Source organism: Saccopteryx leptura, chromosome 1, assembly GCF_036850995.1.
Source record: "Saccopteryx leptura isolate mSacLep1 chromosome 1, mSacLep1_pri_phased_curated, whole genome shotgun sequence".
NCBI classification, from domain to species: Eukaryota; Metazoa; Chordata; class Mammalia; order Chiroptera; family Emballonuridae; genus Saccopteryx; species Saccopteryx leptura.
In genome coordinates this window covers 383,678,066-383,739,714 of record NC_089503.1, presented here as the reverse complement: position 1 = coordinate 383,739,714, position 61,649 = coordinate 383,678,066, and the positions used below count along the sequence as shown (strand labels likewise).

Sequence of the window (61,649 nt, the reverse complement as noted above, 5' to 3'; positions counted from 1 at the left end):
CTAAAAAAGGGGGGTGGGGTGGGGATGAACATTTAATTTAATATATAACTATTGGAATAATATTTAAGTAGATATTGAAATCAAGGTGGCAAATTGATATTTAAATACAGTGTGGTCTGACAATACATATGGACAGGACTAACAGAAAAACAGGAGCAGGGGAAAAGGAGGAGGAAAATAGATCACAATGGACCACCACCTCAGATGAGGATCAAACAACATCTGGGGGTCAAACAACATCTGGGGGTCAAACAATATCACTTAAAACAAACAAATGCAGTAATAAAAGTAGAACCATACTTAACACTTCAAGGTTAACACAAAGAAAGGTAATTTTATCCACTTACTAATATTGGATTGCAGAAGAAAAGCGGAAGGCAATGGGAAGAAAAACAAAACACATTAATTTTAACATGAGCCACAGTCGGAAATCCAGGCTAACTAAAGAAATAGAGAATGAAGGATGTGATATAAGATTACAAACATACAAGGTAACACTGGAACAAAAATGGAAACTTTTCTCAATATTAGAAAAGCCACACAACAAAAAGCAAAGCATAGTGAACATACTAAAAGACTTACACAGAAAAATATAATACAGAATGTGTGACAACTCCAACCAAATGTACTTGTTATATCAGCAAATACAAGTGAGCTTAAATCATCCATTAAAAGGAAATGATTTACCCAAACAATAATACAGAAAGGCAAAATATAAGAGAATATACAAAAGCTAAATGTAAAAGAAGATTTGCTCCATAATTCTGAAAGGCATAAATCATAATAAAGACACAACTTTGAATATCTATGTAAACAAATAATATAAGGAGAAAAAGAAAGAAATATACTAGCAGGATGACATTTTAATTCTCTCTTCATTATTTTTTTTTAAATGAGAGGAGAGGAGATAGAGAGACTCCCGCATGCACCCCGGCCAGGATCCACCCGGCAACCCCCATCTGGGGCTGATGCTCGAATCAACTGAGCCACTGGCTGCGAGAGGGGAAGAGAGAGAGGAGGGAGGGAGGGAGGGGAAGAGAGAGAGGAGGGAGGGAGGGAGGGGAAGAGAGAGAGGAGGGAGGGAGGGAGGGGAAGAGAGAGAGGAGGGAGGGAGGGAGGGGAAGAGAGAGAGGAGGGAGGGAGGGAGGGGAAGAGAGAGAGGAGGGAGGGAGGGAGGGGAAGAGAGAGAGGAGGGAGGGAGGGAGGGGAAGAGAGAGAGGAGGGAGGGAGGGAGGGGAAGAGAAGCAGATGGTCACTTCTCATGTGTGCCCTGACTGGGTACTGAACCCAGGATGTCTGCATGCCAGGCCGGTGCTCTATCCACTGAGCAAACCAGTCATGGCCTCATTCTTCAGTATTTGTAAGATCACATGGATAAAAACAAGGCTAAGACATACACACACACACACCTACTACATGTGCACATGTGATTTTATATTCTGATTTTGAGAATATGCTTTCAAGGGACCATGGATATTTATCAACACATACACACATAACACCTTACTAAATTCTGAAAAGTAAAGATATCACAGACTACATTCTTGGAATTCAAACATAGGAATTAACAATAAAATTAGAAAATAAAAGCTCCTCTTTCTGGCAACTTAAAAACACTCTCTTAAGACAACCGTTCAAAGAGGAACTCAAAAGTGATATCACAAAACTCCCAGAAAACAACAATATAAAACTATATGTTAGAACTTGTGGGATATATCTAAAGTGCTGCTTAAAGAAATATTCATAGCTTTAAATACCTCTGTTGATGAAAGAAAATAAAAATAAATTATATATCCCATTCAGAGTAATAAAGTAAGGAATAAAGAAGACAAAATCAAAAGTAAAAGCAGGAATTAATAAATTACAATCAAAAGATAAATAAGGCCCTGGCCGGTTGGCTCAGCGGTAGAGCGTCGGCCTAGCGTGCGGAGGACCCGGGTTCGATTCCCGGCCAGGGCACATAGGAGAAGCGCCCATTTGCTTCTCCACCCCTCCGCCGCGCTTTCCTCTCTGTCTCTCTCTTCCCCTCCCGCAGCCAAGGCTCCATTGGAGCAAAGATGGCCCGGGCGCTGGGCATGGCTCTGTGGCCTCTGCCTCAGGCGCTAGAGTGGCTCTGGTCGCAATATGGCGACGCCCAGGATGGGCAGAGCATCGCCCCCTGGGGGGCAGAGCACCGCCCCTGGTGGGCATGCCGGGTGGATCCCGGTCGGGCGCATGCAGGAGTCTGTCTGACTGTCTCTCCCTGTTTCCAGCTTCAGAAAAATGAAAAAAAAAAAAACAAAAACAAAAACAAAAAACAAACAAACAAAAAAAAAAAAAAAAAAAAAAAAAAAAAAAGATAAATAAATATGGTACAGTATTAGGAAAACATAAGACAGACAAGCCTAGTCTGACCTGTGGTGGCGCAGTGGATAAAGCATCAACCTCGAGCACTGAGATTGCGGGTTAGAATCCCTGGGCTTGCCCGGTCCAGGCACATATGGGGGTTGATGCTTTCTGCTCCTCCCCTTTCTCTCTCTCTCTCTCTCTCTCTCTCTCTCTGTCTTTCTCTCTCCTCTCTAAAAAATGAATAAATAAAATCTTAAATTAAAAAAAAAAGACAAGTCTAACCTAATTTAATGAAGAAAATATGGGAGAAAGCACAAATACATAAAATAAGAAAGAACAATTGGGGGAAAACACTTGGGAATAATTTTAAAATTACACATTACTTTTGAGGAAAATGTAATTTATCAAAACAAACTCCCAAATAATAAAATCAAAACAGGATGGATTTTAAAAACCACTCCTCCTCGAAAAAGTAAAATCAATTCCAGATTTCCCAAGAAAATTCTACCACCACACCTTTGAAAAACAGCTGTCCAATGCATCTTTCCCAAATGCTTTCTGAACTCTATTGCTCACAAAAATTAGGGGATATGTTATAGCTTCATATTTATTTTGAATATCCCCTAATTTTTGTGAGCAGTATGTTTCAAGGCACGGAAAAACAAACAAAAAAATCTTCCAGATTATTCCTATAGATCAAGTATAACATTTATACAAAAATCTGACAAGGAAGGAAGAAAATTACAGACCAGTCTCATTCCTGAGAATTGATGCAAAAAATCGTATTAGTGGTCTGTTGCTATGCAATCAATTACCATAAACATAGCAGCTTAAAACAATTTATTATCTCACAGTTTCCTTAGACCAGGAGTCTGGGCCCAGTGTAGCCAGGTCCTCTTTCCAGAGTCTCACGGGACCACAGTGGAGGTTTCAGCCAGGCTGCAGGCTCGTCTGAGGCTCACTTACATCCTCACATGTTGTTGGCAGAATTTATTTCTTCACAGCTGTAAAATTCAGGGCAGCTGGCATCTTCACCAGCCAGCAGGTAAGCCACTTCTGAGTTCCGGGACAGCCCAAATCCCTCTTCCAAAGGGCTTGCCTGGTCAGGTCAGTCTCATCCAAGGTAATCTCCCTTTCATGAACTCATGATCATCAGATTAGGGGCCTTCATTATATCAGCAAAATCCTTTCTCCTTTGCCACATAATCATGAGCGTGATATACACCCTATTGTATTTCACAGGACCTGCCCATGTGCAGTAGCTGTATGACTCAGTCATGTGCTCCTGGGCATATAGCCCACAGAAATGAAGGCATGTTCAGGAAGACATGTACGTGAATGTTCATATCAGCTTTATTCGTAAAAGCCCTAAACTCAGATGTCCTTCAGCAGGTGAATGGGTAAACAAACGGTGGTATATCCATATCATGGATTATTACTTAGCAATAATAAGGAACAAATTATTGATAAAGGTCACAATCCAGATGAATATCCAGAGGGTTATGCTTAGTAGAAAAAGGCAATCCTGAAAGCTTATATATTGTATGATTCCATTTAGGGACCATTCCAGAGATGACAAAATAACAGATTAGTGGTTGCCAGGACTTCCAAGGGCACTTGAAAAGGAAATAGGTGTGGCTATAATAGGACAACAGGAGGGGTCCTCGTGGGGATGGGAGGTGTTCTTTGTCTTCATTGTATCAACGCCAATATGATAGGAGCCACTTCTAAAACGGTGGAGTAAGGACCTTCAAAACTCTGCTCCTCTGGCCCTGGCCGGGTAGCTCAGTTGGTTAGAGCATCATCCCAATACACCAAGGTAGAGGGTTCGATTCCTGGTTAGGGCACATATAAGAATCAACAAGTGGCCTGACAGGTGTTGGCACAGGGGATAGAGTGTCAGCCTGGGATGCTGAGGTCCCAGGTTTAAAACCCCAAGGTCACCAGCTTGAGCACTGGCTCACCAGCTTGAGCATGGGGTCATCAGCTTGAACATGGGATCATAGACAGACCCCATGGTCACTGGCTTGAGCACAATGGCTGGCTTGAGCAAGGGGTCACTGCTCAGCTGGAGTCCCACTCCCCTATCAAGGCACATATAAGAAGCAATCACTGAACTAAGGTGCCCCAACTATGAGTTCATGCTTCTCGTCTCTCTCCATTCCTGTGTGTCTGTCTCTCTCTCTCTCACTAAAAAAAAGAAAAATCAACAAGTGAATGCATAAATAAGTGGAAGAGAAAAATCAATGTCCCTCCAAATCAATAAATTAAAAATAAAATTAAAATAAATTAAGTTCCAGACTGGTTAACGTCCACCAGGACAATAAAACTTGGATGGTGAATTGCTCTACTTGACAGATAAGAGGTCACCACATAATAGTCAGGTTTGCAGTACTGAAAAAATTCTGGACCCTAATGAACTATAAAAACTAAGTTATGTCCCTATCCAGAATCAGACTATCCTTACAGAAGCTTATAGAAAATGCCCGAAAGTTATTTTGAAAGGTCATACCATTAACTTTTTGCTTCGTTTTCATGTTTTGGATATTTTCTTAATCCCTCTTATGTGACCATGAATAATTCCAAACTATTACTCTTCATCAATTAAAAGGCTGTTCTCTGCAGGGTTCATAGTACTGATCGTTTGACTAGATTTATAGATGAAACAAAGGTCATCACTCACACACATAAGTCTTTGTATGGTCAGTAAATCTAGACCCACACAGTGCTGAGCCACTACTTAGGTCCATAGAACAAACAGCTGTCAGGAGAGCACGTGAGGAGTCAAAACTGCACTTTCAGCCGCCTCCCCCTTTCAGAGATGCTGTTTTGTTTGCTCATCTCGTCCGACGTCAGGAAACCAAAGCCAAGATACACATCTCAATCGGGTCCTGTCTTCAGCACCAGTGAACATGAGTGATATCTTTTCTCTAGGTTTCCAAATTTTGCTAGAATTTCTGGCGTGTCAATAAGTAATAATAAGTACAAAGATTTCCTTATTCTTTGTAAAGCTAAGATCCACGAGCCCCCAAAGAATGGATATCAGACCAGGTTCTTAGATGAGCATCTCGGGCATTGGTTCCACACATGAAATACAGCTTGCCCTGGCTGGGTAGCTCGGTTAGAGTGTCGCCGGGCGTGCCAGGGTTGCAGGTTCGGCCCTTGGTTGGGACACTTACAGGGGTCAACCAGTGAGTGAGTGGATGGGTGGAGAGACAGCTCTATGTTTCTCTCTCTCTTTCTCCCATCCTCTCTCTCTAAAATCAATAAATTAAAAAAATTTTAAAGAAGTACAACTCATGCCCCCCACCCCCATCCCTTTCCCGCTCTCTAAAATCAATGAAAAGGCCCTGGCTGATTAGCTCAGTCAGTTAGCACATTGACCAGAAATGACAAGGTTGTGGGTTTGAGCCCCAGTCAGGGTACCAATGAACACACAACTAAGCGGAACAAGAAATGAATGCCTCTCTCTCTCTCTTTCTCTTCTTTCCTCTATCTCTCTAAAATCAATCAATCAATAATAATAAAAATTTTAAATAAAATAAAATCAATAAATAAAGAATAAGTCTGCTCCTTCATAAAAGCAATGAGATAACTGGTAAAAAAAAATTGCCCAAATCATCATTTTCTGAACTCTGGAAGTTAGCAAAGGCTCAGAAGAGTCTGAGGAGTGTTTATTCATTAAAAAAAAATGGCTGAATCTCAGAAAACAGAGAACTTTGTGGCATGGTAACCTTGCCTGTTCTCATCCCTCTCTGCTCAGTTCCATGGTGGCCCTGGGAACCAACACCCTGCAATCATGGGATCCACGAAAACCAGCAGCCTCACAGGCAGAGTAACGGGGACAAAGGGGTCTGCAGCTCCCAAAGGCCCTATTCTCAGAACTGTCATTATGTGAAATGTCTGGCGGTTTCTGGTAAACAACCACTCTCAGGACTTGTGTTCATTTGAACTACCTCACAGCTTATTCACTGTGAATAGGAGTATTTATTGAAAGCAACCAGTGGCAATTGTTTAACATCACAGGTGCCTCAGGTGATAACGGTTGGGTGGAGAAAAAAAGAAACAGCTGATGAAAAGCTTAAAAGGAAAAGTTTGGATATAAGGTACCTACAGGAGTCTCTGAAAAGGTCTGACATATTCCTTGAAATCTAGGTCATATGCGTACACAAGGTTCAGTGGTGGATTCAGCTGGTTCGTGCCAGTTCAGCAGAACCGATACCTATTTTTTTGCTGAGTTCAGTGAACCAGTTGTTAAACTGGCACTTGTCATCAGGATTCTCTCTAAGGTGGGCACCCGGGCAGCCGTCCAATGTGGAAATCACAAACTTACATTCCTGACTCTTTTTAACATTCATCTGTGCAACAGCATGTTCTAAGCGCCCATAGTCATGTTCATTCGTCCATAGGTGAAAAAATTTGATGGAACGATGCTTGTAATATTTATTTATTCATTTCATAAAACTCATTGCCTGACTGGGCGGTGGCGCAGTGGATAGAGCGTCAAACTGGGATGCGGAAGACCCAGGTTCGAGACCCAGAGGTTGCCAGTTTGAGCGCGGGCTCATCTGGTTTGAGCAAAGCTCACCAGCTTGGCCCCAAGGTCGCTGGCTCGATCAAGGGGTTACTCGGTCTGCTGAAGGCCCCTTGTCAAGGCACATATGAGAAAGCAATCAATGAACACCTAAGGTGCCGCAACAAAAAACTGATAATTGATGCTTCTCATCTCTCTTTGTTCCTGCCTGTCTGTCCCTCTCTCTGACTCTCTCTCTGTCTTTATAAAAATAAATAAATAAAAACCAAAAAAAAACCCCAAAAAACTCATAATACCTCTGATGAAAGACTACATTTTAATTCCCTGTGTTTGTTGCTTCAATAAACAAACATGTAACATAAAGAGAAAAAGTGCCAACCAACCAAGGGGTGACAACTTGTATTGTTTTTTTGGTCAGGTATTATTTAATACATTTTTATTAATATTTTAAAACTCTTATCACATAATCTAATTATATATACCTCTTTTATTGTTCTTATTTAAGTATTAAGTGCATGAAATAATAAACTACCTTTCAGTATATTGTTTTTCTATACTTAAAACAGTCATTAGGGCAGAGGACCGGTTATTATATTATTTGAATCCCACCACTGCATAAGGTCGAAGAAGACCCTAATCTCTCTCACCACAGCAGACCCCAGGGCTCTGCACAAGCAGGAAGTAAATACTAAAGTGGAGTTGTCCACAGCGTTCTGGAGTCTTGAAAATATACCCCAACACACACACGCACCCCCTAACATACACACACACACCGTTCGCAAAGGCTTGGAGATTTAATGCAAGACATGGAAGGAAATATCTGTCCATTCATTATCTGATCATTAAGCTAATCAAGCAGAGACTACAGTGCCACACATGACAATACAGGCTACAAAATCAGTTCAGGAAAGTTGTTAAACAAACAAATAGCAGCAGCAGCAGCAGCAAAAACAAGCAGAAGCATCAACAAATCCTGGGGAAACAAAAGAAAAAACAACCAAATAATAATACATCAAACTACACAGTGTTTACACAGCAAAGGAAACCACCAACAAGATGAAAAGAGAACATGGATCGGGAGAATGTATTCACCAATGATACATCCGATAAGGGTTCAATACCCAAATCTGATAAAGAACTCATACAACTTAATACCAAACCTCCCCAAACAATCCAATTAAAAAATGGACAGAGAACCTGAGTGGATATTTCTCCAAAGAGGACACGCAGATCATAGGAAAAGATGCTCAAGATCACTAATCATCAGAGAAATGCAAATTAAAACCATATGAGCCTGACCAGGCAGTGGTACAGTGGTTAGAGCATCGGCCTGGGATGCTGAGGACCCCGGTTCGAAACCCTGAGGTGCCTGGCTTGGGTGTGGGTTCATCCAGCTTGAGCACAGGCTCACCAGCTTGAGTGTAGGGTTGCTGGCTTGAGTGTGGGATTATAGATATGACCCCATGGTCACTGGCTTGAGCTCAAAGGTCTCCGACTTGAAGCCAAAGGTCACTGGCTTGAGCAAGGGGTCATTGGCTCGACTGGAGTCTCCTGGTCAAGGCACATGAGTAAGCAATCAATGAACAACTAAGGTGCCGCAACTATGAGTTGATGCTTCTTGTCTCCCTTCCTGTCTGTCTGTCTCACTAAAAAATAAATAAATAAATAAAACCACATGAGATATCACCACACACCTGTCAGAATGGCTATCAATCAATAAATCAACAAACAACAAATACTGGTGAGAGAAAAGGGAACCCCTGTGCACTGTGGTGGGAATGCAGATTGGTGCAGCCAGTGTTAAAGCAGTATAAAATTATCTCAAAAATTAAAAATAGAGCTGCCTTATGATCCAGTGATTCTACTTCTGGGTTTTTATCTGAAGAAACCCAAAACACTAATTTGAAAGACTATATGCAGCTCTATGTTCACTGCAGCGTTATGTACAATAGCCAAGATCTGGAAGCAGCCTAAGTGCCCATCAGTAGAGGAGTGAATAAAAAAGCTTTCGTACATTTAGACAACGGAACATCCCTTGGCCATAGAAAAGAAGGAATCTTACCCTTTGCGACAGTATGAATAGACCTGAAGAATATTATGCTAAGTGAAATAAGCCAGTCAGAGAAAGACAAATACTATGAGTTCACTTATAAGTGGAAGCTAATGAACAATATAAACTAACAAGCAAAATAGAATCAGATTCACAGAAACAGAGAACAGACTGACAGCTGTCAGAGGGCAGGGAGTTGGGGGACTGAGTGAAAAAAGGGATTAAGAAAAAAAAAACCCTCATACACACAGACAAAACTATGATGACTACCAGAGGAAAAAGGAGGTGGGGAGTGTAAAAGAGGGTAAAGGGGGTTAAATGGCGATGACAGGAGACTTGACTTGCAGTGGTGAACACACAATACAAGAGACAGATGATGTGTTATAAAACTGTACACCTGAGCCCTGGCCAGGTAGCTCAGTTGGTTGGAGCATCGCTCCAAGGCACAGAGGTTGCCAGTTCAATACCTGGTCAGGGCCCTGGCCGGTTGGCTCAGCGGTAGAGCGTCGGCCTAGCGTGCGGAGGACCCGGGTTCGATTCCCGGCCAGGGCACACAGGAGAAGCACCCATTTGCTTCTCCACCCCTCCGCCGCGCTTTCCTCTCTGTCTCTCTCTTCCCCTCCCGCAGCCGAGGCTCCATTGGAGCAAAAAGATGGCCCGGGCGCTGGGGATGGCTCTGTGGCCTCTGCCTCAGGCGCTAGAGTGGCTCTGGTCACAACATGGCGACGCCCAGGATGGGCAGAGCATCGCCCCCCTGGTGGGCAGAGCGCGCCCCATGGTGGGCGTGCTGGGTGGATCCCGGTCGGGCGCATGCGGGAGTCTGTCTGACTGTCTCTCCCTGTTTCCAGCTTCAGAAAAATGAAAGAAAAAGAAAAAAAAAAAACCTGGTCAGGGCATATACAGGAACAGACCAATGATCCTGTCTCTCTCTCTCTTTCTTCCTTTCCCTATAATTAATAAATAAAATTTTAAAAAATTAAAAACAATTGTATATCTGAAATCTGTATAATTTTGTTAACCAATGTCACCCCAATAAATTCAATTAAAAAGAAACAACAACAAAATCTTACCGTTTACAACAACACGGATAGACTTAGAGGATATTTCATTATGCTCAGTGAAATAGGTCAGACAGAGAAATAAAAACACCATATGATTTCACTTACATGTGGAATCTAAAGAAAAAAAAAATGAACAAAAGAAATAGAAACACGCATCGATACAGAGAACAGACTGATGGTTGCCAGGTGAGGTGAAGAGGGCGAGGGGGTGGGGTGAGAAAGCTGGAGGGATTGAGAAGTCCAGACGAGTAGTTACAAAATAGTCGCAGGGATGTAAAGTACAGCGTAGACCGTAGAGCCAGTAATACTGTAATAACTATATTCTGGGTAGTGCCGGGTGGGCCCTAGACTTATTGGGCGATCATTTCACAAGTTCTATAAATGTCTAACTACTATGCTGCATACCTGAAACTAATATAAAATAATATTGAATGTCAGCTGTAATTAAAACAAAACAAAACCCTGGGAAGTGAGGAAATTCTGCTTTTCAGAGTTGCCACATTATATTATTTAAAATGTCTAGTTCTCAACGAAAACTTATGAGACATGCAAAGAATGGGAAAATATGGACATATTCGGGGTTGGGGTAGGGAACAGTTTAACAGAAACTGTCTCTCAGGAGCCCAGATGAACAGACTTCATTAGATAGATTTTAAATCAATTACTATAAATGTGTTCAAAGAACAGTGAAGAAGAAACAACTGGCCCAAAATGGAGTCATTTGTGCTAAGTCCCACATCAGCAAACCAAGACTTAATAGCTAACCTAACAGCAGTTTCAGCCTCTCCAAGAAATGTAACCTTGAACCAGTCAGCGTGGAATTACCTGGTCATCATTAGAAAGGCATCCCTATTAGGCCCCTTCTGTCCCCCACTGGGTAGGTTACCTAAGACTGAAACGATCCACTCTTTGCTAATAAACTTCCTTTTCCTGCCTCCTCCCTGCCTTTAAAAACCTTTCCTGGCCCTGGCCGGTTGGCTCAGTGGTAGAGCATCAGCCTGGCGAGCGGGAGTCCCGGGTTGGATTCCTGGCCAGGGCACACAGGAGAAGCGCCCATCTGCTTCTCCACCCCTCCCCCTCTCCTTCCTCTCTGTCTCTCTCTTCCCCTCCCGCAGTTGAGGCTCCACTGGAGCAACGTTGGCCGGGGCACTAGGGACGGCTCCATGGCCTCTGCCTCAGGTGCTAGAATGGCTCTGATTGCAACAGAGCAACACCCCAGATGGGCAGAGCATCGCCCCCTGGTGGGCATGCCGGGGTGGATCTCGGTCGGGCACATGCGGGAGTCTGTCTGACTGCCTCCCCGTTTCCAACTTCAGAAAAATACAAAAACCAACCAAACAAACAAAGAAACCTTTCCTTTGCTGTATATACCCCTTGGTAGCACCTTTCTATTTGCTAGATGGGATGCTGCCTGATTTATGAATCATTAAATAAAGCTAATCTTTAAATCTAGTTAGTTGAATTTTTGCTATTTAACAGAACTAAAGAAAATCATGTCTAAATAACTAAAAAAAGTATGAGAATGTCTCACCAAATAGAGAACGTCAGTAAAGAGATAGAATTATCAAAGAGAACCAAACAGAAATTCTGGAGTGGAAAGGTACCGTAACTGAAAATTTAAAAAATTACTAGAGGGGCACAACTGAAGATGCAAGCTGACAGAGAGTAGAATCAGCAAACCTCAAGACAGCTCAATTGAGATTCTTCAGTTTAAGGAACAAAGAGAAAAAAGAATAAGAAAAACGTACAGAGCCTCAGAGAACTAACTGTGAAATGTCATGAGGCATACCACACACGTATGATGGAGGCCCCAGAAGGAGAGGAGAGAGAGAGAGAGGAGCAAAAAGAATATCTGAAGAAATAATGGCCCAAAACTTCCCGAACTGGGTGAAAACCATTAATCTACACACTCAAGAAGATCAACACACTCCAAAGAAAATAAACGCAAAGAGATCCATACCTAGACACATTGTAATCACACTGTCAAAAGTCAAGGACAAAGAGACAATCTTGAAGGCAGCGAGAGAGAAGTGATTCATCATATATAAAGGGATCCTCAGTCAAATGAATAGTTGAATTCTTATCAATGTCAATACCTGGTTGTAATATTTTTCTATTGTTTTTGCAAGATGTTGCTACTGGAGGAAACGATAAAAGGTACATGGGGCCTCTTTGTATTATTTCTTACAAATGCATGTGAATCTACAATTATCTCAAAATAAAAAAGTTAATTAAACACACAATTCAAAAGCAGCACTTGTTTCCAAGAAGAACTCATAATAGAGTGCAAGAAATATTTAGAACTGAGCAATAATAAAAAAAGAAAAAAAAAGAAAAGAAAAGAAAAACTAGTGGTAATTCAATGTAAATTTATAGACTTAGCCCTGGCCGGTTGGCTCAGCGGTAGAGCGTTGGCCTAGTGTGTGGAGGACCCGGGTTCGATTCCCGGCCAGGGCACACAAGAGAAGCGCCCATTTGCTTCTCCACCCCTCCGCCGCGCTTTCCTCTCTGTCTCTCTCTTCCCCTCCCGCAGCCAAGGCTCCATTGGAGCAAAGATGGCCCGGGCGCTGGGGATGGCTCTGTGGCCTCTGCCTCAGGCGCTAGAGTGGCTCTGGTCGCAACATGGCGACGCCCAGGATGGGCAGAGCATCACCCCCTGGTGGGCAGAGCGTCGCCCCATGGTGGGCATGCCGGGTGGATCCCGGTCGGGAGCATGCGGGAGTCTGACTGTCTCTCCCTGTTTCCAGCTTCAGAAAAATGAAAAAAAAAAAAAATTTATAGACTTAAATGCTTACATTAGAAATGAAGACACCTGACCAGGCGGTGGCGCAGTGGATAGAGCGTCGGACTGGGATGCAGAGGACCCAGGTTCGAGACCCCAATGCCGCCAGCTTGAGTGCAGGTTCAACTGGCTTGAGCAAAAAAAAGCTCACCAGCTTGGACCCAAGGTCGCTGGCTCAAGCAAGGGGTTACTCGGTCTGCTGAAGGCCCACAGTCAAGGCATATATGAGAAAGCAATCAATGAACAACTAAGGTGTCGCAACAAAAAACTGATGATTGATGCTTCTCATCTCTCTCCGTTCCTGTCTGTCTGTCCCTATCTATCCCTCTCTCTGACTCTCTCTCTGTCCCTGTAAAAGAAAAAGAAAAAGAAAATAAAAAAGAAATGAAGACCATTTGAAAAATTAAAGAACTAAGCACCCAACTTAAGTTATAAAAATAACAGAATAAACTCAAAAAAGGTGGAAGAAAGCAGATAAAAAATGATCTTGGACTACAATCAAGAAAATAGAAAAAAAGAGAATCAACAAAGTCAAAAGCTTGTTATCCAGGGGAGTAAAGAACTAATAAAATTGACAGGGTTGGGGGGAGAGGGGAGAGAAAAGGGTGAGAAGGAAATGCATTAGGCATGCAAAAGAGGACATAACTACAGATATGGCAGAGATTTAAAAGATATTTTATAAAAACTTAGATGAACAAGTCCTAGAAAAATGTAACTCAATCAATGAAGGTCTCATAATCCTATGCTCATTAAAGAAACTGAAGAGCCTTGGCCGGTTGGCTCAGCGGTAGAGCGTCGGCCTGGCGTGCGGGGGACCCGGGTTCGATTCCCGGCCAGGGCACATAGGAGAAGCGCCCATTTGCTTCTCCACCCCCCACCCCCCTCCTTCCTCTCTGTCTCTCTCTTCCCCTCCTGTGGCCCGGGCGCTGGGGATGGCTCCTTGGCCTCTGCCCCAGGCGCTAGAGTGGCTCTGGTCGCGGCAGAGCGACGCTCCGGAGCGGCAGAGCATCGCCCCCTGGTGGGCAGAGCGTCGCCCCTGGTGGGCGTGCCGGGTGGATCCCGGTCGGGCGCATGCGGGAGTCTGTCTGACTGTCTCTCCCCGTTTCCAGCTTAAAAAAAAAAAAAAAAGAAACTGAAGATACTGTAGTTACATTTTCTTACAAAGAAACCATCAGGATTTAATAATTGATTAGGCAAATTCTACCAACTTTTCAAGAAACAGTTTATTTCAATTTTATATGAACTCTTCCAGAAAACAGAAAAGGGGAAATGTTCTTAATTCATTATATGAGATTAAAACGTAATTCCCAAAGCAATCAAATTACAGTCAATCTCACTTGTGAACCTCAATGCAAATATATTAAAGTATTTGCAAACCAAATTAGCAATGTATAAAAGAGGCAATAAATCATGACAAAGTCAGGCTAATTCCAGGGATACAAGAATGGTTTAATATTAGAGAACCAATTCTCTAACAGTAAAGGAGAAAATCAATTATTTTAATAGATGCAGAAAAAGCATTTGATACAATTTAACACTCATCACGATAAAATAACTTCTAACAGAGTAAGAATAGAAATACCCTTCATCTGTTAAAGGGTATCTAAATGTTCCTAAAGCAAACATCATCCTTAATAGGGAAATGTCAGAGCATTCCCTTTAAACTGACTAACAAGACAAGGATGGCTTCTATAACTGCTTTTATCCAACATTGTGCTGAGAGAAGAAAAGGAAGGAAAGAAGGAAAGAGGAAGGAAGGAAGGAAGGAAGGAAGGAAGGAAGGAAGGAAGGAAGGAAGGAAGGAAGGAAGGGAGGGAGGGAGGGAGGAAGGGAGTCTAACATTTGAAAAGGGAAGATCAAAACTATTATTCACATATAATTATCTACAGAGAAAACCCTTAAGAACTTACATAAATTATAAGAAATACATAAGAAAGTTTAGCAAGTGTGCTAAATACAAGATGAACATGCAACAATGACCTAGCTATGGTCTATTTGATTTGTAGCTTGCTCCTCTGGTCTCCTGTCAACGTGTGAGCCTCCTTAAACACTTCTAAGAAATTCTCTTTTGGCCCGAGACAGCTAGAATTGGGTTTTGTTGCTTGCAAACACACACCCTGTAATTACAATATTATCTTACTGGAATATTTGGAGTTAAATGTGTGGCAGGGGTCCTCAAGCTCACCCCAAATTCAGTGATTCCCTAGGAGAAACCACACGACTCAGCATGCGGCCATATTTACGGCTGTGATTTATTACAATCAATCAGTCACGGTGGCCAAGACACGGAAACAACCAAAGTACCCCTCAACAGAGGATCAGATAAAGAAGATGTGGTACATATATACACTGGAATACCCCTCAGCCATAAGGAAGGATGACACATTGTCATTTACGACAACATGGAGGGACCTTGAGAACATTATACTGAGTGAAATAAGTAAATCAGAAAAAGCTAGGAACTACACGATTTCACACATAGGTGGGATAGAAAACTGAGACTCATGGACATAGACAAAAGTGAAATGGTTGGGGGCAGGAGGGAGTAAAAAGGGACAAATATACAGTGACAGAAAATGATTTGACTTGGGTGATGGGTACATAATGCAATCAACAGTTCAAATACAATGGAGATGTTTACCTGAAACCTATGTATTCTTATGGACCAATGTCAGCCCAATAAATTTAACTTCTAAAAAAAAAAAGGAATAGGGTAAGCAAAATCAGCAGAGAAAAGACACATGGGATGAAGTCTTGAGGAAAGCAGGCCCAAGCTTCCATGAGTGGAGCCACACAGGTCAGACACACTTAATTCCCGCAGCGATAAGATGTAACAACGTATGCCAGATATTGTCCACAGGGGAGCTCATTAGAAACTATGCTGGGGTGGTTTTTATTGGGAGATGGTTACATAGGCTCTCTCCATCTTGCATGTACCCAAATTCTTTCCTTCCAGAAGAATTTGGATTGCACAAATGGTTTAGGCACAGTGAGCCACTCTTAATTGGTTAGTGTAGTGAGAACCTCCCTGAAACTCAAGTTCCCAGATACTAGCCACGGGACAACCTGGTAAGCAGGCATTTCAAAGGTTAGCAGTCAGGTCCTTATGTTAACTGTTCTCTGCATAACGTGCATTCTTTCTGCCACATTGAATTAGAAAGCGAATTTATCATAGCCGCTTTTTACTCACTTAGTTCTGGAATAAAACTATTTTATTTTTTCATATTAACTTTTATGAAATTACATACATAGTCCTTTTTTTTTACATACATAGTCTTAAAAAATCAATATTAAAAATAAAACCTGAGAGCCCTTGCCTTGTCCTAATTCAGCTCTCCCAACCCAAAAGCAAAGATTTCAAATCCTTTCGTAGTTTCTTCCAGCATTTATCTTTCATTTCTAAATACAGTAACATGCATTTGCTGTTAGTTTTTTTTATTTTTTTCAATTTTATCTGTTGTTCATCTTCTAACTATACTGGGTATTTAACTCATATTGTCCACCACTCACCTCATATTCCCAATAGTGTTTTATCATGATTTTTAGTTAAATCTCTTTTGTTTTTCATTACGATTATACAGATGTTTGCAAATGATCCACACAGGTTCAACTGAAATTGTACTTCTTTTTTGTGTGAGTTAATTGCCTTTCCTGGAATTAATAATTGCCTGTTTTAATATTTTCATCTTCTGTGTACATTTTATTTTAATTCATCTCTAAACTGTCCATCAGTACTGAAAAACCTACTCTCCCGTGGTCAAATGTCTCTTGTAATCCATTCCGACCGTTCTGATATAAACTTGGCTATCAGTGTTCTGAAATGTGTGTGTGGGGGAGGGCAGGAAGGGACAGGACCACTGAGGATTTTGATCTCATGAAAACATTTTTTTTCCCCAATTCCCTACTGAAAGGATAGACTGACTAAAAATGTTTTCATTGGATTTTCCCTCGGCCCCTTCTGGAACACCAGCTTCCAGCAATTTGTACGAGCTTCTTTCTCTCTTCCTCTTCTTCTGCTCTGAGAAGGAAAAGGGTGTCTCTCCATTTAGCATGTAGAGTTTAATTTTAATTCCCATTTCAACTTGGTCTCTGCCCTCATTGGTGCCTGACATCCCCAAGTCCAGGATCCCCTTATAAGGTTCAATTTCTTGAGATGGTAAATTTCCCAGGACTAATGAGGAGATCTAACTGCCCTTTCTACAGACTTTTCAGACAATCCAATGTCCAGGTGTGCCCCACTCCCCAGCCCCCTTTCAGGAGGACCTGCAGCCTCCTACTTCTCAGCCTTTTTAGCTGTCTAATGTGAATCAGCTGGTTTTTACTGGTCTTTCTTGCAGATTTGTTTGTTTTCTATGATTTGTTCATCCTTCTGCTTCTATTCTCCAAAACTCTATCGACAGTTCTCATCTGCTGTTGTTTCTTTCCCCCATTCTCTTTGTTCTTGTGGATTTTATTATCTTATGTGTGTGTGTTTATTTTCTAATCCTATACTAACATATTAGTGAAGTTCAGGGAATAAATGCATGCTCAATCCACACGTTTTAACTATCTACCATCAAATTTGCTAGAACTGCCCCTCTCATTATAGATTACTACAGTGCAGAAGATAGACAGACGGAGTTTAAACCTGCCATTTCATTGCTGATGGATTCCACCTTTATGATGTTTTCTTTCCTTGTCTTCTGATTTATTACTCCTTTTTCCTGTGAGTTATATCCTTTTTAAAAAATTCTCTTAATGATTAGTCTATAAATTACAAGAGGTATTCTCTTTATCAACTTAACTGTGATATAATTTATGTAAAACAGTTTATAGCTCTCCAGTTCAGTGCCTTTGACGGATGTATACATCTTTGTTTCTCCGTACCAAAATCAACTGGTAGAATGTTTTTGTCATGCTGAAAAGTTCCCTCATGCCCTTAAGGTCTGGCCTCTCCTCTACCTCCACGCAGCCACCAACCTGTTTCCTGTCACTACTGATTGGTCAGCACTTTCAAGAATTTCATATAAGTGAAATCACAGATTACAACATGTATTCTTGAATAAGCAACAGCTAATGTTATCCCTAGAACTTTGCCCCTTTCCCAGAAACTGCAAGGATCTTAAAACACATTAAGCCTGGAGTTTTCTAATTACCCTCTAAATCCACCATTTCTTAACTTTAATATGCATATAGTATTAGAGTTCTCCAAAGAAACATCTGTTATAGCTAAAGTGTGTGGACTGAGCACATGCATTCATCCCCCAAACTTCATTCTCTATATATAATGAAGATATTTATTATAGGAATTAATCTAAGCAATCATGGAGACCGTGAAGTCCCATGACCTGCCATATGCAAGCTGGAGGACCAGGAAAGCAGGTGGTATGATTCAGTCCAAGTCTAAAAGCCTGGACACCAGGAACATCTGTGTCCAAGAAAAGACACACCCAGAAATGTTTTACCAGCTATCTAGATATCTTTAAGTCCAGTCAAGTCGGCACATAAAATTAACCATCATACATATGAATCCTTAGGGGGATCTTGTTAAAACGCAAGTTCTGTTTGGGGAGGTGCTATTACTTTTATTTTCTTCCTCTTTAGTGAAAAAAATATACCAACTAGATGACTACTTACAGGGTCAGTTCTTTTGCTAAAACATGGAAATCACATATTTTATGGTACCTTAACTTCATTCATGATCAAGAGTTAAGGATTTGATAGAAGTGCTAACTGAAAGTTGAAATGAGAAGGCATCAAACTCGGGTTGAACAATTTACACATGCCACAAACCATTTACTTCCAGGTTTATGGTGTGTTCTAGCTAGAATCCAAGCCCAAAGAGGATAATGCAAGCCATACTAGTTGGATAATTTAAACCATATTGCACCACACTCGCTTGCCTGACTAGATCTTAGAGCAAGGAACTCTGAAAGTTATTTCCCTGTTACAAAAATCATCATGTCCTCCTGCCCCTTCACATTCAGTTCCCCACCCAACAGCCTCCACCCTCGGGTTTTATTTCACCTTTCCAGGCTTTTCTCTCACACCTGCCACTTTTTGGGTCAAACGGGGTTCCCCACTGTTCTCTGAATCTATCTTAAATGGTGTTATACCTTTGTCTGTGCATGCTGGGCCATCTAGCTCTGGGAGGGTGTTTTTCTCCCCCACCCCTAAATCTTAACCAATTTTCCCACATCTGACCCATCAGAGGCTTCTTGCCTTGGTAGACTAATGATAATAGTAAAGTATTTACAAAGATATCCTGAGATAATGGGGGGTGGTGGAAGAGGAAACTTATTGTTGGCATGTCTCCCCTCTTAGCTCTAAATGGTAAAACAGTCTCCTATTCCAATTGTTACTTTCTAATTAAAGATGAAGTGTTTAAAACTACTATTTGGAATTAAAGGTAACTGCCTCTGTTTGTTGAACTTAATTATTTGTATGGTTTAATGGAGAAGCCAGGGACTGGTGACTTTACACTCTTTAAAATAGCTAAAGATCAAAGTGAATTAAATTTGGTGCCCCTGGGATTTTTGATTCATGTTCCAAATTTGTTTTTAATAACATAAGTGTCCCATGTTATGTGGAAGATTACATCATAGTAAACTGGTTATTTGTGCAGTCACACTAATAGAATCCCAAATGTCAAAAATAAAAGTGAGGACAACTGTAATGCTACCATTGAGAAAGTGGAGGCTGGAAATGGAAAATGCTTAGGTTGAATGTCTTTCTATGAAATTTTTGAGTAGAAAAATCTAGGAATTATATTAGGTTAATGTCATGCACTTTCAATAGCATTAAAAATCATTATATTACTGTTACAAATAAAAAGCAATGCATTTTTCTCAAAGTATTTATTCATTAATTTTAGTGGAAAAATGTAGTTCTGAATCACAATGGAACTGTGACAAATAAAATTTGAGAGCATCCATGGAGAAAAAAGTTACTAATTGTATGTACAAATGATTATATTTCACATTTTAAAAGAACAAGAAATAAAATTCAGTATCCTTGTTCCCATTAGTCTCCAGTTTTTTTGTTTTTCTTAACTAAAAGTAATTGTAACATTCTCTTGCCTCTGGGGTTTTTCCTTCTACAATTAATCATCTTTTCTTCCACACCTTCCCTCCAAATGATTATTCCCCTTAGCCTTACAATACTTGCCATTTCATCTTCAGTTTTCAAAACACTGCCCTGTTCTTACTTAGCTCCACAAGCCACCCCCTTTTATATATATATAAATTGGTTTAAGTATTTTTGCTATCACTTTGCCAGAAGATGCTACCACTTAATCAGGAAAACATCTTTGTAATACAAATTAGTTTCCTATTACCAAACTTTAAAATTCAAAACACAATATATTTAAATTCCTTAGGATAATGAACAGGTTCAGTTTAAACCTTTGGAAGACTTGAATCCTAGTACCCTATCCTTCATCCTCTGGGTCTCTAGACTGTGCGGTCCTCCATCATCAGAACTAAGCAAGAGGTTGTGAAAGTCTCACCAAGCTATATACCACCGGCGTGGGCAGAGGAAACTCAAAATGTCACTCATCTTCACACTTAAAGGCAGTTTATCCATATGTCCTCCATAAACATCGTTAAATATTGGTGCTTACGACTTCAATCATACGCCGTAAGCTTTCCAATTTATCGGTAAAAAGGCGGGAGGCAACAGGAGCCGGCTTCTTAAATTTTGTCAAAACCAAAGCCAGGCTAGTTTACCTCTGAAAGCCTGAAGTTGCCATTTGTCAAGCATCGTCTTAGAAAGCCGCTTACCGCATTCAATTTAACCGACTGCTAGCCCAATCAGGTTGAAGGAGTGTTTCCCTGGTCTACAGCGATAAACGAGTTAGCAGACGTCCCTAAGCGGACTGACAAACTTGCATGTTTACTCTCTTTACACCCAGAAGGGAGAGGTGGCCCAACGAAAAGTCAGGTCTGTTTCTCAAGAAGGATGCCTTGTGGGGAACACGTCGCTCACCTGTAACACAACAGAGGCAACTCTTTCCCGGCTGTCCTCGCTGGGGGAGGGGACGGGCATCGCTAGACCTTTGTCCTCCCGACCCGATCGGGGTGAGGGGTGGGGGACACGACCTTCTGGGAGGAGTGCAGGCACCTGCATCCCAAGAAACTACAGATCGGTTTTGACTTCACCGACCGCCCTGGCTTAACCTCTGGAGGGGCCCTCGAGCTCCGAGGTGGGGATTGTTGCCAAAACCTGAGCCAACACCCGGCAGGCAAAGGGGGAGGGGCGGGGGCAGGGTGACTATCGAGTTAGGGATCCTGCCTTTCCCCACCGGCTCCGAATGACCCCGCCGCGCCTGGCCGGGCTGGCCCGCGCGGGCCGGGCCTGGGCGGCTCGGGCGGGGACCCCGTCTCCGCTCCGCGCCCCCGCCGCGCCCGCACCGCCACCGTGAGGCCGAGCCGGGGACCGTGCCCCGTGGCGGCGGCGGCTCCGCGCTCCTCTCCGCGCCGCCCCGGGCGGGGGGATCCTCTCCCCGGTGCTCCCCTCTTTGGCGCTCTCGCTCCCGTTCTGCGGGAGAGTCGCGGAGCCAGGGAGGGAGCGAGGGAAGGGGTGGAGGTGGCGGGGGGAGGCCGGAGGGGCGGATCCTGCCTGGGGGCTGATCCCTCCCTCCCCTCGGCCGGGCTCCGTGGCGGCGGCGGCGGCGGCGGCGGCTCCATTCCCCCTCCTCTCCCGGGAGCGGCGCTGGTGGCCGGGCTGGGGCCCCCGCGCGGCGGGCTGGGAGGGGGCACGGCTGTGGCCGCGGAGGCCGGCGCGGGAGGAGGCCGCGCTCCGCTCCCCGGGCCGCGTCGATCTGCTCGACGGCCGGCCTGTCCGCGCCCGGGGCCCCCCGAACGTTGGGGCCGGGCCGGCGGCTGAGGTAATGGGGGGCGGCAGCGGGGCCGGACCGAGCGGGGGCGCGGGCGGCGGGGCCTACGGGGACCTGGGCCTGCGCCGGTGGGGGGAGGGAAGCGGGGGGCTTTCCGAGCGGGGCGAGGACGGCGCGAAAGCTGTCTCCTGCAGCGGGGGCGGCGGCGGGTGAGAGGAGGGCGGCTGAGGGGGGCAGCAGAAAAGCAAGGACCCCCTCCCGCAGCCGCCATCTTGTTTACCCCCCCTCGGGCCCTGGAAGCTGAGCCGCCGAGCCCCGCCCCCGGCACGCGCTCCAATTGGTGAGGCCAGAGTGGAGTCCCACCCCCTGAGTGTTCCTTGGCCCGCCGGTTTCTCCTAACGGACGGGGGATGCGGCCAATGGCCGCTCGCCTCTCTGCCCCGTTGGTTCGCAGCTGCTAGCTTTCTGTCCGAGGGTCGGACCTCGCGTCAGTCCGTCTGGCGCTCTCGCCCCCTCCCCTCTGGGGAAAGAGATTTTTTTTCTCTCCTTTCTCCTCTGAAGGGTCGAGATTCTTCTGGAAATGGTGTCCCTTTAAAGGGGCAGGAGGAGCCTTGGCTGCGGTCCTCGACTCATGAGTATCTCGAGTGAGGCGCAGGGGTACCGTCTAATTGCAGAAACTCCTCATTCTTCGGGGACCAGGGGGGCGTGGGCCAGTGGGGTCTCAGGGGATGCCGGGGAAAACCCCCCGGGGGTGTGTGTGTGAGCTGTTTGAAGGTCTGTATGTGGGGAGGGTTGTGTGGGATGAGAAACTCCCGCCAAAACGCTCGACTGGAAGCTCCTTGTGGGTGAAACTCATCTCATTTTCCCCATTAGCAGCCCTTTCCCGTGGAGTTTGCCCCCCGCATCTGGAGGCTTGCGTGGGGCGGGCGAGGTCTCCCTGGATACGTGCTGCTTGGGGGGGCGACACCTGAGCTGCCGGGAGGTAGCAGGGAGGGAGGGAGGATAGAGTTGCCCTAACAAAGGGGCCACAGCCTCTCTGAACCGCCTCCGGCTGGTAGTGAGGTAGATGTTCACACCTGTGTGAGGGTCTCCATGCCCCTGAGGGGGGAGGACGCCCTGAAGCAGGTCGGTTGGCCCTGGGCTACCCCCACCCCACCCCCCACCCCCAGGGAGTTGGCATTTATAAGACATGTAGTGGCCAAGGGCCTTTGGAACCTGGACAGAATTGCTGTGATGATTGTTTCCTTTGGCTCTGAATAGGGTATGTGTGTCTGCGGGGCACTGTTCTTCCTCGGCCACCAGGCTGTTTTTTTTATTGTTTCAGTCACACTTTGGAATTGGAAGGCTTTATACCTGAGGGTGTTAATACCACCTGTAAGACGTAGATTGTGTTGATTTTATTTTACCAGTGGAGTATAGAGGCAGAGGGAGGGGAAGTGGCTCTCTTTGGTTCATTCAGGGCCAAGATTAGAACTTAGATTGCCCCTGACTCTTTTTTTTTTTTTACCAGCCTGGGGCATCTTTGTGGTGTTCTTCTTACCTTCTAGCAAAAGATAAGTCCAGCAGGTCAAGGATTGTAGCTTTATTGCTTGGGTTGAGTGACGCCTTTCTGAGGTTTTGTTTATTCATCTGTAGAATGGAGATGATAATATCTAGTCTGCCTGCCAAACTAGTGAGAAATACTAAAAAAGGGCTTGTGTTTGTAAAAGGGCGCTTGATCATCTAATCATCACCATGGCCATCCGCTTTGTAGATAAAGTTGCTAGAGCCTTGAACCAAGGTGACAAACTTTTTCTCCTTGAAGTCCTCTCCCTGTTCATATCCTTTCAAGTTTACCCATGCTTCGGGGTAACATATCCCGGGAGATCTTTCCTGGTAGTGATGGCCTCAGGAACTCCTTACCACAGGTCCTTTGAGATTGTCAGTTCCCTCCATCCAGAGAATGATGTAGAAAACTTGAGGGTTTTCTCTTTGCTGCACAAAACTGGATATAAGTATTTCGGAAAAGGAGGACTTCTGAAACAATGCATGGAGAGAGTTTGCCTCAGATACGGCCCCAGTCACCTTAGCCATAGATCTAATGAAGGTCCCAGATGGTCACCTTACAACTCCAGTGCCACATGGGGCCACATCCAGAGCTTCTGCTTAGAGATAGACTAGCCAGTGCATCCTGAATGCTGCTGTTGGCAGATAAAACCCCGAATACTGTAGTTTAAAGTCCTTAGACTATATGAAATAGTCATTTTATGTGCTTTTAGCCCTGGAGATGGCCAGGGGGCATAGGGTTTCTGATCACGGTACGATGGTTTGGGAGAAGGCTCCAGACCTGTGAATTTTTATCCTTTGATGGGACCACTGTGCATGTCCAGAGCTTGAAAATGGATGTTCCTCTTGTTTTCTGAAGCCATAACCGCAGCTCTTTCTGTAGTTAGCTGTCCCCTAGACTTATGTTACATTGTAACGAAACGATCTGTTTACTTCTCTGTTCCTTCAATCAGACAGAGCTCTAGAGGGCAGGGATGATGCATGTTTGACTTCTTTCATTCAATGAATACTCACAGTGTGCTTACTTAGGAGCCAGACACCATTCTAGGTGCTGGGGAGGTAATAAATAAGACAGGCAAACGTCCCTGCCCCCAGGGAGCTTACATTCTAGTAGAAGGAAGCAAACATACATGATAAAAAGGTAAATTCCATAGCACAGTGAAAGATAGTGTCACAGTAGAAAAGAAAGCAGGAAGGAAGATTGCTGGTGGGAGAAAGGGAGTTGCAGTTTTAGATAAGAGTGGTCAGGGACGGTCTCACTTAGAGGTGATGTTTATGGAGAGTCTTGAAGGAGATGAAGGAGCCAGCCACGGGGACCCGGGACGGGCAGAATGTTCAGACAGAGGGAGCACCCAGCCTCTTTCTTGGCGGCGGCTTGATCAGATGGAAGGGTGAATAATGCGTACACCTCACGGTCTCCTGGCCTTCTCTCCTTAGGCCTGTCCCCTTGTTTCCCAGGTGCCATGAGGAAGCCGCGCCAGAAGTCACGGCAGCATGCCGAGGGCCGGCGTTCCCCGTCCCCTTACAGCCTCAAGTGCTCGCCAACCCGGGAGACCCTGACCTACGCCCAGGCCCAGCGGATCGTCGAGGTGGACATTGATGGACGCTTGCACCGTATCAGCATCTATGACCCGCTCAAGATCATCACAGAGGATGAGCTGACAGCCCAGGATATCACTGAATGTAATAGTAACAAGGAGAACAGTGAGCAGCCTCAGTTCCCCGGCAAGTCTAAAAAACCCTCCTCCAAGGGCAAGAAGAAGGAGTCCTCCTCTAAGCATGCGTCGGGCGCGCCCTTCCACCTCCCGCAGCCCAGCTTCCGGCTGCTGGACACGGGCAGCCAGCCCGATGCAGCCCCGCTGCCCGCTGCCTACTACCGCTACATCGAGAAGCCTCCCGAAGACCTGGACGCGGAGGTCGAGTACGACATGGACGAGGAGGACCTCGCCTGGCTGGACATGGTGAACGAGAAGCGGCGAGCGGACGGGCACAGCTCGGTGTCAGCCGACGCCTTCGAGCTGCTGGTGGACCGGCTGGAGAAGGAGTCGCACCTGGAGAGCCGCAGCAGTGGGGCCCAGCAGTCGCCCGTGGACGAGGACGCCTTCTGCTGCGTGTGCCTGGATGACGAGTGCCACAACAGCAACGTCATTCTCTTCTGTGACATCTGCAACCTGGCCGTCCACCAGGAGTGCTACGGTGTCCCCTATATCCCCGAGGGTCAGTGGCTGTGCCGCTGCTGCCTGCAGTCCCCCTCCCGGCCCGTAGACTGCGTCCTCTGCCCCAATCAAGGCGGCGCCTTCAAACAGACCAGCGATGGGCACTGGGCCCATGTGGTGTGTGCCATCTGGATCCCCGAAGTCTGCTTCGCCAACACCGTGTTCCTGGAGCCCATCGAGGGCATCGACAACATCCCCCCCGCCCGCTGGAAACTGACCTGCTATCTCTGCAAGCAGAAGGGGCTGGGCGCGGCCATCCAGTGCCACAAGGTGAACTGCTACACGGCCTTCCACGTGACGTGTGCGCAGCGGGCCGGGCTCTTCATGAAGATCGAGCCCGTGCGCGAGACCAGCCTCAACGGCACCATCTTCACGGTGCGCAAGACTGCCTACTGTGGGGCCCACTCGCCGCCGGGCGCTGGCGCGGCCAGGAGGAAGGGGGACTCCCCTGGAAGCCTCGGTGAGGCTGGGGACGAGGAAGGGGCGAAGGAAGGCTGTGGGGAGCAGGCGGAGAAGGAGGAGATGGAAGAGGAGGAGGAAGACGAAGGCCAGGGTGGAGGAGGTGGCTCCCTCAAGGGGGTGCCCAGGAAGAACAAGACGACTTTGAAGCAGAAGATCAAGAAGGAGCCAGAGGACGTGGGTCGAGACACACCCTCCACTGTCCCTTTGGTCGCCGTCCCGCAGATACCCTCTTACAGGTGAGCCCGCCCAGGAGGGAGCCCTGGACACGCCGGGTTTCTTCTTGGGCTGGTGCTGGCCGTGGGCCGGGCCTCCTTCCCCAGGCCCTGGTGGTGAACGGTCTGTTCTCTTCTGTGCCCTCCGGTTTCTCCCTTGGGCCCTGGGCTTGTCTGGTCTGGTTTGTGGTTTTGATTGTGTTTTCAGAACAATGTATTTCCTTCGGTTCAGGGTAAAACAAACACTTAAGTTGCTTAGAAACTCAGGTGATGGGATGTCTAAAGCAATATTTTCAACAGGGACACAGGTGGCATTTTGGACAGAATAATTATTAGGACTGTCCTATGCATTTCTAGATGTTTAGCATCTGTGGTCTCTGTAAATGCCAGTTGAACTTCCTCCTTCATTGCCTAGTCTTTGTGGCAACTTCAAACACTTCCCAAATGTTTCCCAAAACCCCTCCAGTAATTACAGCTACTTCCCATTGAGGGGGTCCGTTTGGATTTGTGCTGTCCAGAAAGTTTGGTCCTGGGAATGAGGAGGATTATTTTCTGGGAGGGAGTGGTGATGTGAGGAGCACATGCTATTACTCCTCTCCTCTTGAGAGGCTTTTAGATTTAGGATCACTCAGTCGAACGGTGTGACTAAGCCTACTGAGTGTGCGGAGAGACCAGTGTGTCTGTTAAGCCGTCAGAGAGGTGGCTGGCTGTTGGAGGATTGGGAGGTTGGCAGAGGACAAGAGACGGGAGATTTTCCAGCGGAGGCTCATCTCAAGGGTGATGTTCATGAATAAGTACACAGTGTTAGAGCAGGAAGGAATGTTGGAGATTATTCATCTAATGTGGTCCTTGCACCTTCTCCCACACCCCCAGATGAAGAAACCGCGGCCACGGGAGGTAAAGTTGTTCGCTCCTTTATTCATTCAATGAGATATTTATTGAGCACTTACTATATGCCACGTCCTGTTCTAAGGGCTGGGACCAGGTGGAAAGTGGCAGACTCAGGACCAGAAGCCGGGTGGGACTCCTGACGCCTGCTTGTAGGTTCTGCACCTGCTGTCTGTCTCACTGGATGTGAAGAGTAGGGGGAAGGCGTGCCTGAGGGTAGTGGGAATGAGTTCTGTGAGGGAAATGTGCAGCCGGACTTGTCAGCTGGGAAGAAGACAGCACAGTGCAGAAGGCCAGGAGGTAGAGGCTCATGTTGTAAGCCACAGCTTGAGTTGGAATTCAGTCGACTGGAGATATATTTTCCAGTCACAGAACTGTCCCAGACGACCTTCTTCCCTGAGGTGAGGGGGTGAGTGCTCAGTCCCCATTTCCAGAGTGCTCATGTCCTGGGGCCAGAGTCTTTGTCCTGCCAGCTCTTCACAGATGTCTCTGCAGGCTGGCTGAGAACCAGAAAGGACCTACCTGTGCATCCTGCAGATATCACTAACTACCTGTGTGACCCTTTTCCGCAAGTTACCTAACTTCTAAAGCCCTAGCGTATTTATTTGTAAATGAACCTCCTTCATAGGGTGGTTGTGAGAAATAAAGAAAATAATACAAATAAAGCACTTAGCACAGGGCCTGGCAAATTAGTATGCGCTCGATAAATGGTGGCTGCTGCTGCTGCTACTTCATTATCGTTCTTTTTCCTATCTGCACAACTGCTATTTGGGACCCTCCAGGGCCACGAGGTTGTGAGGGGGAGGGGCTGCCTGCGTCTGGGCAGGTGTGCTTGGCATGGGCCTTGGTGGGGGGACCTGTCCTTGGGGAAGAGGCCTAGCTAGGCCCTGATCTCGTAAGCTTGGCTTTGGGGCAGGAAAGTGTCTGAGCGTGGAAAGGCACAAGGCCCAGGTGGGCGACGTCCATCCAGCCCAAGATGCCCACCCTCAGGTCCCGCCTCCTTGTTTTCGCCACGCTTGCCTTCCCTTCCCTTCAGTGGAGTGAGATGAAGAGAAAAGCGGTGAGAACAGCCCAGGAGCACTGAGGCCGTGCTTACCCGGTGGATAACCCGTTACGGGACGGAACGCAGCGCGGTGTAGCGGAGATCGCCGACTCAGATCCCACCCAGCTCCAGCGCCTTGCTCGCTGCATTAGCGGCTTGGACCGTTTAGTCAGCCTCTGTTCCTGCGCTGCCTTCCGTCTCTAACGTGGGGATAACGTGACCCACCTTTCAGCACGGGCATTAGGACAGAGATGGCAGGCAGGCTCTCGTTAACGCCTTCTCTTCCCCTTTGCCTTCTCTTGCATGTTACTGGTTTAAACCCTGACCTTAGGACTTCTCTTTTGGGGTCGTTTAGCTAGCTAAGTTTTCAGATTCTCCATCCTCTGGTATCTTTAGATCCATATAAATAGATATTTTGGTTCAAAATGAAGACACTTGTAGGCTGCTAAGGTTTTTAATGAAAAAACAAACAGAGGTCAGACAACTCCAAGGGGCTGCATTTGGGCTCAGAAAGGAATAGCCCGCTGTCCCCTCAATGTTCCTTCCAGAGTGGCTGTGAACTGACTCCCCGGTCTGGTGGGACCCTCGGCCCCAGGAAATAGTGACCACATTGCCCGTAGCTCAGTCCAGTCCCTGTTCTTATGCGGCCTTCATCCAGAGAAGGCCACTGGGAAACAGGCCCAATTCTCAGGAGCCCAGGGCTACAGGAAGCGGGGTTTCTGGGAGAAGGTTACTTTGGAGGTTCAGGACTGCCAGGCAGGCGGTGGGGAGTCGGGTGGATCTGAGCTGCTTTACTTAGCTGTCCTTTTCAAGCCTCTCTCTGAGGTGAGGCGTTCGGCCGCTGTCGCCTGTCTTCTGTAAAGGTCAGAGATGAACCGGGGACTGGAGAGGAGCCGGTCGTCTGGGCTGCCCACTGACCCTGTCTTTCGCTTCCCTGTGCCTCTGCTCAAGGTTGAACAAGATCTGTAGTGGTCTCTCCTTTCAGAGGAAAACCCAGTTCATGCAGCGGCTTCACAACTATTGGCTGCTGAAGCGGCAGGCGCGAAACGGCGTGCCCCTCATCCGACGCCTGCACTCCCACCTGCAGTCCCAGAGGAACGCCGAGCAGGTGGGTGCCCAGGTGGGGCGCCCTGGCGGGGTGAAGGGGGCGGAGCAGGGGGTGATGGGCAGGGCGAAGGAGGCGGAGCAGGTGGGTGCTGGCGGGGTGAAGGAGACGGAGCAGGTGGGTGCTGGCGGGGTGAAGGAGGCAGAGCAGGTGGGTGCTGGGGTGGGGTGATGGAGGCGGAGCAGGTGGGTGCTGGGGTGGGGTGCTGGCGGGGCGAAGGAGGCGGAGCAGGTGGGTGCTGGCGGGGTGAAGGAGACTGAGCCAGGTGGGTGCTGGGGTGGGGTGATGGAGGCGGAGCAGGTGGGTGCTGGCGGGGTGAAGGAGGCGGAGCAGGTGGGTGCTGGGGTGGGGTGCTGGCGGGGCGAAGGAGGCGGAGCAGGTGGGTGCTGGCGGGGTGAAGGAGACTGAGCCAGGTGGGTGCTGGGGTGGGGTGATGGAGGCAGAGCAGGTGGGTGCTGGCGGGGTGAAGGAGGCGGAGCAGGTGGGTGCTGGGGTGGGGTGCTGGCGGGGTGATGGAGGCAGAGTAGGTGGGTGCTGGTGTGGGGTGCTGGGGTGGGGTGATGGAGGCAGAGCAGGTGGGTGCTGGCGGGGTGATGGAGGCAGAGCAGGTGGGTGCTGGCGGGGTGATGGAGGCAGAGCAGGTGGGTGCTGGGGTGGGGTGCTGGCGGGGTGAAGGGGCGGAGCAGGGGGGTGCTGGGGTGGGGTGCTGGCGGGGTGAAGGGGCGGAGCAGGGGGGTGCTGGGGTGGGGTGCTGGCGGGGTGATGGAGGCAGAGCAGGTGGGTGCTGGGGTGGGGTGCTGGCGGGGTGAAGGGGGTGGAGTAGGGGGGTGCTGGGGTGGGGTGCTGGCGGAGTGATGGAGGCAGAGCAGGTGGGTGCTGGGGTGGGGTGCTGGCGGGGTGAAGGGGCGGAGCAGGGGGGTGCTGGGGTGGGGTGCTGGCGGGGTGAAGGGGGCGGAGCAGGGGGGTGCTGGCAGGGTGAAGGGGCGGAGCAGGGGGGTGCTGGCGGGGTGAAAGGGCGGAGCAGGGGGGTGCTGGGGTGAGGTGCTGGTGGGGTGAAGGGGGCGGAGCAGGGGGGTGCTGGGGTGGGGTGCTGGCGGGGTGAAGGGGCGGAGCAGGTGGGTGACAGGGCAGGGTGATGGTGGTGAGGTGAAGGAGGCGGAGGCTGACGGAGAAGGGGGGATGGTGGGGCTCCCCCTCTGCCTTTGCCTGTATGTGGTCGCCCCTGTGTGTGGTCTGTCCCAGGACGACCTCCAGCACCGTGGAGCTTTATAGACCACACAGCAGCTCCCTCTGTATGGGATAGGCTTGACTTTGGAGCAGATCTCAATGGCTGGTGGAGAGCAAGCCCAGCTTTCTGAATATGATGTGCAGGAAGGAAGAGGGGGGATGAATGGGGAGCCAGTCAGCCACACTGCGTGACTAGGAAAAGGCGTACATATCTCAAGACACTATTTCATGTGCCAAAAAATGTTTCATAGAAAATATACAGATTTGCCGTCCGAGCCGCAGTGCACAGCCGGCCCAAGGGTCAGGGCCTTTAGCCGCTAGCAACTGGAATAGCTATGTGTGCAGAGTTTTCTGAGGGCGGAGGCCTCCTAGAAAACTTTTAACATCTTTAGTTCTCTCTCCCCCTCCATTTGGCCTTTAAATATCCCCACACTGCCACTCCCGAGATGGAGCAAGCCTTCCCACGGCTGGTGCCCTCCGCGTTCTGTCAGCTTCACCCTTCCCTAGAGTCCCGAGGTGCACGTGTGTATCTGGTCCCTCCTCAAAATGGTCCCCATGCTCCCCTGACGCCTCCCCTGGTACACTGGTGACTTCCTTCCAGCTCAGCATGTGTTTTCTCAGATTCTCACTTTACGGACAGTTGGGCTGCATTGGACAGTGCGGTCCCCTTGTCTGAGAGCTTCTCAGTGACACCGTTTCCCACCCCCTTCACCCTACAGACGACACCCTGTGCCATCCCACTTCTTACTCCTTAACGCCGGCCTTTCCAGGGGCTCAGCGGCCTGCGTGCCTGCCTGTCCGTCTGCTTGGAGAACTGCTAGTAACTTACACATCATTTTCCATCCTGTTACTTCCTTTTTCAGAATACATCCCCCTCCAGGCAGGCCACGTCCGGGCTCCAGGCTCTCTTCCGCCTGGCCTGTGAGGCTTCTTGTCAGCCGGATCCTGGGTCTTAGCTTCTGGGGTTCTCTAGCCTCTCTTCTCTGGCAGCCTGTTTTTCTTGCTCAGTAAAGAATCACTAACTGTCTCCGGACTTTTTGCCCAGTGGTCCCTTCAGTTCCAAAAGACGCCTTCCTTACTGCTCTCACTCATCTGTGTCCATCACTACATGTGAAAACCTAATGATCGCCTCCGCCGGGAAGCCTTCCCTGACCTCACCCCGGCCCACTCAGATCCTATCTTATGTCCTCTCAGCATGTTAGTTTCAGCCTGTCTGATGAGTTCTTGTTGTCTTTTTGCTAGCATTCCTTTGTGCATCAAACCCCAGGCCTCTTCCTTCCCCCAGCTATACTGTAACTTCTAGGTCTGCAATCATGGATTGGGTGGTGCTGGTGGTGATGTTTTAAAGTCAGTTATTACTAGTCCTAGTAAGAACACTTGATTTTCTAATCCAGAGTCGAAGCTCTAGGTCAGCGGGGTCACGACCCCCCGCCGGGTCGCGACCCACAGGTTGAGAACCGCTGCTCTAGGGTAAAATGAAAATGTTTCCCACCCGGAGGTGTCTCTTCGTTTCTGAAATTCTTTCCAGCCCTGAGGGGCACAGCTGCTCTCTGGTGCCCCCTAGGGCAGGGGGTGCAGTCCCAGATCTCACCCCGGCAGTCATGGTTTTAAGGTCCAGGAAGCACGGGAGGAAGGATTGGGGGGCGAGGGGGTGGAAGGGCATTTGGGGGCCGTGCTTCCAGGAAGGCGCTGGGGCTCTTACTTGCCAAGGCCCCGTGAGGCCGAACAGGGCGAGGCCTGGGCGGGAGGGAGGCGCCAGGCAGGAGGGCAGCCCCAGCATCTCCTCCCCCTCCCGCCCTGCCTCCTGCAGCGCGAGCAGGACGAGAAGACGAGCGCCGTGAAGCAGGAGCTGAAGTACTGGCAGAAGCTGCGGCACGACCTGGAGCGGGCCCGGCTGCTGATCGAGCTGATCCGCAAGAGGGAGAAGCTGAAGCGCGAGCAGGTGAGGGGGCGCCCCACGGCCCGCACTGGGGGGGCGTGCCTCCCGCCGTCGGGTGCTCCCGGGAGCCCTGCAGCCCTGCCCCACACTGTGGGCTCCCAGGCTTGCCTGCTTATGGGGGTTCAGCTTCCGGGGGCCTCGAGCAAGCGCTGAACACCCTATGCCTGGGCCCGTCCCTCCCTGGAGCGTCCGACCCAGCCTGGCCTTGCGTAGTTTGGAAAGCTGCTCAGGCTGTTCCGAGGGGCATCACCTCTAGTCTGGGAGCTTCTGAGGGTCCTCTGTAGCCCTTAAACACCTGTGGCCTTGGGCCATTTGAATTCTTCAACCTCTATTCAGGGATATACTTAGCCCCTGAATGCGGGGAGTGTTGAGCTAAGGAGTGTAGCAGAGGGTTAGGAACATGAACTACGACACCAGACTGCCTGGGCTTAGACCCGGGCTCTGCCACTTAGTCCCCGTGTGATAGTGAGTGAGTGGCTTAACCTCCCTATATACCTCACTTTCCTCAACTGTGAAATGGACCCTACCTCATACGGTTGTTATGAGGATCAGATGACTTGTGTCTTAAAGCACATAGACCGGCGCCTGGCATATAGTAGGGGTGTAGTGTCAGCTGCTGTCAGCATCGTCACTGATGCTCTTTGCCTCCCTGAAGTGTCTGCTGCGCTCTGCACACGGAGAGAGCAAATACTATTGAATGACTGTTGAGCCAGAACCGTCCCCTCCGGCCCAGGAATAGCAGCTGTGACTCGCATGCTTCGGAGGCCTGGGTTAAAGGTTCCTTTCTCTTTCTCCAAACTCCCACTTCCCTGTTCCCGTTTCCACCGCTGAGGCTGGGCGGCTCTTGCCCTACTTGTTGTGGGCGGCCATGGAGGGCATCTCAGCACCTCCCCCTGGGTTCAGACCGTCTGCTGTCCCAGGCCTGGTTCCCGCAGCTGAACTTCTCTTCCTGCCTCTGGTTCCCAGAAACGAAACAGAAAAGGAAGCAGGCAGGTCTGCTTTCGATGTGGCCAAATCCATGGCTTCCCAACCTTTTCACGTTGGGGCACATGTAGAAGATAACGTTTTGCAGAAAAGGTGTGAGGCTGCTTGCTGCCAGAGAGGGGAACCGGTTGGCCCGGTCAGCCCAGGCCAACCGGGTCGTTCCAAAGGCCTCTGGAACAGGATCAATGTCGGCACACTAGGTGGGCGTTGTGGCCCCAGGCCCATTTTATATCAGCACTGTGCTTCTTGGACTCTGTCAGACCTGGGTTCAAATCTTGTCTCTGTTCTTGTCTAGCCAGGTGACCTTAGGCTAATGACAATTCATATTCTCCCCACAGCTCAGATTTCATGTTTATAAAATGAGGGTAGTAAGTTTCTCCTTCAGGGTGATTGTGATGATGAACAGGTAATGTCCTAGAGAGGCAGGGTGGTATAGCTGTCCAGAGCACGCACCGTGGAACCAGGCTGTGACGGGGCCCCAGCTCTGCCCCCTCATTAGCTGTGTGACCTGGGGCCAGTCAGTTACTTTGTCTCTCTGTGCCTCAGTTTCCTCTTTGTAAAACAGCTCATCTGTATCTACCTTATGTACTCACATATATTACATAAAATGCTTAGAATGTTACTTGACACTTAGAAAGGACTATAGAAGTATTATTACCGTAGACTCTTGAACAATGTTGGCGTTAGGAGCTCTGACCACCCGTGTAGTTTAAAATCCACACAAAACTTTTGACTCCCCAGAAACTTAACTGGTCATTGCTACTATTGACCAGAAGCCTTATTGCTAACATAATCAATTGGTTAATACATATTTTCTGTTATATGTATTATATACTATGCTCTTACAGTAAAGTAAGCTAGAGAAAGGAAAATGATAAAATCATTAGGGAGATAGCCCAACCAGGCGGTGGTGCAGTGGATAGAGCATTGGACTGGGGCACGGAGGACCCAGGTTCGAGACCCTGAGGTCGCCGGTTTGAGCGAGGGCTCATCTGGTTTGAGCAAAGCTCACCAGCTTGAGCCCAAAGTCACTGGCTCAAGCAAGGGGTCACTCGGTCTGCTGTAGCCCCCCTGGTCAAGGCACATATGAGAAAGCAATCAATGAACAACTAAGGTACTGCAACAAAGAACTGATGCTTCTCATCTCTCTCCCTTCCTGTCTGTCCCTATCTGTCCCTCTCTCTGACTCTCTCTGTCTCTATCACACACACACACACACAAAAAAAATTAGGGGGATAAATATACATTTACTGTATTACTGAAAAAAATCTGTGTGTAAATGGACCCACTCGGTTCAAACCTGTGTTATTCAAGGGTCAACTATATAATTATTACTCTTAAGTTTTGGAATGGTGCTTGAAACAGAGAACCTCCGCAAGCTGGTAACTGTTGGTGTCCTTATTTCTAGGCTGTGGGTTAGGTGATAGCTGCTTATAAACTGCTCAGCGTAATAATAGCCTGTGGGAATGTATTACATGTGATTGCTGAAAGTCAAGTTAGCAAGAAAAAGTTCAGTGCCTCTGTGGGGGGAGGGGTCCTGATTTCTCCCCACCTCCCTCCAGGTCAAGATCCAGCAGGCTGCTATGGAGCTGGAGCTGATGCCGTTCAACGTCCTGCTGAGGACAACACTGGACTTGCTACAGGAGAAGGACCCTGCGCACATCTTTGCCGAACCCGTCAACCTGAGCGAGGCACGTTTCTCACGCCCCACGTCCTGAGCAGTGAGCCGAGCCCCTCCTGGACTGGAAGCGGGGTCTGAGTAGGCCAGCAGGGGGTTGGGTGACAGCAGGTACAAAACCTGGGGATGCCTGGCAAGGCCAGAGGACTTGCCGGTGGTAAGGGGTCAGCAGGCCAGGGTGGGCTGGGGCCCTGGGGCTCTGAGTGAGCCCGGGACAGCCGGACCAGAGCACGGGGCGGCAGGAGTGCCGGTGAAGGGTGTGTCTGTTTGGCTAGTAAATGGTTGTTGTAATTGTACAGGTTTTATATGTTTAGGTTCCAGATTACCTGGAATTCATATCCAAGCCAATGGATTTTTCTACTATGAGGCGGAAGCTGGAGTCCCATCTGTACCGCACCTTGGAGGAGTTTGAGGAGGACTTTAACCTTATAGTTACCAACTGCATGAAGTATAATGCTAAAGACACAATTTTCCACCGAGCAGCTGTCCGCCTGCGGGACCTGGGAGGGGCCATCCTGCGGCACGCCCGGCGGCAGGCCGAGAACGTCGGCTACGACCCCGAGAGGGGCACCCACCTGCCTGAGTCGCCCAAACTGGAGGACTTTTACCGCTTCTCCTGGGAAGACGGTGAGAAGCCGGGCCGGGCCGGGAGGCGAGGGGCCAAGAGGAGGTCCGGGGACAGAGCCCAGAGAGCCAGGGGTCAGGGCAGGCCTCGGGGTGTAGGCTGGAGCAGAGCTGTGGGCAGGCACAGGCTGGACTGCACCTGCTTGTGGCTGGACTGGTTCCAGGGGTTCAGGTTGAATTCCCTGAGCACTTCCTGAATGGCAGGAAGAGGGACTTAGGTACCAGCTGTCTGTCTGGGAAGCTAAAGCCTAAGGTCTCCCCCTCATGGACCCGTCTGTGGCACTGGAGCACAGGGTGAGGGTGTGCCGTGCCGCTGTGGGCCGGGTTCACTCGGAAGAGGGCGGGAGGGGACCAGGAGACGGACCTGCCTCCGAGCCCCGCACCCTGCTGCCCCTGCCCTCCGCTTCTCTGTGGCCGCAGCCAGACGGTCACTCTGGCCAGGCAGTGGCCAAGCTGCCGCATGCCTGCTGCAGGGAGCCCAGAGTTGTGACTGTGGACTGCTTCCTGCAGGGGTTTCCCAGGCTCTGGTCTTGTCCCCGTGGCTGTCCTGTGGGCAGCAGTGGTCAAGGCCAAGGCCCCAGAGCGACGTTGCCGGAAGCCACTGGCCCGGGTGTTCCGAGAATATTTTGCATCTGAAGGATTCAGCCCGCCCCCTTGCCCTGGGCTGGGCCGTCCTTCAGCCCCTCTGTCCTCCCTTCTCCCCGGCAGTGGACAACATCCTTATCCCCGAGAACCGGGCCCACTTGTCCCCGGAGGTGCAGCTGAAGGAGCTGCTGGAGAAGCTGGACCTGGTGAGCACCATGCGGTCCAGCGGGGCCCGGACCCGCCGCGTCCGCATGCTGCGCCGGGAGATCAACGCCCTCCGGCAGAAGCTGGCGCAGCCGCCACCGTCTCTGAACAGGATGGCGTCCGCCGGGGAGCTGCCCGCAGGGCCCCCGGGAGCTGCGTCCGTGCTGGAGCAGGCCCCACACGAGGAGCCGGAAGACGATGGGGACAGAGGTGAGTGGCAGGCGCGGGCGGGCGGGGTGCTGGGCGCAGCGTGAGGGAGCAAGGGGTAAGCTGGGATCCCGTGGCAGAAGCATCCTTTCATGGGCTTAGGTCTGACATCTGTGGGCAGGCGGCAGCCCGCGGAGGGGTCACACTCCCACCTTACCCAGGGATGATGTTCAGGGTGTCTAGCAGTCAGTCGAGACCGAAGGTTATCAGTTGGAATTGATGTTGACGGTTGTATTGGAGTGGGCTCCTGGTGGCCGCTGAGTGGATATCTGGTTGCCAGATTGCAGGGGGGTGAGGGAGTTTCAGATGCTGGTGCCCAGCACTGTTACTAACCAGTAAAGAAGTATTTCAGTACTGTATTTTGCACCCGATGTGGTCAGTTAACTCTCAGCTCACCCTATACTAGAGAGACTCGAAGAGCAGCTCGGGTTGTGGTGTGGGGGACGGACTGGGCTCCCAGCCACCCCATGGCTCTAACCCTCGCCGGCCAAGTCTATGGGCCCGTCCCAAGCAGCAAGGCCGGACTGCAGAAGGCGGCTGGGGAAGCCATCCTCAGAGATGACGGCCTGAACTCAGAGCCGCCTCCCACTCTCCCCGCTTCCCTGGGGACGGGGTCCTGGGGTCTGAGCCTCTGGCATGGGAACACCTGTCATCTGCACAGTTCAGAAGGCTGGGACCTATTTCCAGAGGAAGGGGGCCAGAGTGCAGGGAATGGCCCATTTTGTTTTACGTTGGCGGAGAATGGGGACGCGGCCGAGAGGTCACACTTGGCTTCAGTGGGCTTGGTGTCCACTGTGATGGTGCCTGCCCCCCGTGGGGCAGCTAGCACGCCGCTCCCGTCCCCGCTCCCAGGGCTGTGACAGCACAGGGTTGTGCCCAGCGGCCCAGCTGCCACAGGGCTCACCTCCCGGGGGTTCTGTTCGGAGAGTCGTGGCCGTGGTTCGGAAGTCTCAGTGTTTACCACGTCTCACGGTGGTAGGTGAACAGCCATATTTGGGGACCTTCGATTTAACTTGGCCCCACTTCTCTGTATCTGTAAACATAACTTTCTGTCTGTCCTGCTTGCTTCACTTGGGTGATACGAAGCAAAGTGCATTGGGAGAGAGAGAGAAACATTTGAGTCTAATGGGAGTTGTAGACCCCTAATCTGTGCAGCTGAGACTTTCCTAACTATTGGTTAAACAGGGGGGCTTTCAGCTTTCTCGGGTGTAGAGCAACCGTCTGTAACTCTCACTTCATCAGATCCACCTGGTAAGCTTAACAAGCATACCCCATCCGTAGAGGTTAGGTCTCAGTTGGTCTCTCTAGAATGAGGCCTTGGCAGTGACATTTCTAAGAAACTGCCTGGGGATCCTCATTCATACCCGGGGCTGAGGGGTCCTGGTGTTGGTGAAGCTTCGTCCGATGGTCTCTTCACGTCAGACTGAGACCAGGGGGCTTGTCTGGCCTCGTCGTAGCCAGGGCCTTTGGTCTTGGTTGTCGTGTCATCATCTGGCTTGTAGGGGCAGACTTTTTCTAAAATGTTCAAGCAGATCCCTTTTTTCTCTAACAGATGACTCCATACTGCCTCCCCCACCAACCCTGGAGCCCACTGGGCCCGCTCCTTCCTTGTCTGAGCAAGAGTCCCCTCCGGATCCCCCCACTCTAAAACCCATCAGTGACAGCAAACCTCCAGGGCGGTTCCTGAAGCCCAGGAGGATCTGTGCGGCCGAGGAAGAGGAGGAGCTGCTGGAGAAGCCAGCCCTGCAGCTGGGGGGTGAGCCCCTGCAGCACCTGCTCAGCGACAGCGGCATCGACAGACTGGCCCTCATGGCCTCCGACGCCCCCTCCGGCGCCCCACTCGGCACTGTGGGCCGCCGCACCTCCGTCCTCTTCAAGAAGGCCAGGAACGGGGCGAAGCTGCGGAGGGGCCCGGATGGGGCCCCGGAGAACAGCGAGGACCACGGCGCGGGGGGCTCTCCCGCCTCCCCGGCCAGCCCTGAGGATTCACGGTGCTCCCAGAAGCGGCCCCGGAGCGGGAGCTGCAGTGAGAGCGAAGGGGAGAGGTCCCCGCAGCAGGAGGAGGAGACAGGTGACCCTGCCTGGGACGGCCCTGCTTTGCCTCGACAGCCAGCCCCTCCCCCGGCCTCCCCCCCCAGGGGCCCCTGCGGGTGCTCTGAGTAGCATGGGGGGCTGTGTGGCTCACAGTTGGGCCTGGCACGTGACGAGTGGTGGCCTGGGGAGATAGCTCTGAGCAGGCATTGTGAGGGGGCTCATTTGTGTCGGGTTGTGGATGGTAGAAGGGGTCCTGTCTCCCTTCTAGTTCCTTTGTTAGTTGGATGTTTATATCAGGCATTATTCTAGGTACTGGAGCAGAAGTCTCCCTTGGAGGGAAGATAGCTGAAAAGCAAGCGAGTGAATGGTCTCTGTCGTATATTAGGAGTTAAAGAGAAATACCCAGCAGGGAAGGGGGCCAGGGGATGCTGGGTGGTGTGGGGGTGGCCCGGGAGGCCTTTTGAGGAGCTAGTGTCCCACTAAAGAGCTGAAGGAGCCGAAGGTGGGAGCTGTTTGGGTATCTGGTAGAAGAACATTCCAGAAAGATAGAGATAGACTGACAAGCATCCATGCTGGTGGTGGGAGTGTGTCTGCCCCTCTGAGGACCAGTGGGGGACCTGGGGTGGCTGCGGAGAGTGAGCCACAGGGGGGCGGGCGGTGGGGGCCCAGACGTAGGTGACGGGGTTCTGTCGCTAAAGGATCCTAACGACATGTCCAGTGCCTGCTGGTCGCCAGTGGGGGTGGTGGGCAAGGAGTCAGGCTCAGTTCCAGCTCCGGAAGGGTCACAGGCTCGTGGGCAGTCTAGACGGTCTCTGGAGGTGCAGGGGCATGGTTGTGCTGGACTGTCAGGGGGTCTGTGTCCGGTGACGGCACTGCTGTCGGGGACCCGAGCTGGAGGAGCGGGGACGTGGTTGTGCTGGACTGTCAGGGGGTCTGTGTCCGGTGACAGCACTGCTGTCGGGGACCCGAGCTGGAGGAGCGGGGGCGTGGTTGTGCTGGACTGTCAGGGGGTCTGTGTCCGGTGACGGCACTGCTGTCGGGGACCCGAGCTGGAGGAGCGGGGGCGTGGTTGTGCTGGACTGTCAGGGGGTCTGTGTCCGGTGACAGCACTGCTGTCGGGGACCTGAGCTGGAGGAGCGGGGGCGTGGTTGTGCTGGACTGTCAGGGGTTCTGTGTCCGGTGACGGCACTGCTGTCGGGGACCCGAGCTGGAGGAGCGGGGGCGTGGTTGTGCTGGACTGTCAGGGGGTCTGTGTCCGGTGACAGCACTGCTGTCGGGGACCCGAGCTGGAGGAGCGGGGAAGAGTTCCCGGGGAGGCAGGCTGCGCTGGCCCTGAGGGGTGAGGGCAGGACGGGAAGGAGTAGACAGGGCATGGTTCAGGCCCAGGACAGCGTCCCCGTGAGGGACAGTTTGGAGAGGGGCTTTCGGAGTGTCAGGAGCCACACCCGATGGTGGGGCGGGCCTGGGTGTGCAGGGCCCCCCCTGCCAGGTGGAGCGGTTGAGGGTGGGGTGGGGAAGGCCCTCGGGCTTGTGGGAGCAGTCTGCTCTTGGCCGTTGCTCCCGTGTCCTTTATGTGGTGGCTGTGGGCAGTGCGGTCAGCACGCGCTTCTCCCACTTTTCTCTCCTCCTTCCTCACACTCTGTTTCCGGTAGGACCTCCCCTTCCCTTCCCCTCTGGCCCAGCTTCCTGGTGTTAGGACGGTAGGTGGGTTTAGAGAGTCAAGAGTTTGAGGCCTGCAGTTAGACAGACCTGACTTCACGTTCCATCTTACCAGCTACTTACCAAATTTACTAGGTGGGCCAAATTAAATGGGCTCTCTGAGCCCGTTTCCTTATTTCTAATATGAGGCTAGTGACAACTACTACTTTGCAGGGCTCTGAGGATTAGAAGTAGTCTGTGTCAGGCACTTGGCATGTGGCAGTAGATGGTAGCAGTTATCATTGTCCTCTGAGCCATATCAGGCACAGCCAGACAGCAGTGACAACACTGGGCTCTAAAAGCAAAAAGTCCTACTACTGGGACACTGGACACTGGGCCCCTCTCTGGGGATACTGCTAGAATCAGTCCTCTGTCATCCGGCTGCCTACCGCTCAGGAATACTGTGAATCTTGGTTGAATCTTGCCAAAACAGGTGTTGGTCCTGTATAGATGAGGCGTACAAGGCGTAGCTGGCTCAGTGGTTTAAATTGAGGTCACAGCGTTAGAGGCAGAGCCGGGTCAGAGTCCAGATATCATGGCTCAGACACCTCCTCAAGTGTGACTTGCCTTCCAGTTTTCTGGCTGGGAGTGACTTAGAGCTTTGACTCAGCTGTCAGGCTCTCAGAAGCCTGGATTGTGGTTGAGAATTGGATGGATGGAGAGGGGAATGGAAGCCCTCAGAGCAGATGAGAGGCAGGTAGTGTTCATGTGCCTGCGAAGGGCTCCCTGCCATAGCCAACCTCCTGTCACTCACAGTCGCAACCTCCACGAGCAAGGACGTGCTCTCTTCACTTCACAAAAGGAGGGGAGGGTCCATGGCCTACAGCGGGAGAAGGACCTGTATTTTAGCCCAGTCTCAAACCAGGGAATGCCGACTCCACATCCCAGGAAGGTCTGGTCTGCTTTAGACCTGCTGAAAAGGACCCCGTCCTCAAGGCTGGGGAGCTGGCTAGCCTCCCCAGGTGTGGCTGACAGCCCTCAGCCTCCCCAGGTGTGGCTGACAGCCCTCAGCCACCCCAGCCTCCCCGACTCCATCCCAGAAGAATGAAGCCAGCTGTTGCCAGCTGCGTGATGGGTAGGGTGTGTGAGTTTATCTGAAGAGGCCAGGCGGGTGGGCTCCCCGAGAGTCAGAGGAGACTCCCTGACAATTGAGGCCTGAAATGAGAAGCAGACCCGGGACAGGGAGCCGCCGAGTGGGGAGTTTTGGTATTTCCCTTTGTGGCCAGATGACTTGACTGGAGTGAGCTGTGTTTTCCTTTCAGGAAAGCCAGAGGAAGGGAAGGAAGGCGCAGTGTCTTGCTCCTAGCCTCCATCAGCACGTCCCCAAACTGTTATCAGACTGCTGCCCAAGACCCATTTTCCGCAGGCGCAAGCCCTGCCGCCCCCCTCACTGAGCCCTCCCGGGGGGCCCTCGCACCACAGTGGGTCAGGGCCGGGGCTTCCTGCGCTCAGGCTCGCGCTGTGTGTCCTTGCAGGCGTCACCAACGGCTTTGGGAAGCACACGGAGAGCGGGTCGGACTCAGAATGCAGCTTGGGGCTCAGCGGTGGACTGGCGTTCGACACCTGCAGGTGGGAGCAGCGCCCGCGCCCGGAGCTTTGTTGGCACCGTCTCCACCCCCCTTTATTCTCCAGTCAGCTCAGCTCATACGGAACCTCGTCTTGCTTATCTCGGGTGTCCTCGGGCCCCACCCTGCTGTTTCCTGAGGCCTCTGCTCCGTGACCGGTGGCTCCTAGGAAATGGCATGACCCTCGCTCGACTCTGGGCCTGATCTGACTGGGGTGGGGGGTGATGCTGATGCTTCACAGGGACTGTGGGGTGTGTTTGCCTCTAGAGCGTGGGGCCAGCCACGTCTCTGGCCCGGAGAGGCTGCCAGTGCCCCCCGCCCGGCCCCCGCCCCCGCCCCACACAGATAACCCAGCTCATTACAGGCATGGTTTCGCCTTTTGCCTTTTGGGGCCTCGTGGCTGTGGGTGCTCTGGGGTGGGGATAAGAGACAGCTGATAGGAAACTTGGAATCGACCTTTGTTAGACAGAGGCCCAGCTCTTTATTGCCTCTGAGCTACGGAGAGAGGGTTGTATTTTTCTCCCCTATTCTTTAACCTGAAGGGAGAATTTCTGATACCAGAACCCTAAAGTTTCTTCCAAATCTAAGAGGTTATTGAATTACCGCTGTCTTGTGAATTCTGCAAGAAACCAGGGAGTCTGGGACTCTCGGAAGTGGGAGACCCTCAGTGGCACAAAGGAGAAACCCATTGTCCTGAAAGCGGACCTCATGGTCCCTCCACGTGGCTGCTAAGTGGATTCTGGGGCCAGAGCAGGGAGGGGCCCAGGGGAACAAGCCCAAAAGGCGGCGTTTGAAGCCCCTCCCAGGTAGGTTGGGCTTGGGTTCTGTCAGATACTTGTGGCCCCTGGCTGCTGGGCTCCTGGTGGGGCCACGCCAGCCCCCAGCCACCCCCTGGGCCTGAATCAGTTGCACTGTGGCTGGAGGCTTCCTGCAGTTCCTTGGGGGTTTCCCTCCCCGCCAAGCCTCAGAAGGGCCTGTCCTACCCCTCCCTGTTGCAGGTACAGGGGGTAGATGGGAAAGAGCACAGTTAGCAAGCACTAGAGAAGAGCAGGGATTTCAGGATCTTCCGAGACGCTGCTAGCCTGGTCCTAGGTTGGAGTCCTCACTTCCTGTAAGATATGCTGCCTGGAAGGAAACCAGTTCATTGAGATTGGGGTGGGAGTAGGGGTAGCAGACTGTCCCTTCCGACACCTCGACCAGAGGCTGAAGGTGTGATGGGCTCTTCCCTCTGTGGAGGCACTCTGCCCAGCTCCGAGCCACAGGAAGCAAGCCAGGCCAGGCTCTGGTCGGCCCGCGCTTTCAGGCCGTGTGTGCCTTTGTGCAGAACCCGGACCGGTGCCGCAGGTCTGCCTGGGCCCTACCTGGCGTGGACACAGTGCCCTTGGGAGGCATTTCCTCTCACTCAGTGGTTCTCAGTGGAATTTCAGGGTTTAAAACAGGAGAGACAGGGACTCCGGCTGCCAGGATTCGTTCATTCTCCCCCCCCCCCCACGTTGCAGTAATAAGTACATAAAAGATCATCTTACTAATTTAGTTGGAGTCATATATATAATCCCAGATTTAGAAAGGACCTGAAAGAACGTGTGGTCACTGCCCACCCCCACCCCTACACACATGCCCCTTGGTCTATCTGTCCTGATGGTTTTGTGGGCAGGTGAGGGCTGTGCTGTCTCTGTGGGTCATTCCCTTAGTTACTGACTGCGCCTCGACTACGAGCCGGGCCCTGTTCTCAGCGCTGATAAGGCGTCTGTTCTCCCAGACCTTACCTTCTAGAGGGCAGAGTTGACTCAACCCAGGAGGGCAGGTGATCACAGGTCGGGCTGTCCGCCGAGGCCCGGGAGCCGTGGAGAGGCCTGGCTCAGGCCGAGGTCGAGGTGCCCGTGCTTTTCTGTGAAACGGGAAACGCAGACCTCGTTGGGGTGTTGCCTCCCGTTCTATCACGCCCCTCCTCCTCAGAGCTCACCGTCGCTACTACTGCATCAGTGGCTCCTAACGTTTAAAGTGAGACATTAGAAATGAGTGCTCTTCCTGTAGTGATTATAGAGCTGCCTAGAACGTGCTGTACTGAGTGTGCTTTCTGTTCATTCATGAGCTCCCCGCAATGCCTGGGAACATGAGCCTCAGAGAGGCTGAGTGCTGGCTCAGGGTCACAGAGCACGGAGCAGAGAGCCCGTTCTGAGCCCAGGAGGTCTGTCTCCACACTTGAGCCTCTTAACCACTCTGCTGGGCCCTCTTCTGTTGTGTTTGAAGACGTCTTCCTAGATCCATGATAGGAACTTAGAGAGGCTTTTCTATTAAAACGACTGGTACCCTTACAATTTTTTAAGGCCTCCGAGTCTCTGAGCTTAGTGACAGAGTTTTGTTGGGCGAGTGGAACTGAGTCCTAAATGTGAACTGGGTGTTCTTTGTGTTTTTCCAAACAGGCCCTCATTTTGACTAGCAGGAGAAAAGCTCCCAGCCTGCTAGTTACTGGAGGGTTGCGATGCACGGAGCCCTGGCTGTGCGGGGGTCCTGTGTGAGACCGTGACGCATCAGTTAGGGTTCAGTGAAAGGGGAGTGCCCCCCCACCCCCCACCCGCCCCCAGCGGCCCCAACCCCGGCCTCCTCCTAGCCCGCCAGGGCTTTCTAAAACACTTCTGTTCTTCTGCGGATTGTTGGCCTGTATTTTAAGGGGTTTTTTTTTGTTGTTAAAAAAATTACCTAGTGGTAATATTTTTTTAAGTTTGGGTGGAAAGAAAGCCCTAGCTACATTGTTCTTTCCCGGAGGGTCCCAGGTATGGTTTCACGTTAGACTTGCCTGGGGAGCTACCTAAATGCACTGATGCCGTGGTTCGAGGTACGCTGTCCCTCCGGCGTTGCTAGTCTCGTTCCCACTTGGTACCTTCTCGTCTTTGTCTAATCATCTTCTGTCTTCTCGCAGTAGTCATGTTTAAAAAAAATCCTCTCTAAGAAAGATTCACACACATAAAGTGGAAGTGAGAGGTGGATTATTTTCCCAACTTAAAAATGTCTTTTCTAATTAAAGAGGTAAAGACATGTCTTTTATAGAAAATTTGGGAAAGAGCCAGGTTTTTGTACTTCTAAAAAAGAAATTCATTTCCCAAAAATAAGCAGTATGAACCACAGAGCCAAGACTTCTGGGTAGATGTGCGACGGGCCCTCCTCTGGCCCCCGCTGTTGACGCTCTGGAGGGACTGACAGGACAGGGGCCTGGGCTGACCTGCCCTCTGACAAAGTCCGAGAGCCCTGGGTGGGGAGCAGGCCTGCCTTCCCGGTTCAGTCCTTCCACATGGGTGACATGGTTCCTCAGAGCCTCGTGGGAACCCTGACGTGTATCACAGCTGAGCGTGGGAGTTTCTAGGGGGTGTTGAGAAGCCATTCTCCGGGAAGGGTTTACGCAGCTCTGCTCCTGTCCGCCGTGGGAGGGCAGGAGTGGGGGTCGGTCCCTGAGACTGCTCACTCCTCCCCTCTCCCTCCTTGCTCTGTGTGCAGCGGCATGGTGCCCCCCAAACGCAGCCGTGGGAAGCCAGCCCTGTCGCGCGTGCCCTTCCTGGATGGTGTGAACGGAGACTCCGACTACAGCAGCTCAGGTGAGGACGGTGCGCGGGGCGGACTCGGGAGGCAGGTGGCAGGCCTTCCAGAGAACCAGCGCTGGTGCGGCTGCACCCGGAGCTCCCCGGGCCCCGGGCACTGAGCAGGGAGGGGCCTTGGCAGGCCATCCATATCCCCCGCCCAGCTCATCTTCAGTTTCAGTTAGTTAAACACGTCCAGGGTCACAAATCAGAAAGGTACAAAAGGGTGCACAGTGCAAAACCGGCAGTCCCCCCCTGCGACAGCCTCTGTTAGCAGCAGCTCTGTATCTTTCCAGATGGGTCCTTCCGTCCACAAACTAGAACTGTGTGTGCGTGCGTGCGTGTGTGTGCGTGTGCGTGCGTGTGCGTGCGTGTGGAGGAGAGTGACCAGGGAAGCCTAATAGAGACACGTTCCTCTAAAGCGTGCTCTTCACTTACGAGCGTATCTTAGAGATCCTCTGTGCTTTGTGTCGTCTGCCTGATGTCCCGTCATACAGGAGTGCCATCACGTGCTTAGCCCGCCCTTATAGACTGACATTTCGTGTTGTCACCGACTTGTTACAGTCGGTGTTGCAGTGAGCAGTCTGGTACAGGGGGCATTTTGTGTCCTTGGGGCGTGTCTGTAGGAGTGGTGTTCGGGCCTGGGGGCAGTGCGCGTCTGTCATCCGGGGAGCGTGCCAGTCTCGCCCCCCCCGGGGGTCACCAGGGACCTGGTATCACTGAGTCTCCCACAGGACCCCGTCGCTTCCTGTGCTCCCATGCTCTCAGCCCACCCACCCTGACACAGACTCCTACCGGTCCAAACAGTGAAATGCCTGGGTCTCTTCTCCTTAGACCTGGGGAGTAAGGAGCAGAGGCGAGGCCTGGGCGGTGCTCAGGACGAGCAGGTGCAGAGGCAGCTGTTCTCGGAGCACCTGTCCTGCCCACCTGTGGCAGGTGCGCACGCTCTGGGTGCCGGTCGTCGGGGCTTCCATCTGACACACAGGCTTTGGCCTTTTCCCTTCTCTCATCCTCCCCCAGCTGCTGCATCTTCCCTGAGCACCACTCGTGTTCGTGTGTGTGTGTGTGTGTGTGTGAGAACACACGGCTGCCTGTGTCGTTACTGTCTGGCTGTCAGTGGCCGGGAGGCAGGGCTTACATCGACATGCAGGCTCGGGAGTGGATGGGCGTAGACTTGGAGCTTCTGCTGGTGACAACTGGGCATCTTACTCATATTTTAAAAACTATGTACTTGTTAAGATGATGCTGAAGGAGATCGGCCGCCCACCGTTCCACTGCCTTAACCCAGTTGTCTCGTTTCTGTGTGGCCTTCTACTCGTCTCAGACACGTTTTTAACTAAATGCTAATCTAGTTTTAGGATTGTTTTTTCAAGTGTTATCTCATTTCTCCGTATTAACAGTCTTTATATGTATCTTAATCATTAGAATGTGTATCTTTCAATCAGTGCATTATACAATAATTAACCATTCTGTTGTTAGACACTTGGCTGTTTCCGACTTGAACGTTATGTGAACCCATATTTTTGTTCAAAATCCTTTTATTTGTTTTTAAAGTTGTTTCTTCACCTGAGTTCCCAGGGAAGGAGTTGACTGGGGCGGGATGGTTCCTACAGTTTCTTTTGTGACTCTTGAGCCGTACAGCAGGTTACATCCTGCGAGGCCCGGCTCCCCCGGGCTGCCTCCGCCGTGTGACCCCACGCTGGCCCGCGGCCCGCCCCTCCGGGTTGGGTGAGATCTCTGTAGTTACTGCTCTGGACTCAACAGGTAGAAACAGCGCCTTATTGTTAGTAGCACGTTTAAAATTATAAACGAGGTGGCCATGTTTTCTTAGGAACCTAGCTTCCCCTCTGTGAGGTTTGGGCCTTCTTCCTTGGTTGAGTGTGCTCCCCTCCCTGTTCCGGGCCAGGCAGGGTGGGCGTTCCTCTGCGTCCAGAGCGTCTGAAGCACCAGCTGCGGGTGCTGGTGTGGCAGGGGCAGGCCCCCGGAGAGAGCCCAGGCCGGGGCGTGCTGCGAGGAGACGGGAGGGGCCTGACGGTCACGTGTGTGCGCTTTGACTGGGGCGTCTGTCCCCCCTTTCTCCATGAAGCCTCTATCGTGAGGACTCCGCGCAGGGAGGCCCGGAGCGGCGTGTGGCTCTGCACAAGGGCCTGGCATGAGACAGTTACATTTTCCCAAGGACAGCCAGCCAGAGGTCAGCACATGACAGCCAGTTATTGCCTGTGTTTGTAGCGTCCATGAGCTAAGAATGGTTGTTTACATTTTCAAGTGATTAAAAAAAAGTTAGAAAAGAATGATATTTAGTAATGTGAAAATTATAAGAAATTCACATGTCACAGTCCAGAAAGGAAGTTTTATGAGGAGACAGCCACACCTAGTGACAGACTGTGGCTGCTCGCCTGCTGGAAAGCAGAGCTGAGGAGCTGTAGCCGAGTCCTGTGGCCCACGGACCTAAAATACTGACGCACTCGGTCCATGACCGAACACGTTTCCCAAGCCCCGGTCAGTCTAAGGACTTCTAAGGAAGGGTGGAGGGAGAGAGGCGGCGGCTCATCCCCGGCGGCCCCAGGTCCAATGGAGGCCACTGGCCGGCCTCCTGGGCACCATTCCAAGTCCCCTCTGGGCACTGTCTCCTCCCCTCCCCCACCCCAGGCAGAAGCCTCCTGATGTCCTTTGAAGACCGTGCGGACCTGGAGCCCCTGGAGCTGGTGTGGGCCAAGTGCCGAGGCTACCCCTCCTACCCCGCCTTGGTGAGTCTGCCCCGATGCCACCCTCCGCCCTTCCCTGGGCGGCCGGCCCCTGCCCTGCCTCAGGGGCTTATCTGATTGGATGAAGCCATCGGAGTGTGGCGGTGCCGGGGTGCCTCCAGCTGTGGCAGGGAGGGAGGTGTTCGCCAGCCTTGGGTGGGTCAGACCAGTGAGGCTCCCGCTTGAGGAGAAGTAGAGACCAGGGCTCTTAGCGATTTATTTGCTCGTGCATAAAAGTGATACATGCTCCTTGTAGAGAATTTTCAAAGCTGCTAGCGAGTCATGCTGAGATGGTTCAGTAAACATTTTTTATGCTAAGTTTTAAAAATACTGAGGCAGGTATGGTTTCATTTTGTAGGAGGGAACACTGAGGGTCCACGTGTTCCCGTGTCACCTCGCAGAGTTGCATTTTGAGCTCGGACTTAAAATGCGCGATCCCTGTGTTCTCAGCACTGAGTTCAGAGTCATCCGTAGTCCCGTCTGTTTGGAAACGGCCTCCGTGCACATCACCCGGCCCCATGTGTGACGCAGAGCTGTGTGTCCACACGAGAGCACGCTGCCTCACCCCTTCTCTCCGCACGTACCGTACACATGCGTGCAGCGCTCAGGCCGACGGCCACTCTTCAGCAACATCTCTTTAATGACTGCGTGGTCTCGGGTCTTTGCATGTACTTGCATTATTTTAACCATTCCCTAATTGCTCACTTAAGTTCTGAATCTTTCACTAGGATAAGTAGCTAGCAATAAACGTCACTGTCGCTTTGCCTTTGAGCACCGCTCTGATTGTTTACAGGGAATACTTGGGAGCGCCGCCCTTTTTTTTTTTTTTTTTAATTTATTGATTTTAGAAAGGGAAAACAAGGGAGGGAGAGAGAAGTATCAATTTGTTGTTCCACTTACTTATGCACTCATTGGTTGATTCCTGTATGTGCCCTGACCAGGATTCAAACCCTCAACATTGGCGTATCACGACGACACTCACCCAGCCAGGGTGGGCACACCTTCTCGAGGCAAAGTCTGTACAGAATTCTGCTACAGATTGCCCAGTTGCCTTTTAGAAAGTTCCAGTCAGTACTCTCCCCAGCCGTAGCTAAACATTCTGTTTTTACCATGTCAGTCGTCATTTCTCAGAGCTCTCTCTGTACAGGGAGGCAGTGTCCATCTGGCCCCAGGAGGTGCCAGCTCTAGCCTTTGGGCCCTGCCAGGATCACCCAGGGGAATTTTTCAAACAGTGCAGATGCTGAGGCTCCGTCTCAGAACTACCAAGTTAGACCCTCGATGGCCAGACTGACACCTGCGTGTTTTTCTAGAAGCTTCTCAGATGATCGGTAGCCAGGTTTGAGAGCCACCCACCAACCTTGTGTGTGCACACACCGCTCTGGGCTGCTCCCGGCTTGTTCATGGCTGTGGCTCTTCCCGCAACCTCTTAGTAAAGGAGGGCAGGAACTTGGACTCTTTCTGGGCAGGTGAGGGAAGCACAGCTCCAAAGGTTAGATCACTTGCCGGAGCCCCGGCAGGACCCAGGTTGTCTGCCTCACTTCCTCCTCAGCGGTGGCGGGTGGCGGGTGGCGGGCAGCGGGCTCCACGCCGTGTCTGCCCTGAAGAGGCTGGCCTGGGGCGGTCTGCCCGCTGCTCTGAGACTCCCAGCTTAGTCATCCAAGAAGTAAGGTTGTGCAGGTCTTGGTTTGGGTGTTTTTAAATCTCACTGCAAAAAAGCTTCTAAAACTAACCTTGTCTTTTTTCCTTTCTAATTATCTTCTTTTTTTTTTTTTTTACTGAGAGACAAACAGGAAGGGAGAGAGATGACAAGCATCAGCTCACAGTTGCAGCACTTTAGTTGTTCATTGATTGCTTCTCATATGTACCTTGATCAGGGGGCTCCAGCTAAGCCAGTGAGTGACCCCTTGCTCAAGCCAGCGACCATGGGGTCATATATGTAATACCATGCTCGTGTCTGGCTACCCCACTCTCAAGCCGGTGGGCCTAGGCCTACACTCAAGGCAGCAACCTCAGGGTTTCAAACCTGGGTCCTCAGTGTCCCAGGTCAGCGCTTTATCCGCTGCACCATCGCCTGCCTGGTCAGGTCTGATTATCTTCTTAATGACACATTTTCTGTGTGTGTGATTAAAGAAATTCAACCACTACCTGAAAACCCAATCACCTAAACACAATCCATTTTAATTTTGGTTTATGCTTTCCTGTGCTTACTTAAATATGCCCAGCTGACCCGTGCATGGCGTGGGTTGAACTGGGTGGGCCCACTGCGCTTGGCTGTTCTCCAGCAGATCCACAGCCGGCCCCCCGTAGCCCCAGCTTCTACATCTGCAGGTGCGGAGGGCCAACTCTGTAAGGGACGCGAGCATCCGTGAATGTTGGTCACCATGGGGACCCCTGTGGATGCCACAGGACGACTGTAGTTGAGTGTTGGGGGAGTCAAAAGTTGTACACAGATTTTCAAATATGTATGAGCTTGGTGCCCTCACGCCACGTTGAAGGGTCAACTATACTTGCATTCGTAGTGAATATACAGGTTTTAAATTTGGGTGGGGGAGTGGGGTTTTTTTGTAAAAAATGGTTTTTGTTTTTCAGTAAAAGTAGTGTGTCTGCCTTACAGTAGTTTTGGAAGAACAGAGAAGTAACATAAATGCCCCCGTTCTGACATGCCAACTGTGAGCACTTTGTGTTGCTCCTTCTGTCTGTTGTTGACACACGGCGGCTGCAGTGGTGTGTGCCCGCTTTTATCGTATGTGAACATTGATCGCCACCTTGATTTCCGTCTTACATCTGCGTAACATTGGAGCGAATGGACCGTTATTTATTATGTCGAGCACATTTCTCTCTGTCCTCTTCATGAAGGGAGGGGAGTCTCCTTCATCGCAGTCCTGCCTGCCTTGCTTCTGCCCCTGAGGGACATCTCTCTCTGCCACCACTACCCGCGAACCAGCATGGCCAGGTCAAGAGGGTAGTCCCAGTTTCCTGTCTGGTAATTGAGGAAGCGCAGGAGGGCTTGGATGTCAGTTCTCATCTGGACACTTAGCTTCAGTCCCAGGAGTGAGACAGGCCGGGACAGCAATTTGACTGAATCCTACTGCGGGGGTAGGGGGGGTAGGGGGTGGCTTCTCTTTGGAATAAACTCTTGCCTGGAGCACCTGGTTTCAGCTGCGTGTCTGGAGAGGGAGGTGGCAGGCTGGCAGACACCAGGCGTCACGGAGGGAGAGAGCGGTGTGTTGTGGGGAGAGGCCCCGGGGGACAGTCTACAAACAGACTGCTCTGTCTCTGGGGAGAGCTGCTTCCTCAGTGGGTTTCAAGGTCTCTCCGGGACAGTCTACAGACTGCTCTGTCTCTGGGGAGAGCTGCTTCCTCAGTGGGTTTCAAGGTCTCTCTGGCCTTAGCACACGGAGATCCTCAGCCAGGCGTGAGCCCGCACGGCAGGCTGTGTAGGAGGCGGAGGGCAGCAGCGGCCCAGGGTCCCAGTGGCCAGTGGCCATTGTCCTGCCAGCCATGGCCTCCAGCAGCCCTGCCCTCCTCCTGTGCTTAGCTTTGGCCTCTGTCAGCTAACACCTGGTGGAAGCTTCTCAACGTCAAGAGGAGGACGAGATAAGATGGGGATGTGTGAATAGCCTATCTTGGCCCTCTGCACAGTGGGAGAATTATTGTCGTTGATGGCCCCGAGCCCCTGCCCTGTGGGTCCTGCAGCTCCGAGGACTCGTGCCTCCCCCGGCCCTTGTTTCAGTTCCACCATCCTACCCTCTCCCGCCCCCCACGCTGCGTCCTCAGGCCTCTCTCTCTCTCTCTCTCTCTCTCTCTCTCTCTCTCTCTCGCACACCACAGGGCGTCACAGTGTATCTGGTCCCTCTCCCGCCCCCCACGCTGCGTCCTCAGGCTTCTCTCTCTCTCTCTCTCTCTCCCCCTCTCTTACACCACAGGGCGTCACAGTGTATCTGGTCCCTCTCCCGCCCCCCACGCTCCATCCTCAGGCTTCTCTCCCTCGCACCACAGGGCGTCACAGTGTATCTGGTCCACCCACCAGGAATGGTTGTAGTCAGAGAGGAGAGGGTGGTGGTGGGGACCCAGAGGCTCCGTTAGGTTGCAACGGAGGGGCTGGGTGTGCCCGCAGATGCAGAGCCCCTCCTGGCTGCAGTGTCTGGGAAGGCCCCCAGCCTGCGAAGTGCATCGCGGAGGCTCTAAAGGCCCAGGACGGCCTGCACTCCTCTGCCCTAAGGGCACCAGGGGGGAGGAGTTCGCCTGTCTTACCTGGACGGCAGAGACACCCCCCTCCCTCCCGACCCGCCCATGCTGGTTTCCCATGACCTCCGGTTCAGCTCTGGGCCCGACAGTTCCTGGAGGGCCAGAGGCTTAGTCAGAACTTCCACTTTCGGGTACTGAGGGTCACATGTGTGGGCCCAGCCAAGCCCCTGCATGGCTGCGGGTGGGGTGGGTTAGTGGTTAGTCCTGGGGCAGGCTGCTCGCTCCCACCCCAGCTGAGTGCCATCTCCTTTCCACCTCCAGATCATCGACCCCAAGATGCCGCGGGAGGGCCTCCTGCACAACGGCGTCCCCATCCCTGTGCCCCCGCTGGACGTGCTGAAGCTGGGGGAGCAGAAGCAGGCCGAGGCTGGAGAGAAGCTCTTCCTTGTCCTCTTCTTTGACAACAAGCGCACCTGGTAAGTGGGTGCTGCTGGGGGCGCGTGGGGTGTGGCCCGGGGCCATGCGGGAGCTGCAGACTGCGGGGTGCGGGCCGGGGCCATGCGGGAGCTGCAGACTGCGGGTGCGGGGTGCGGGGCCATGCGGGAGCTGCAGACTGCGGGGTGCGGGGTGCGGGGCAGGCGGGAGCTGCAGACTGCGGGGTGCGGGGCGGGGCCATGCGGGAGCTGCAGACTGCGGGGTGCGGGGCAGGCGGGAGCTGCAGACTGCGGGGGCGGGGGCGGGGCCAGGCGGGAGCTGCAGACTGCCTGGTGCGGGCCGGGGCCAGGCGGGAGCTGCAGACTGCGGGGTGCGGGCCGGGGCCAGGCGGGAGCTGCAGACTGCGGGGTGCGGGCCGGGGCCAGGCGGGAGCTGCAGACTGCGGGGTGCGGGCCGGGGCCATGCGGGAGCTGCAGACTGCGGGGTGCGGGCCGGGGCCAGGCGGGAGCTGCAGACTGCCGGGTGCGGGCCGGGGCCATGCGGGAGCTGCAGACTGCGGGTGTGGGCCGGGGCAGGCGGGAGCTGCAGACTGCGGGGTGCGGGCCGGGGCCAGGCGGGAGCTACCAACCTGACACGCTGGGGACGCACAGGGGCTGCGCACTCGGGCGCCCTGAGGGGTCCTGCCAGCACAGAGTGGTGTTGGTAGTGCTGAGCAGACGCCCTGGGAAACTTGGGTGAAGGGGGAGTCTGCTTCGGGAGGCGTCCTGCGCGGGCTCCGGGCTGGGCCGCGGGCGGCAGGAGACAGTGAGCCCAGCTGCCCCAGGGCGCTTGCTTGCTCACGGTTCATGTTGCGCAGCACCCGCGGGAGAGGTTTTTCACCCTTTCTTCTACAGAACAAGGAGGTAGGACTAGCTATTAAAACTGATGTTCACAATGATGATAATGGCTACCATTTACTAAGTGTTTACACTGTCCTTAGTCTAAGTTACTTCATATATATGACCTCATTTAATTCTCATTTAAATGTTGACCTCCCTGCCCCCAGTCCACTTTGCAGAGGAGGAAGCGGAGGCTCAGAAAGCCCGTAGTCGGAACTGGGGAGTAAAATGAGGTCTGATTCTGAAGGCTGGGCTCCTGACCACGTGTCAGGTTCACCTGGTGGTGTTTTTTAGACAACACCAGGTTCAGGCCCCACCAGGACCTGTTTTTGGTGCCCGGCCTCAGCCCACTTGTGGCCGTAGCGCTCTGCCACGCACGGAGACCCAGAGCCTTCCAGTGGCCCCGCCAGTCCCAGACGGGCAGCACGGGGACCTGTTCTGGCTCCCAGGCCCTGACGACCCCTAAGCAGGAGCACACTGGGACCCAGAGAAGGCCTGACTGTAGAAACAGGCTCCTTGGTGACCTCCTACTGGGTGTCCCAGTTTGCCCCCGTCTGCCTGTCCCTTCCCCATTGCCGGTCCTGGGCAGGTCGGCCCTGAGGAACACGCTCATGGGACCAACTCACCACAGCCCAGGCCTCTCACTGTGCTTGCGTTTCAGGCAGTGGCTTCCGAGAGACAAAGTGCTGCCCCTGGGCGTGGAGGACACCGTGGACAAGCTCAAGATGCTGGAAGGTCGCAAGACGAGCATCCGCAAGTCAGTGCAGGTGGCCTACGACCGAGCCATGATCCACCTGAGCCGCGTCCGGGGCCCCCACGCCTTTGTCCCCTCCACCTACCTGTAGGGCGGGGCCGGGCCTGGGTCCGCCCGCCCTGCCTCCCCCCCAGGGGCGCAGAGGCCTCTCCGTGCCCCAGCCAGATGTGTAGCCGGCAGCTTCCGCATTTCATGGCAGGTCGGGGGCCCGCGGGGCTGAGCCTTCCCAAGGGTAGAGCCCCGCTGGTTCTGAGGAACTGCATGGTTTCCCTGACGGCCACTGTGTGCCAAAAACTCCCCCGTGAGCTCCCTCAGGGGCTGGTCCGCTGACGAGACAAGTAGAAAAGCTGTGAGCCCCGCAAGGAGAGGGGCCTGGCCCCCAAAGGCAGGGGTCCTGGGCTATTTCTCCAGGGTGTGCCGGCCCCCTCCGCCCCCTCACACTTAACCACACCTCAGGGCAAGGCGGCTCTGACACTGCCCCAGAGGTGCTGGGGGGCACTAGGGTCCTGAGGGGGCTCGCTGAGCTCACACCTCTCCCCTGCCCCGTCCCTGCCCCTCTGCTCAGCCTTTCCCCACCCCCGTCTCACCCCTCTCCCCTGCCCCGTCCCTGCCCCTCTGCTCAGCCTCTCCCCACCCCCGTCTCACCCCTCTCCCCTGCCCCGTCCCTGCCCCTCTGCTCAGCCTCTCCCCACCCCCGTCTCACCCCTCTCCCCTGCCCCGTCCCTGCCCCTCTGCTCAGCCTTTCCCCACCCCCGTCTCACACCTCTCCCCTGCCCCGTCCCTGCCCCTCTGCTCAGCCTTTCCCCTCCCCCGTCTCACCCCTCTCCCCTGCCCCGTCCCTGCCCCTCTGCTCAGCCTTTCCCCAGGTCCCGTCTCACACCTCTCCCCTGCCCTGTCCCTGCCCCTCTGCTCAGCCTTTCCCCTCCCCCGTCTCACCCCTCTCCCCTGCCCCGTCCCTGCCCCTCTGCTCAGCCTTTCCCCACCCCTCTCACACCTCTCCCCTGCCCCGTCCCTGCCCCTCTGCTCAGCCTTTCCCCAGGTCCCGTCTCACCCCTCTCCCCTGCCCCGTCCCTGCCCCTCTGCTCAGCCTTTCCCCTCCCCCGTCTCACCCCTCTCCCCTGCCCTGTCCCTGCCCCTCTGCTCAGCCTTTCCCCACCCCCGTCTCACACCTCTCCTCACCCCTGTCTCACCCCTCTCCCCTGCCCCGTCCCTGCCCCTCTGCTCAGCCTTTCCCCACCCCTGTCTCACACCTCTCCTCACCCCCGTCTCACACCTCTCCTCACCCCCGTCTCACACCTCTCCCCTGCCCCGTCCCTGCCCCTCTGCTCAGCCTTTCCCCACCCCTCTCACCCCTCTCCCCTGCCCCGTCTCACACCTCTCCCCTGCCCCGTCTCACCCCTCTCCCCTGCCCCGTCTCACCCCTCTCCCCTGCCCCGTCTCACCCCTCTCCCCTGCCCCGTCCCTGCCCCTCTGCTCAGCCTTTCCCCACCCCCGTCTCACACCTCTCCCCTGCCCCGTCCCTGCCCCTCTGCTCAGCCTTTCCCCAGGTCCCGTCTCACACCTCTCCCCTGCCCCGTCCCTGCCCCTCTGCTCAGCCTTTCCCCACCCCCGTCTCACCCCTCTCCCCTGCCCCGTCCCTGCCCCTCTGCTCAGCCTTTCCCCAGGTCCCGTCTCACCCCTCTCCCCTGCCCCGTCCCTGCCCCTCTGCTCAGCCTTTCCCCTCCCCCGTCTCACCCCTCTCCCCTGCCCCGTCCCTGCCCCTCTGCTCAGCCTTTCCCCACCCCCGTCTCACACCTCTCCCCTGCCCCGTCCCTGCCCCTCTGCTCAGCCTTTCCCCACCCCCGTCTCACACCTCTCCCCTGCCCCGTCCCTGCCCCTCTGCTCAGCCTTTCCCCACCCCTCTCACACCTCTCCCCTGCCCCGTCTCACACCTCTCCCCTGCCCCGTCTCACCCCTCTCCCCTGCCCCGTCTCACACCTCTCCCCTGCCCCGTCTCACCCCTCTCCCCTGCCCCGTCTCACCCCTCTCCCCTGCCCCGTCTCACACCTCTCCCCTGCCCCGTCTCACACCTCTCCCCTGCCCCGTCCCTGCCCCTCTGCTCAGCCTTTCCCCACCCCCGTCTCACACCTCTCCCCTGCCCTGTCCCTGCCCCTCTGCTCAGCCTTTCCCCACCCCCGTCTCACCCCTCTCCCCTGCCCCGTCCCTGCCCCTCTGCTCAGCCTTTCCCCACCCCCGTCTCACACCTCTCCCCTGCCCTGTCCTCGCCCCTCTGCTCAGCCTTTCCCCACCCCCGTCTCACACCTCTCCCCTGCCCCGTCCTCGCCCCTCTGTTCAGCCTTTTCCAAGGTCCCATTCCTTTCTCTTGTGCCAAACTGACAGAAACCATCACCAAACTGGTCTTTTTGTTTTTATGTCCCGTTCCCTTTGAGGCCAGCTGCTACACTGGGTGGTACCCCCATCTGGCTCTTCAGGGCCCAACCAGAGGCCAGCCTGCCGCTCCGGTGACCCCCAGCACACGCACCCTGCCCCCCGGTTGTTCCCACCCCACCCCGCGGGGGCCAGGCTGAGAGCAGGACCCTGGGATTGAGGGCCCGACCCTCCTGTCCTTGGTCCCAGTGGCCAGTGGCCCTGTCCTGCTACGAGGCAGGCTGAGGCCAGGTGGGTCCCCGGCCGCAGACCAGGCTGGACGTCTGGACGTGTGATTGGCTGTCTGCCCGTGTGGATGTTGGTGGTGGTGAGGTGGAGCTGGGCCCGCCCCTTCATCCTTCCCGTCTGCCCCCCAGTGGGCCTTCCCTGTTCTGCGCTCTGGCTGCCCGCCCCTGTGTACCGCTGGCGGCTGGTGCCCGCAGTGCCGCTGCTCCCTGCCCCGTGCCAGCCCTGCCCAGCCGCTGCCAGCCCGCTCCCCAGCTCCAGGGAAGCTGAGGCTGTGACTTCAGCTGCTCTGTCCCCTTCCCTCTCTCTCAGCCCCTCCCCACTACCCCCTCCTCAGAAAGGAAGGCAGGAAACTGTGAAACCAGAGTACTGGCTGACCCACCACGACCCTCGGAGGCTGCGGCGTTCTTTCTCGGGGTTTCTTTTCACTTCTTACGCACCAAAGTCGCGGGCCGCTTGCCGGCCGCCAGTTGCCACATTGATTTTTAACCTGACGTTCTTTTTTAATTGTTTTAAATTTTTTTCATAGGGGAGTTTCAGACAAAATGAAGTCACTGGGGAGATCACTGCCATTTTTACACACACGAGTTTTTAAAAATAACAACCAACCAACCACAACTTCTTACACATTTGGGACACGAGCCAGGGTTTTAAAGGGAACCAACAGAACTCTCCATAGCGTACAGGGTGGGGCTTGGATTTTGTACAATACTAGTCATAGGACGCAGCATGCAGCCAGGGAAGGACATGGTGTACATAACTGTAAGATACTGCTCTAAGTTATTCAGGCCTGTAGTTCCACTGCAGCCGGAGCCCCCGCGGGTGGCCGAGGCCAAGTCCCCTAGGCACACGGTTTATGTAGAGCAGCCCACCGCGGCCTCTCCCAGGTAGTCAGTCGGCTGCGGACTCTGTGACCTTCGTCTCAACCTGTGTTGTGAGATCTCGGGGCTTTCTCTCTGTGTCTTCTCTCTTTCTTCCTTCTGACTCATCCTCTTTCTCATCTTCCCCCCCCCCCCCCCTTGACTCTTTCCATCTCTCTCTGAGTCTCATGTGTTAAAACTGCTCTTTTAGAATGGAAACGGCTCAGATCCTGCTGGGGCCTGGGGCCCGCGTGTCTCAGTCGCGTCTGCTGTGAAGCACACGATGCTCTATTTATTGTAGAAAGTGACTTTATTTGCTTTCTAGAATTGTTTATAACAGATGGTATAAGAGAGGTAATAAACAGAAAATCTATGCTTGTAAAGAATACAGAAGTTAATTTTACCTACTATAATATGACTGTCTGAAATTATTTTCTCTCTGAGAAATAAATGTTCCTAACGGGCAGCAGTTGCTGGGTCGTGTTTGGTGTCATCGTGGCCGCTTACCCCCCCGCCCCCCGCCCAATTCCTAAGCCCCCTCTCCCTTCAGAAGGCTGGGGGCAGGGGATGCATAAGAACAGGGTTGTCTAGCTGTTGCTGGCTCCCAGCTGGAGGGGGCCCTGCCCTGGGATGGTGTGAAGATAATTTCCCTCCAAGCAGCACCCGCTCTGGGAGGTCCAGCCCCCCACCTGCTCTGGGAGGTCCAGTCCCCCCCCCCCCCCGCTCTGGGAGGTCCAGCCCCCCCCCCCCACGCTCCTTGGGAGCTTCTGCACCAGTAGTGGGGTGTGGCCCTGTGGACACCTCCCATCTCAGGCCCCTGTCTGCCAAGCTGTGGGATTCGACTCCAGGGCGCTCATGCCTCCTTTGCCAGGTGGCCTGTTTCCATGCCCTGAGCCTAGCAGGTCTTCATTTTGCCGATGAGGAACCTTACCGAGATTGAAAGACTTGTCCAAGGTCAGCCAGCCAAGAGGGGTGGCAGAATCCTGGGTCCAGGACCTGGCCGGGGCTCTTCTCGGGCTGCACACGCGTCGGGGCTGTGCTGGCCCGCTCTGTGCTTTTCTCCCCTCCCTCGGGTACTGTGGCGCCCACATTTCCAGAAAGGCACATCTTGGGGAACAGAAGTGGGGGAGAGTTCCCCAGGACTGCCGGTGGCCGGGCCTCTGGTGGCTTCCCCATCCCGTTCTCTCTGGCCCCACCTGGCTCCTGTGCTTGTCTCAGTGCCATGGCAAGAGGACACGGTTCTGACACCCACTGCAGGACCTTTGAAGTTCTTGTCACTTAAGTCACCAGAGTGAATGGTCTCAGTCTGTCGTCATTACCGAAGGACCTGCATTGTGCTGACGGGCCTTCTATGTGACGCGTGGGGGGAGGAGGACGCAAAGCCGCAAACACGATGCTTCGCTTTCATCGCGGACAGTGAAGGAGGCAGGTGTGAGGTTTCCAGATGGAGGAGGTTGGGAGAGAGAGACATGAGAGAGACATCACGTCTGGCTGGGGGCGGGGGCATAACAAAAAGCTTTGAAAAGAAGGAAGCAGTTCAAGCCTTGAAAAGGGCGGTTAAAAAAAACTCCTATTTATGAAGTTATCATTTGAATTGCAAAGGCAATTGAGAGCAAAAGGACAAGCTCACCCTAGAAAACATTTTGAAAACACAGTGAAGGAAAGACGGCCCGAGGGGTGGGGTCTGGGCAGGCAAGGATAACGTGGAGGGGCTGAAGGAGGTCCAGGGCTCAGGGAGGTTAGGGTGTGGATTCCAGCCAATGACCACCCGCCTTCCACTAGGCCGGGGGCCACCGAGCGGCCAGGCAGTGTCACTCTGGCCGTGTGACCTCAAGCATGGGCTTCGGCCTCTCTCGAGTCGGAGGTTGGCTTACTGAGGACCCTAAGGCCAGGGGGAGGCATGCGAGCGTTGCAGGCGGCAGCATCCATGGAAGGACTGGAACAGGGAATAGACTTGACTGGATGGGGCTTGGCAACGAATCAGACATCAGGGTCAAAAAGAAGGAATGTTAAGACAGGGTCTCTGGGTAGCTATCAGGATCAGCGGTGGGTTTGGGGAGCAAGGAGAAAGAGGTGTTTTTGATGAGCTTTGTCTACAGGACATCTGAGAAAAGAAACCCCAACAGCAGCCCTGGCAGATGGCTCAAATGGTTAGAGCTTTGTCTCCAAGTGCAGAGGTTGCTGGTTCAATCCCTGGTAAGGGCACATACAGGCACAGATTGATGTTCCTGTCTCACTTTCTCTCTGCCCTCTTCCTCTCTAAAATCAATTAAAAAAAATTAAAATGGGGCCTGGACAGTTGGCTCAGTGGTTGAGCATTGGCCCGGCATGTGGAAGTCCTGGGTTCAGTTCCTGGCCAGGGCACACAGGAGAAGCGCCCATCTGCTTCTCCACCCTTCCCCCTCTCCTTCCTCTCAGTCTCTCTCTTCCCCTCCCGCAGCTGAGGCTCCATTGGAGCAAAGTTGGCCCGGGCGCTGAGGATGGCTCCTTGGCCTCTGCCTCAGGCACTAGAATGGCTCTGGTCACAACAGAGCAACGCCCCAGAGGGGCAAAGCATTGCCCCCTGGTGGGCGTGCCGAGTGGATCCCGGTCGGGCGCATGCGGGAGTCTGTCTGACTGCCTCCCCGTTTCCAACTTCAGAAAAAATAAAATAAAATAAAATAAAAAATCCCAGCAGCAGGTGGGACTGGGCCTGGAGGTCAAGAGGAAGCCAACTTCTGCTTGTTATTATTTTTATCCTCTCTCCCCCCCACACACACTTTGTTTTGCTAAAATATCAATAGTCTCCATCAGTTGAAATTAAATGGGCACTGGACTATATCTCCATCCCAAGAATGTTTCTGTTGGGGGCGCATTCCTACGGACTGAAGTCCTACACCAAATTCTGTCCCTCGTTCAGACGTCTGTGAGCGAGCAGACCCCCAGACCAGATGGCCGTTTTCTCTTCTCCAGCCTGGAAGCCCCGCTCGCCGCCCTCAGACACAGCCCCCAGCCCCTGGCACGAGACCTCGTTCCAGTGTGGACACCACACTCTTCTGACGGGAGGCTAGCAGCTGGGGAGCCACGGCCGGGCAGGAGCAGTGGGGCTCTGGACCTTGACTACTACTGTTGTTTTAGTTACTTGACATACAGTGATCAAGGTAATTGAACCTCTCTGAATTTTTTTTTTTTTTTCTGAAGCTGGAAACGGGGAGAGACAGTCAGACAGACTCCCGCATGCGCCCGACTGGGATCCACCCGGCACGCCCACCAGGGGCGGACGCTCTGCCCACCAGGGGGCGATGCTCTGCCCCTCCGGGTGTCGCTCTGTTGCGACCAGAGCCACTCTAGCGCTTGGGGCAGAGGCCAAGGAGCCATCCCCAGCACCCGGGCCATCTTTGCTCCAATGGAGCCTTGGCTGCAGGAGGGGAAGAGAGGGACAGAGAGGAAGGAGGGGGGGGGTGGAGAAGCAAATGGGCGCTTCTCCTATGTGCCCTGGCCGGGAATCGAACCTGGGTCCCCTGCATGCCAGGCCGACGCTCTACCGCTGAGCCAACTGGCCAGGGCGAACCTCTCTGAATTTTTACATGTCGATCCATCCCAGCAAATGTCACTCGGATCAAAAATACAGACCACTTCCGGTGCCCTCCTAGGGGGTTCCTCGTGGTTTCTTCCCTGTCACCACGCCCCCTTCCAGGGAAGCCACCGTCAGGCCTTCTATAGCCAGGGAGAAGCGTGGCCCGTTCCTGACCCTCACGCAAATGGAAGCGCCCAGTGCGTGCTGGTTGGTACCTGCGTCTTTC

General features: G+C 52.6%; 1 protein-coding gene across 3 annotated transcripts; it reads left to right on the top strand.

The window, feature by feature from the left end:
• The first annotated feature begins 21,065 nt into the window (after positions 1-21,065).
• BRPF3 (bromodomain and PHD finger containing 3) lies at positions 21,066-54,958 on the top strand. Of its 3 annotated transcripts, none has more exons than XM_066359550.1 (13): positions 21,068-21,621; positions 24,573-26,028; positions 28,886-29,042; positions 32,077-32,208; positions 34,752-34,880; positions 35,182-35,494; positions 36,200-36,490; positions 38,040-38,558; positions 41,695-41,788; positions 45,277-45,374; positions 48,006-48,103; positions 52,610-52,764; positions 54,263-54,958. In XM_066359550.1, the coding sequence occupies exons 2-13, from the start codon at positions 24,578-24,580 to the stop codon at positions 54,444-54,446; spliced, it is 3,621 nt and encodes a 1,206-aa protein (XP_066215647.1). In that variant the 5' UTR covers positions 21,068-21,621; positions 24,573-24,577; the 3' UTR covers positions 54,447-54,958. The 3 variants fall into 3 exon arrangements, with proteins under 3 accessions (XP_066215648.1, XP_066215647.1, XP_066215646.1); XM_066359549.1 differs by having other exon boundaries at positions 24,552-26,028; XM_066359551.1 differs by lacking the exon at positions 48,006-48,103 and having other exon boundaries at positions 21,066-21,621; positions 24,552-26,028; positions 54,263-54,402.
• Positions 54,959-61,649: the final 6,691 nt, after the last annotated feature.

Excerpts from the sequence above, each read along its gene's own strand:
- BRPF3 (XM_066359550.1), top strand. The coding sequence starts at position 24,578 with ATGAGGAAGCCGCGCCAGAAGTCACGGCAGCATGCCGAGGGCCGGCGT. Across the intron at positions 32,209-34,751 it reads AGAAGCTGAAGCGCGAGCAG|GTCAAGATCCAGCAGGCTGC; the intron begins GTGAGGGGGCGC and ends ACCTCCCTCCAG. Across the intron at positions 34,881-35,181 it reads AACCCGTCAACCTGAGCGAG|GTTCCAGATTACCTGGAATT; the intron begins GCACGTTTCTCA and ends TTATATGTTTAG.